Below are 72,089 nucleotides of genomic sequence, written 5' to 3' on the forward strand. Positions count from 1 at the left end.
TGAGTGATAAACAGTTATGTCCATAAATATGGGGCAGTTCTTAGATAAGGAATGTTTTAAGGCCCCGTCACACATAGCGAGATCGCTAGCGAGATCGCTGCTGAGTCACAAGTTTTGTGACGCAACAGCGATCTCAGTAGCGATCTCGCTATGTGTGACACGTACCAGCGATCAGGCCCCTGCTGTGAGATCGCTGGTCGTGTCGGAATGGCCTGGGCCATTTTTTGATCGTTGAGGTCCCGCTGACATCGCTGGATCGGCGTGTGTGACGCCGATTCAGCCGGAAAGCAGAGCAGTGACGTCACCGCTCTGCTTTCCGGCCGCTGTGCTCACAGCCAGACCAGAGAAGCAGAGCGCCGGGGACAGACAGCGGTAGGTAAGTATGTAGCGTTTGTTTTTTTTACTTTAACGATGGTAACCAGGGTAAACATCGGGTTACTAAGCGCGGCCCTGCGCTTAGTTACCCGATGTTTACCCTGGTTACCGGGGACCTCGGGATCGTTGGTCGCTGGAGAGCTGTCTGTGTGACAGCTCTCCAGCGACCAAACAGCGACGCTGCAGTGATCCGGATCGTTGTCGGTATTGCTGCAGCGTCGCTATGTGTGACGGGGCCTTTATTGTCCTCTGATTGGGTCTGTTTATGTTGTGATGACCCCTCATAGTCTGAGGGGCAAGGTCCTTAGTTGATGTAAAAAGACATAAATCCGTGCGACACATTCATTCCTGCAGTGAGACTGTCAAAGGTCGTCATCAGTTTATATTCCCAGACTCTTCTGTCTCTCTGAGATTTGAAGCTACCTTTTAACACAAGTAATTTCATGTCCATAATGTTATGATTTGGGAGACAAAAATGTATTGCCACAGGTAGATCCATTCTTTTTTCTCTTATTGTGTGGTGGTGATAATTCATTCTTGTTCTAAGCTTTTGCCCTGTCTCCCCCACATACAGACCCCCAGTTGGACATTTAGTACAAATTAGGGTTGAGCGACCTTGACCTTTTTAGAGTCGAGTCGGGTTTCGCGAAACCCGACTATCTCAAAAGTCGAGTCGAGTGGAATCGGCCGATTATCGCGAAAAGTCGGGGATCGACCGAAACACGAAACCCAATGCAAGTCAATGGGGGAGCATAGTCGGCAGTGAGTAGAGGCCAGGAAAACATGTACAGAGCCCATTTTAATGGCAAAAATATCCATTCTTGTTACTGAAGCTTGTCAATCTTAATTTAGCTTATAATAATTGTAAGGCATTTGAAATTGGGGGTCATTTGGCTAAAGTTGTGGGGGGTAGGGCTGGTTCAAGTAATTAGTGGGCCCAGTAAATCTGGACCACGTCACGGCAGTGGAGCAGGGAGAGGTAAGTATTTCAACTTTGCAAGTGCTGTGATCCTGAGCAAGCAGGGGGGGCCCACTCGTTGGCATTGGCACTGGCACAGGGCCCCTCAAAGTACAGCGGTGTGTTTGCACGGCGGGGGCGCCTCCCACCGGCAGCAACACTTTTGCGTACTATGAGGGGCCCTGTGCCAGTGACGTCGCCAACGAGTATTCCTCCCCCCACCTGATGAAGGAACCTGCACCTTCATCTGCACCTTCCTCTTTGTCCCCGTGTAAGGTGGTATGGTATGCGGGAAGGGGGACCTGACTTTCAGCAGGGTCACAATCTTGCAGTGTAGCGTGCACGGGGAATGTTGCATTATGGGTCAATGTACCAGCACACTCATCTATCACTGGCTGGGCAATGGGCAGGATGAGGGGGAAACAGATATGGGCCCAAAGAATAAAGTAGGCTAAATGCAGTTCAAAATTGGTAACAGGACTAACCAGGGGGCATTGTTTTGTTCAGTGGAGGACAACTGGAATGAAATGCTGACACAGAGAGTAGGCCCAAATCAGTAAGTATACTAAATGCAGTTCAAAATTGGCAACAGTAGTAAACCGGCGGCACAGCTTTGTTCACTGTAGAACAGCAAGGAGCGGCAGACACAGATAGAAGGCCCCAACCCAACTAGTAGGCCTAATGCAGTGTTGTTTTCAACAACTACTAAACAAGAGCTTTAAGATTGAAGCAATGGAGAGGCAACCTGGGGAACACCTTGGAGCGGACGACACCGTCTCTACACCCCAGACTCAACTTGTAGGCCGAATGCAGTGTTGTTTTCAACAACTACTAAACAAGAGCTTTAAGATTGAATCAATGGAGAGGCAACCTGGGGAACACCTTGGAGCGGAAGACACCGTCTCTACACCCCCGACCCAACTTGTAGGCCGAATGCAGTGTTGTTTTCAACAACTACTAAACGAGAGCTTTAAGATTGAAGCAATGGAGAGGAAACCTGGAGAACACCTTGGAGCGGAAGACACCGTCTCTACAACCCAGACCCAACTTGTAGGCCGAATGCAGTGTTGTTTTCAACAACTACTTAAGAAGAGCCAGAAGATCGAAGCAATGGAGAGGCAACCTGGGGAACACCTTGGAGTGGAACACACCGTCTCTACACCCCAGACCCAACTTGTAGGCCGAATGCAGTGTTGTTTTCAACAACTACTAAACGAGAGCCAGAAGATTGAAGCAATGGAGAGGCAACCTGGAGAACACCTTGGAGCGGAAGACACCGTCTCCAAACCCCAGACCCAACTTGTAGGCCGAATGCAGTGTTGTTTTCAACAACTACTAAAAAAGAGCTTTAAGATTGAAGCAATGGAGAGGCAACCTGGGGAACACCTTGGAGCGGAAGACACCGTCTCCAAACCCCAGACCCAACTTGTAGGCCGAATGCAGTGTTGTTTTGAACAACTACTAAACGAGAGCTAGAAGCTCTAAGCTATGGAGAGGAAACCTGGGGAACATCTTGGAGCGGCAGACACCGTTAGTAGGCCCTACCGAAGTAGTAGTAGTAGCCCCAATGCAGTTTTCAAATTCCTATAGGCTGAAAACCAGACTATTGACGCTCAGCTTTTTTAAAAGGAGGACAGCTGTATTGAGTGGCACAGACAGACACAGGTAGTAGGCCTTAAACACAACATTTGGCTCAATGCAGTTTAAAAAAGGTTACAGGGGTACACAGGCAGCATTGGTCTGTTCAGTGGAGGACAATTTCAATTATGGACCACAGACAGAGTTTGTATGCCTACTATTAAAAAAAGGATGCTCTATGCAATTTAAAATAGGTTCCAGGGGTACACGGGCAGCAGTGGACAGGTCACTGGAGGACTAGTGGAAGGAGGGACCGCAGACAGGCGTAGTAGGCCTAACATAACAAAATTTGGCTGTAGGCACTTTTAAATTGGTTCCAGGGGTACACGGGCAGCAGTAGACAGGACACTGGAGGACTAGTGGAAGGAGGGAACGCAGCCAGGCGTAGTAGGCCTAACATAACAAAATTTGGCTGTAGGCACTTTAAAATTGGTTCCAGGGGTACACGGGCAGCAGTGGTCTGGTCAGTGGAGGACTAGTGGAAGCAGGGACCGCAGACAGGCGTAGTAGGCCTAACATAACAAAATTTGGCTGTAGGCACTTTTACATAGGTTCCAGGGGTACACGGGCAGCAGTGGACAGGTCACTGGAGGACTAGTGGAAGGAGGGACCGCAGACAGGCGTAGCAGGCCTAACATAACAAAATTTGGCTGTAGGCACTTTAAAATTGGTTCCAGGGGTACACGGGCAGCAGTGGTCTAGTCAGTGGAGGACTAGTGGAAGGAGGGACCGCAGACAGGCGTAGTAGGCCTAACATAACAAAATTTGGCTGTAGGCACTTGCAATTCTCTTGCAGGGGTACGCAGGCAGCATTGGTGTTGTCAGCGGAGGCCAATTGTAATGAGTGTCTGCCAGTTAGTACTCCAAAAAAATAAATAGATGTTAATGTCTCGCATTACAACAAAACCAAAACACAAAAGGGTGGAATACTTAGGTACAGGGGTGGGCTCCTCTACTGAGTTTTAGACCTAGTAATTTGGCGCTAATTATTTACTGGTGTAAATATAGGACACTGCCCCTGACTATGTTAAGTACCATCATACATGTCAACACAATGGTATTGTCAGTGCCAGGCATTGAATGATGTCAGCGCATAGACTAAACATTGGTGGAACTGTAAGAGATAATTGTGCAAGTGGTAGAGCAATGTTTGAGCTGGGGGGGGACTCTCTTGTGGCCGGCGGTACAGGCCCAGGGCCCCTCATGTTACAACAGTGTGTCTGACGTTGGGTGCGCACCACCACCGCCAGAGACACTTTATTGTACTATGAGGGACCCAGTGGCAGTGCCGTCGACCAAAAGCGGGCACACCCACCTCTTCAGACAAACTGCACTCTCACGGGTGCTTGCGCCAAGTGGTGAGACCACGGCCCCGTGGGGGGAGTTTGGCCATTTAGTGAGGTGTAAACATGTCGTATGCTGGACAATCAGCTGCTGCAAATTACGCGATTGGAAAAGTCAGTCAGAGTAGTCCACAAGCAAGACCTTTTCATAGGAAAGCTAGGTGTCAGCCGGGCAAGGTGGGGCAAAAGAATTCGAAATCCAGTTGTGGTTCATTTTAATGAAGGTTAGATCATCCACATTTTGGGTAGCCAGACGAGTCCTTTTTTCCGTTAATATTGAACCTGCAGCACTGAATACTCTTTCTGATAGGACACTAGCTGCCGGGCAAGCAAGCTCCTGCAATGCATATTCTGCCAATTCTGGCCAGGTGTCTAATTTGGATGCCCAGTAATCAAATGGGAATGACGGTTGAGGGAGAACATTGATAAGGGATGAAAAATAGTTAGTAACCATACTGGACAAATGTTGTCTCCTGTCACTTTGAATTGATGCTGCAGTACCTGTCCTGTCTGCGGTCATAGCAAAATCACTCCACAACCTGGTCAGAAAACCCCTCTGGCCAACGCCATTTCTGATTTCTGCACCTCTAACACCTCTGGTCTGCTGCCCCCTGCAGCTCGTGTGAGAACGATCACGGGCGCTGTGTACTGGGAATGCCTGAAGCAAATGGTCAACAAGAGTTGATTGGTTGCTAATATTAGTTCCAAGTTCTCATGTGGCATAATATTTTGCAATTTGCCTTTATAGAGAGGATCAAGGAGGCAGGCCAACCAGTAATCGTCATCATTCATCATTTTAGTAATGCGTGTGTCCCTTTTGAGGATACGTAAGGCATAATCCGCCATGTGGGCCAAAGTTCCAGTTGTCAAATCTGCGGTTGTGCTGGGTTGAGGGGCTGTTTCAGGCAAATCTACGTCACTTGTGTCCCTCAAAAAACCAGAACCCGGCCTTGCCATGCAACCAATTTCCAGTGGCCCCGGAAAAGCTTCCTCATTAAAAAAATACTCATCCCCATCATCCTCCTCCTGTTCACCCGCTACCTCGTCCTGTACACTGCCCTGACCAGACAATGGCTGACTGTCATCAAGGCTTTCCTCTTCCTCTTCCTCTGCTGCAGACGCCTGCTCCTTTATGTGCATCAAACTGCATCAGCAGACGCATTAGGGGGATGCTCATGCTTATTATGGCGTTGTCTGCACTAACCAGCCGTGTGCATTCCTCAAAACACTGAAGGACTTGACTCATGTCTTGTATCTTTGACCACTGCACACCTGACAACTCCATGTCTGCCATCCTACTGCCTGCCCGTGTATGTGTATCCTCCCACAAATACATAACAGCACGCCTCTGTTCGCACAGTCTCTGAAGCATGTGCAGTGTTGAGTTCCACCTTGTTGCAACGTCTATGATTAGGCGATGCTGGGGAAGGTTCAAAGACCGCTGATAGGTCTGCATACGGCTGGAGTGTACGGGCGAACGGCAGATATGCGAGCAAAGTCCGCGCACTTTGAGGAGCAGGTCGGATAACCCCGGATAACTTTTCAGGAAGCACTGTACCACCAGGTTTAAGGTGTGAGCCAGGCAAGGAATGTGTTTCAGTTGGGAAAGAGAGATGGCAGCCATGAAATTCCTTCCGTTATCACTCACTACCTTGCCTGCCTCAAGATCTACAGTGCCCAGCCACGACTGCGTTTCTTTCTGCAAGAACTCGGACAGAACTTCCGCGGTGTGTCTGTTGTCGCCCAAACACTTCATAGCCAATACAGCCTGCTGACGCTTGCCAGTAGCTGCCCCATAATGGGACAACTGGTGTGCAACAGTGGCAGCTGCGGATGGAGTGGTTGGGCGACTGCGGTCTGTGGACAAGCTCTCGCTTCTGCAGGAGGATGAGGAGGAGGGGGTGCGAACGGATACAGCCAACTGTTTCCTAGACCGCGGGCTAGGCAGAACTGTCCCAAAATTGCTGTCCCCTGTGGACCCTGCATCCACCACATTCACCCAGTGTGCCGTGATGGACACGTAACGTCCCTGGCCATGCCTACTGGTCCATGCATCTGTTGTCAGGTGCACCTTTGTACTCACAGATTGCCTGAGTGCATGGTGGAGGGCTGGGATGGCTTTTCTTGAAAAGAAGTGTCGGCTGGGTAGCTCGTAGCATGGTACAGCGTAGTCCATCAGGGCTTTGAAAGCTTCGCTTTCAACTAACCGGTAGGGCATCATCTCTAACGAGATTAGTTTAGCTATGTGGGCGTTCAAACCCTGTGTACGCGGATGCGAGGCTAAGTACTTCCTTTTTCTAACCAGAGTCTCATGTAGGGTGAGCTGGACTGGAGAGCTGGAGATCGTGGAACTAGCGGGGGTGCCGGTGGACATGGCAGACTGAGAGACGGTTGGAGACGGTATTGTTGCCACCGGTGCCCTAGATGCAGTGTTTCCTACTACGAAACTGGTGATTCCCTGACCCTGACTGCTTTGGCCTGGCAAAGAAACCTGCACAGATACTGCAGGTGGTGCGGAAAATGGTGGACTTACACTGACGGAAGGGATGTAGCGTTGCTGACTAGCTTCATTGGCCGAGGGTGCTAGAACCTTAAGGGACGTTTGGTAGTTAGTCCAGGCTTGCAAATGCATGGTGGTTAAATGTCTATGCATGCAACTTGTATTGAGACTTTTCAGATTCTGTCCTCTGCTTAAGGTAGTTGAACATTTTTGACAGGTGACTTTGCGCTGATCAATTGGATGTTGTTTAAAAAAAATGCCAGACTGCACTCTTTCTAGCATTGGATCCCTTTTCAGGCATTGCAGACTGAGCTTTAACCGGATGGCCACGCTGTCCTCCAACAGGTTTTGGCTTTGCCACGTGTTTTGGGCCATCTACGGGCCCGGCAGATGGAACCTGTTGCGATGTTGATACCTGCTGCGGCCCCTCCTCCTCCGCTTCAGAACTACTGCCTCCTGCACCCTGTTCCCCCAATGGCTTCCAATCGGGGTCAACAACTGGGTCATCTATAACCTCCTCTTCTAGCTCGTGTGCAACTTCGTCTGTGTCACCGTGTAAGTCGGTGGTATAGCGTTCGTGACGGGGCAACATAGTCTCATCAGGGTCTGATTCTGGATCAGTACCCTGCGAGGGCAATATTGTGGTCTGAGTCAAAGGACCAGCATAGTAATATATATAAACTCACAGAAAAAAACATGGGTCCCATATAATACTCAATTACAGTCAAATTTGACTAGATGTATATGCCCATGTGTAAAAAGGACTAATAGGTGTATACTCCCAAAATATATATAACCACAGAGAAAAATGGAGTTCCATACACGAATATATTAAAAAGTAAACTTTTATTGAAACATATGAAAAGACGTACAACAATATAAATGAAGAAAGGACAAAAAACCTAGTTGGAAAACAAGTAAAGCCACGGCACGAAAATGAATATGTATCTATATTCACACACAGGTACAAAGTATATACTGCTTAGTAATCATCATATGGCACTCAGTAAGTCAAACGACGTATATATCAAAGACATCACTGAATGCATGCATATGAACACGCATCCAAAGAGTAAGTCAACGCACTAGTAGAAAATCACTGAGTGCCTACATATAAATGTGTGCCCTAGTAACTGTCATAGTGACCAGTAGTAGTGACCATAGTAGTCTGGCTGTGGCTGTGCATCAGTGCACTCCATGTCTGATTCAACTTGTAATGGGCATGGCCTGTTAACTGTTTCACTTTCTAAGCCAGGGACGGTATGTGTAAAGAGCTCCATGGAGTAACCCGTTGTGTCGCCTGCTGCATCCTTCTCTGTTGCTGTTTTTGCTGAAGAGGACAAGGAAGCGACTTGTCCCTGACCGTGAACATCCACTAACGACGCGCTGCTTTTACATTTACCAGTTTCAGAAGAGGAGGCAAAAGAGCTAGAGGCTGAGTCAGCAAGGTAAGCCGAAACTTGCTCTTGCTGCTCCGGGTTTAAAAGCGGTTTTCCTACTCCCAAAAAAGGGAGCGTTCGAGGCTTTGTGTAGCCAGACGACGAACCTGGCTCCACAGCTCGAGACTTAGGTGCTATATTGTGTTTCCCACGACCACCCGATGCTCCACTACCACTACCATCATTACCAGCTGGCAATGAACGTCCACGGCCACGACCTCTTCCACCAGACTTCCTCATTGTTTTAAAAACGTCACCAAACTAACGGTATTTGTTACTGTCAAACAACTTACAAGGTGAACTCTAACTTCTGTATGATTTAGATATCCCTTTATAGGTGGGTGAGACCGCAAGGAAAATCAGGCACGATGTTACACACTCTGTTTTCTGTGGCACCAAATGAGAGAGATGCCACACACGCAGGACTGTCACTCAAGCACAAAGGCCAATATTAATCTCCCACTGTTTTTTTTTTTTCAGGGAGAATTTAGATACCAAATAAAAAAAAAACACTAGGCTTTCTATGGCCCACTATTTAAGAGAGATGGCACACTCAGGACTGGCACACAAGCAGAAAGGCCAATATTAATCTCCCACTGTTTTTTTTTTCAGGGAGAATTTAGATACCAAATTTAAAAAAAAAAAAAACTAGGCTTTCTATGGCCCACTATTTAAGAGAGATGGCACACTCAGGACTGGGAGACAAGCAGAAAGGCCAATATTAATCTCCCACTGTTTTGGTTTTTTTTTTTCAGGGAGAATTTAGATACCAAATTAAAAAAAAAAAAACTAGGCTTTATATGGCCCACTATTTAAGAGAGATGGCACACACAGGACTGGCACTCTAGCAGAAATGCCAATCTTAATCTCCCACAACTTATTTTTTTAGGGAGAATAAAAAAAAAAAAAAAGGGACTGTCCTACAATTACTATCTCCCTGCAGTAATCTCAGCCAGGTATGGCAGGCAGCAATAAGAAGGAGTGGACTGCTGCACAAATTAAATCAAAAGTGTGGACAAACAAAAAAGATAGCTGTGCAGAAAGGAAGGAACAACAGGATTTGTGCTTTGAAAAAAGCAGTTGGTTTGCACAGTGGCGTACACACAGCAATGCAGCTATCAGGGAGCCTTCTAGAGCAGCCCAATGAGCTACAGCGCTGAGGAAAAAAAATGTAGCATCCACTGTCCCTGCAAACAAAAGTTGGTGTTGGACAGTGGAAATCGCTACAGCACAAGCGGTTTGGTGGTTAATGGACCCTGCCTAACGCTATCCCTGCTTCTGACGAAGCGGCAGCAACCTCTCCCTATGCTCAGATCAGCAGCAGTAAGATGGCGGTCGGCGGGAACGCCTTTTTATAGCCCCTGTGACGCCGCAGACAGCAAGCCAATCACTGCAATGCCCTTCTCTAAGATGGTGGGGACCAGGACCTATGTCATCACGCTGCCCACACTCTGCGTCCACCTTCATTGGCTGAGAAATGGCGCTTTTAGCGTCATTGAAACGCGACTTTGGCGCGAAAGTCGCGTACCGCATGGCCAACCCCACACAGGGGTCGGGTCGGGTTTCGTGAAACCCGACTGTGCCAAAAATCGGCGACTTTTGAAAATGAACGATTCGTTTCGCTCAACCCTAGTACAAATAATTAGGTACACCACATTAGAAGTGACGCAGCTGAAAGTACCTGGTATCTTGTAGTCCTGATGAGAATTGGGGATCTTTATCTTGTCTGTGGTCATTATAAATGGACAAGTTTTACATTTTTTTTAGAACAATGAATTTTTACCGCCACACACTCATGGTAATTCTGCTTCATGTCACCTGTCTTATCCATGGTTTTTCCTTTTTTTTTTCTGTGCTATGTTGTGCATAAATATGTGAATCTTCAGAATTTCTTTTAGTCTTTGCTTGATGAAGGGACCTGTGTAGTCTCGAAAGCTTGCAATTTGTTACCATCTTTTCAGTTAGCCATTAAAAGGTATCAACCAATGAGGACTCTCAATTCTAAATATTTTTCTATCTACTGGCTAACACGGTACCAAGATATATATCTTTCCTGTCTCACACATTATAACATTCACCAAAGCTCCCAACACAGTATGATGGTTCCTTCACAGTCCCCATGCGGTATAATTCTCACACTGTCCTCCACACAATATAATGGTGGTACCACAGCCCTCTGACAGTATGATGCCCCCCACAATGCCAATACAGTAGGATGGAGCCCCTCATATAGTATGATGGTCCCACAACCCTCCACACAGTATGATAGTTCCCCCACACAGCATGATGGTCCCACTACAGTCCCCCACACAATAGTATGGTCTCCACAGCCCACACACAGTATGATGGCTCTGCCACACAGTATGATAGTCCCACCACAGTCCCCCACACAGGATGATAGGCCCAGTACAGTGCCCCACGCAGTATGATAATTTCCCCACACAGTATTTGTGGTTCCACAAAGGTATGATGGTCCCCCATCTGGAATTATGGTCTCCACAGCTCTCCACAAAGTATGTATCAAGGAAATAATGCGACAGAGTGGTCGCCTGAAATTCAGAGGTCAAAACTAAAAGTTCACATCCTTTGACTAAATGCATGCCTACACTTGTTGGATCTACTTTGCTTTCCAGTTAGCTGTGCTGAGTTTTTTGTTGTTTTGTTGCAAGGGTTAAGCAGTTCTGTTGGTCTCCTTAAGCTTTCCTTCCTGGGTTATGAGGGAGCTGTGTTCTGAGGGAGCTGTGGAAGGAGAAGTCCTCTCCAGAGATTGCTGTTTTGAAGTTTGTTTGGTGTCTTCCTTTTCTTGTGCCTAATCCTTCCTTTCCCTTTATACCTTTCTGTAGTATGGTGCACATTGAGTGATTGCTGCTTCTTTTACTCTTGTCTGTTTCCCTTCTTGTTTAGATCTTAGGGCAAGAATAGTATTCCTGCTGACCCTCACACTAGCCAGGGACGTGCTTAGGGTAAGACACGGGCTAGGAACGCGATCACTAAACGGGGTGAAATAACCCTTCTAGGGATGTCTGGGAGCTCTGGGTTGCAGTTGAGGAGGGCATGTGAATACTTGGTAGGCCCTGCCCCTCTGGGGAAAGCCTGGTGCATCATGCAGAGTGTCTACACTCTCCTGCGTGACAATATGATGGTTCCACCAGTCTTCTACACAGTATGATGGTCTCCACAGCTCCACACATAGTATTATTGTTCCTCCTACATTTCTCTGCTCAGTATGATGGTCTTCCACAGCCCCAATAAATATGATTGTTCCCCCAGAGCCTTCCATGTAGCATGATGGTTCCTCACAGCCTCCATATAGTATAGTGGTCCCTCTTTAAAGGGAACCTGTTACCCCCAAAATCGAAGGTAAGCTAAGCCCACCTGCATCAGGGGCTTATCTACAGCATTCTGTAATGCTGTAGATAAGCCCCCGATGTATCTTGAAAGATGAGAAAAAGAGGTTAGATTATACTCACCCAGGGGCGTTCCCGCTGCGGTCCTGTCCGATGGGTGTCGCGGTCCGGTCCGGGGCCTCCCATCTTCATAGGATGATGTCCTCTTCTTGTCTTTATGCTGCGGCTCCACCACAGGTGTACTTTTCAGCCCTGTTGAGGGCAGAGCAAAGTACTGCGGTGCGCAGGCACCGGGCCTCTCTGACCTTTCTGGCACCTGGGCACCGCAGCTGGGCACCTGGGCAGACAAAGTACGCCTGCGCCGGAGCCGCAGCATGAAGACAAGAAGAGGACGTCATTGTTAGAAGATGGGAGGCCCCGGACCGGACTGCGACGCCCATTGGATCCGACCGCCTACCCAGGTGAGTATAATCTATCCTCTTTTTCTCATCTTTCCGGTTACATCGGATGGCGGTGGGCTTAGCTCAACTTCCATTTTGGGGGTGACAGGTTCCCTTTAAAGCCCCAATACAGTGTGATGGTTCCCCATACTGCCCACTCATATAGTATGAGTGTCTTTCTCATAGCCCCAATACATTATGATGGTCCCCACAGCCCCAATAAAGTATGATTGCCACACCAGGGCAGGGAGATTCTCATTGTGCGATGCAACAGGAGGGGGTGAGGAAGCTGGTAAAGGAAAGCCGTGACAATAGGGAGAGGGGGAAGATGGTGACCCCTCAATCAACACTCACCTTATGCTGAAACCTGCACTTCCTATGGCCCTAGACGGGTCCTTCCTCCCCTGGTTAATGTGCAGGACAGTAAGACACTAATCTTACCACTACAGTAAAGACAACACAGGAAATGAGACCAACAGAGGAAAAAACACAAACAAATGAAAATCCACAAACTTCAAAGAAGTGCAACAGTTTCTCCAAGAACAGTCTGGAACAGATTAGTAATTCTATAGCTGACATTGGAAAAAGCCAGTAGCAGGTTTAAATAAAGAAAGGGGCGTAGTTCTAACAAGCAGCAGCTGACACAAGAGCCATTAGAAAAACTGAGGAAATCTACAAGAAACAAGGAACTCTTAACCCCTTCCACAAGAAAGCATAAAGCTGTCTAACTCATAAATGGCCATGTAAATTTCAAAGAGGACTGTTGTTCAGCTAATCGCTGAGATCTTCTAATACCAGACGTATTACAGGTAACAGCAGAGTGCGGCACATTCGTGACAGTACCCCCCTTCTATGAGGGGCCTCAGGACCAAGTTTATCCAGATGAGCTACATGGAAAGAATTAATTAATCTACCATTAACTTCTGACACGGTTACTCACATTATCTCCTCTGGACCATAATCTTTCCAATGCACCGGGTACTTGAGGGAGCGATTGACAAAATGAGAATCAACAATTCTAGCAACCTGGATTTCTAAATAACCATCCAAAATGACAGGAGGTGGCAAGAAGGGTATCTGTTCCGACACCGCCATATATGATGATCTATGAAAAAAATTGTGGATCTTAAGAGCTTGTATTAATGAACACAGTTATCTTGTATAGACCAATGAATGTCTGGTGGACTAGTAAGCTCTGAGCGTATTTTTTTGGGACATTGTTTATTTGGACTTATGTTGGGGGAGGACTCGTCCGATAAGCTGTCTGAATCAGCATTTAAGAAGGTATTATCTGGGGCTCTGGAGTCTGAACCCTTCCTTTTAGTAGTGTTTGAGAGATCCATACTTTCTGCTGTGTTGCTCTCCAAAATAGCATCATTTTGTCCATTAGTAGTACTTTGAGGACAGGATTTTGACACTATATGATTAATATTGTTTCCAATTTTTGAGGTTTTGTTTAGATCTTGGATAGCTAAGCAGATTTTGTGCATCTTCAGTAGGGTTCAGTGTTAGTTGTCATGGGGTTTCTTTTCCTTTTGAGGTTTTTGCTCTATTAGTGGAGTGTTTTTTTTAGGGACCACATCACATTTTAAGTCATTTTGAGGGGTCTGAAGGTGCTCAAAACCACATTCAAGAAGTTTATTAACCCTTTACGTGCTTCACAGGAACTGAAACAATATGGAAGGAAAAAATGAACATTTAACTTTTTTTTGCAAACATTTTAATTCAGAACCATTTTTTTTTATTTTCACAAGTGTAAAAACAGAAATTTAACCATAAATTTTGTTGTGCAATTCCTCCTGAATACGCCGATATCCCATATGTGGGGGTAAACCACTGTTTGGGCGCACCGCAAAGCTTGGAAGAGAAGGAGCGCCATTTGACTTTATCAATGCAGAATTGGCTGGAATTGAGATCGGATGCCATGTCACGTTTAGAGAGCCCCTGATGTGCCTAATCAGTGGAAACGCTCCACAAGTGACACCATTTTGGAAACTAGACCCCTAAAGGAACTTATTTAAATGTGTGGTGAGCACTTTGAACCCCCAAGTGCTTCACAGAAGTTTATAGCGTAGAGCCGTGAAAAAAAAAATCGCATTTGTTTACACAAAAATGATTTTTCGCCCACAAATTCTTATTTTCACAAGGGTAACAGGAGAAATTAGACCACAAAAGTTGTTGTGCAATTTCTCCTGAGTACGTCGATACTCCATATGTGGGGGAAAACCACTGTTTGGGTGCACCACAGATTTCTCATTTTTACAACAAAATTTATAAAACAATTTTCTTTTTAGGGACCATGTTCTGTCTTCCTCCACGTAGGATGCTGTGTGGATTCCAACATACGGCTAAACCTTCATCCACATCCCAGTAAACAGACTGTGTTGATGCTTAAGTCTTATTTATTAGGGTGATGATAACCAAAACTATAACGTTGAACAACAATGGTGGACAGTATTCATAGTAGATGATCGAATAGTGAATGATGTTGATGTACAAAGTGGATGTTCAGTGAATAATCATAGTGGATGACTGATCATAGTGGATGACTGGTGAAAAACTGTAAAGAATAACAGCATTTCAGTATATGCACATACAGGGTGCAATCACATAAATAACTGGGACATAACAGCAAGAATTATACAGAGTGCATTACACAGTAATTCTAACAGCACTGCCCTATTCTATACAAGAATGCATCTATCTAAATGCAGAGTACACATTAACCTAACTGCAAGCTGCAAAGCACATCTGCCTAACTATATCTGACTATAGGAGCTGCATAAGGCTTAAATACTAACACAAACATTAGATGCATTAAACCTTTATAAACGTACCGAGATCCGTTAGGACAGGGGTAAGAAAGTAAGCGAGACAGGAGCACGTGTGCCTCTCTGCAGATCTGAGGAAAAATGGCTACTGAAGCTTGTCTTCACAAGAAGAATGTGGGCGGAACTAACCCATAAGACATTGCTTTTAGGAGGGAAAGGTTGGTAAACAACATGAAAAGTAGGCAACTGATGACCTCCAGTGGCCACAACTTGAATAACATGATAATGAACTCTCTGCACATTAAGATGGGCAGAACACTCCCCGCTTGGCGTCAACAGATGCCACAATTAGGTTCTTTTGGGGAAAATAATAATACAAGCTCGGTAACGGGTCTGAGGAACAGTTTGTTTTCTCCAAGCTTGCACACTCTGACCTCTACTTTCCGCACTTTCCCATCTTTACTGAGCAGGGTCTTAATGACTAGGCCGAGTGGCCACTCGTTCCGATGTGACTGACTGTCTTTGACGAGTACAACTGTCATGATCCCAATAGCAGGGGATCACTAAAGGACAAGCACAGATACAAACAAGCTCTAGGGCGATTGAACCTGAGCTGACCGCGACCCTGAACCTAACACACAAATAAACCTTCGTCCGGCTGAGTAGGTACAATTGTAACTATTCCGTTTTAAAATTGCAATAACTTTTTTTTTCGAAAAGCCGTAGAGGGCTGAAATTTCGTGACATCTCTGCAGTTTTGGTCCAGAATATATTGGCCAAATTTCAATAAAATATATATGAAGGTACAATTGTACCTCTGCAGCCTGTTAACGTTGTAAAATTATGCAGCCTGACAAAGGTTAAAGTAGCCGGGGAACGTGCCTACGATGATCCTAGAAGTCTCGCTCCAGCCGAAGATCTAACTTCCCCTATTAGAAGAAACACAGACCTCTCTTGCCTCCAGAGAAATACCCCACAGAAATAGCAGCCCCCCACATATAATGATGGTGAAATGAGAGGATAGCACATACGCAGTATGAAAACAGTTTCAGCAAAATGAGGCCCGCTAAAGCTAGATAGCAGAGGATACAAAAGTGAACTGCGCGGTCAGCGAAAAACCCTTCAAAAAACCATCCTGAAATTACTTGAACTCATGTGCCAACTCATGGTACATGAGGAGCAATTTCAGCCCACTAGAGCAACCAGCAGCAAAGAATCACATATCTGCAGGCTGGACTAAAAACCAAATAAAGCAAAACACCAAAACAGGAAAATCCAAACTTAGCTTGACCAGAAGGTTCTAGGAGCAGGGAGCAGAGGTAACAAGACACACTGGATACATTGATAACCGGCGAGGAAATGCCAGCAAAGCCAGGTTAAATAGGAAACTCCCATATCCTGATGGAACAGGTGGAACCCAGAGACCCAGGAAAGACAAGTCACCCAGTACCATCAGTAACCACCAGAGGGAGCCCAAAAACAGAACTCACAACAGTACCCCCCCCTTGAGGAGGGGTCACCGAACCCTCACGAGAACCACCAGGGCGACCAGGATGAGCCCTATGAAAAGCGCGAACCAAATCATCAGCATGAACATCCGAGGCAACCACCCAAGAATTATCCTCCTGACCATAACCCTTCCACTTGACCAAATACTGGAGTTTCCGTCTGGAAACACGAGAATCCAAGATCTTCTCCACAACATACTCCAATTCTCCCTCCACCAGCACTGGAGCAGGAGGCTCAAGCGAAGGAACAACAGGTACCTCATACTTCCGCAACAACGACCGATGGAACACATTATGAATAGCAAACGATGCCGGGAGATCCAAACGAAACGACACAGGGTTAAGAATTTCCAAGATCCTATAGGGACCGATGAACCGAGGCTTGAACTTAGGAGAAGAGACCTTCATAGGAACAAAACGAGAAGACAACCACACCAAGTCCCCAACAAGAAGTCGAGGACCCACGCGGCGACGGCGATTAGCAAACTGCTGAGCCTTCTCCTGGGACAACTTCAAATTGTCCACCACATGACTCCAAATCCGATGCAACCTATCCACCACCATGTCCACTCCAGGACAATCAGAAGGTTCCACCTGACCAGAGGAAAAACGAGGATGAAACCCCGAATTACAAAAGAAAGGAGAAACCAAGGTAGCAGAACTAGCCCGATTATTAAGGGCAAACTCGGCCAGCGGCAAAAAGGTAACCCAGTCATCCTGATCAGCAGAAACAAAACACCTTAAATAAGTTTCCAAGGTCTGATTAGTTCGTTCAGTCTGGCCATTCGTCTGAGGATGGAATGCAGACGAAAAGGACAAATCAATGCCCATCTTAGCACAGAACGTCCGCCAAAATCTAGACACAAACTGGGATCCCCTGTCAGAAACGATGTTCTCAGGAATCCCATGCAAACGAACCACATTCTGAAAAACAGAGGGACCAACTCAGAGGAGGAAGGCAACTTAGGCAAGGGTACCAGATGAACCATTTTAGAAAAGCGATCACACACAACCCAGATGACGGACATTTTTTGAGAGACAGGGAGATCCGAAATAAAGTCCATGGAAATGTGCGTCCAAGGCCTCTTCGGGATAGGCAAAGGTGACAACAATCCACTGGCCCGAGAACAGCAAGGCTTAGCCCGAGCACAAACCTCACAAGACTGCACAAAAGAACGCACATCCCTCGACAAGGAAGGCCACCAAAAAGACCTGGCCACCAAATCTCTAGTACCAAATATTCCAGGATGACCTGCCAACGCAGAAGAATGGACCTCGGAGATGACTCTACTGGTCCAATTATCCGGAACAAACAGTCTCTCAGGCGGACAACGATCAGGTTTACCCGCCTGAAACTCCTGCAAAGCACGTCGCAAGTCTGGGGAGACAGCAGACAAAATCACCCCATCCCTAAGGATACCAGAGGGCTCAGAATTTCCAAGGGAGTCAGGCACAAAACTCCTAGAAAGAGCATCCGCCTTCACATTCTTTGAACCTGGCAGGTATGAAACCACAAAATTGAAACGAGAGAAAAACAGTGACCAACGAGCCTGTCTAGGATTCAGACGCCTGGCAGACTCAAGGTAAATCAAATTTTTGTGATCAGTCAAGACCACCACACGATGTCTAGCACCCTCTAGCCAATGACGCCACTCCTCAAATGCCCACTTCATGGCCTAAAGTTCCCGATTACCAACATCATAATTCCGCTCAGCCGGCGAAAACTTTCTAGAAAAAAACGCGCATGGCTTCATCACTGAGCCATCGGAGCTTCTCTGTGACAAAACCGCCCCCGCTCCAATCTCGGAAGCATCAACCTCAACCTGAAAAGAGAGCGAAACATCTGGCTGACGCAACACAGGAGCAGAAGAAAACCGGCACTTAAGTTCCTGAAAGGCCTCCATAGCCGCAGGAGACCAATTAGCAACATCAGCACCCTTCTTAGTCAAATCCGTCAAAGGCTTAACAACACTAGAAAAATTAGTTATAAAACGACGATAGAAATTAGCAAAGCCCAAGAACTTCTGTAGACTCTTAAGAGAGGTAGGCTGCGTCCAGTCACAAATAGCCTGAACCTTGACGGGATCCATCTCAATAGTAGAAGGGGAAAAAATATACCCCAAGAAAGAAATCTTCTGGACTCCAAAGAGACACTTTGAGCCTTTTACAAACAAGGAATTGGCCCGCAGGACCTGAAACACCTTCCTGACCTGCTGAACATGAGACTCCCAGTCATCAGAAAAAACCAAAATATCATCCAAATACACAATCATAAATTTATCCAGATATTCACGGAAAATATCGTGCATAAAGGACTGGAAGACTGAAGGAGCATTAGAAAGTCCAAAAGGCATTACCAAATACTCAAAATGGCCCTCAGGCGTATTAAATGCGGTTTTCCACTCATCACCTTGCTTTATTCGTATAAGATTATAAGCACCCCGAAGATCAATCTTAGTGAACCATTTAGCCCCCTTAATGCGAGCAAACAAATCAGTCAACAATGGCAAAGGATACTGATATTTTACGGTAATCTTATTCAAAAGACGATAATCTATACAAGGCCTCAAGGAACCATCTTTTTTGGCCACGAAAAAAAAACCTGCTCCCAAAGGGGACAAAGATGGACGGATATGTCCCTTTTCCAAGGACTCCTTAACATAATCCCGCATAGCAGTATGCTCTGGCACTGACAGATTGAACAAACGACCTTTAGGAAATTTACTGCCTGGAATTAAATTTATAGCACAATCGCAATCCCTGTGAGGAGGAAGCGAATTGAGCTTAGGCTCCTCAAAAACATCCCGATAGTCAGACAAAAACACAGGAATCTCAGAAGGAGTAGATGAAGCGATAGAAATCGGAGGTGCATCATCATGAACCCCCTGACAACCCCAGCTTAACACAGACATTGATTTCCAGTCAAGGACTGGATTATGAGTTTGTAACCATGGCAGACCAAGTACTAGGACATCATGCAAATTATACAACACCAGGAAGCGAATCACCTCCTGATGAACGGGAGTCATACGCATGGTCACTTGTGTCCAGTACTGAGGTTTATTCATAGCCAAAGGTGTAGAGTCAATTCCCTTCAAAGGAATAGGGACTTCCAGAGGCTCCAGACTAAACCCACAGCGATTGGCAAATGACCAATCCATAAGACTCAGGGCAGCGCCTGAATCCACATAGGCATCGACGGAAATGGATGATAATGAACAAATCAGAGTCACAGACAGAATGAACTTAGACTGTAAAGTACTAATGGCAACAGACTTATCAACCTTTTTTGTGCGTTTAGAGCATGCTGATATAACATGAGCTGAATCACCACAATAAAAGCACAACCTTTTTTTCCGCCTATAATTTTGCCGTTCACTTCTGGACTGAATTCTATCACATTGCATTATCTCAGGTGACGGTTCAGACGACACCGCCAAATGATGCACAGGTTTGCGCTCCCGTAAACGCCGATCAATCTGAATAGCCATAGTCATAGACTCATTCAGACCTGTAGGCGCAGGGAACCCCACCATAACATCTTTAATGGCCTCAGAAAGTCCATCTCTGAACTTTGCAGCCAGGGCGCACTCATTCCACTGAGTAAGCACCGACCACTTCCGAAATTTTTGACAATAAATTTCTGCTTCATCTTGCCCCTGAGAGAGGGCCAACAAAGCTTTTTCAGCCTGAATCTCTTGGTTAGGTTCCTCATAGAGTAAACCCAATGCCAGAAAAAACGCATCCGCATTAAGCAACGCAGGGTCCCCTGGTGCCAATGCAAATGCCCAATCCTGAGGGTCACCCCGCAGGAAAGATATAATAATCTTGACTTGCTGAGCAGGGTCTCCAGAGGAGCGAGATTTCAAAGAAAGAAACAACTTGCAATTGTTCCTAAAATTCAGAAAACGAGATCTATCTCCAGAAAAAAACTCTGGGACAGGAATTCTAGGTTCAGACATAGGAGCATGTACAACAAAATCCTGTATATTTTGAACCTTAGCGGCAAGATTATTCAGGCTGGAAGCCAAACTCTGGACGTCCATGATAAACAGCTGGGATCAGAGCCATTCAAAGATTAAGAGGAGGAGGAAGTAGCCACGCTGCAATAAGGCTAGGCAGCAAACTCTGAGGGAAAGAGAAAAAAAAAAAAAAAACTTCCTCAGACTACTTATCCTCCTACTTCAGCCAATACAATTAACACTTTGTGGGCCGGTTATACTGTCATGATCCCAATGGCAGGGGATCACTAAAGGACAAGCACAGATACAAACAAGCTCTAGGGCGATGGAACCTGAGCTGACCGCGACCCTGAACCTAACACACAAATAAAAGTAGCCGGGGAACGTGCCTACGATGATCCTAGACGTCTCGCTCCAGCCGAAGATCTAACTTCCCCTATTAGAAGAAACACAGACCTCTCTTGCCTCCAGAGAAATACCCCACAGAAATAGCAGCCCCCCACATATAATGATGGTGAAATGAGAGGAAAGCACATACGCAGTATGAAAACAGTTTCAGCAAAATGAGGCCCGCTAAAGCTAGATAGCAGAGGATACAAAAGTGATCTGCGCGGTCAGCGAAAAACCCTTCAAAAAACCATCCTGAAATTACTTGAACTCATGTGCCAACTCATGGTACATGAGGAGCAATTTCAGCCCACTAGAGCAACCAGCAGCAAAGAATCACATATCTGCAGGCTGGACTAAAAACCAAATAAAGCAAAACACCAAAACAGGAAAATTCAAACTTAGCTTGACCAGAAGGTTCTAGGAGCAGGGAGCAGAGGTAACAAGACACACTGGATACATTGATAACCGGCGAGGAAATGCCAGCAAAGCCAGGTTAAATAGGAAACTCCCATATCCTGATGGAACAGGTGGAACCCAGAGACCCAGGAAAGACAAGTCACCCAGTACCATCAGTAACCACCAGAGGGAGCCCAAAAACAGAACTCACAACATACAACATCGCCAGATTGAATGTTTGGGCGGTCTTTCTGCCACTTTGTTCTGCTTTGCAGAGTGGAAAGATACTGTTTCCTCCATCTATTCCAGAAGACGTTGGACACGCTTTGTACCTGCCTCCATTGTCGTCTGTAGAGGTCTTTGTCATTGAATTCTCCAAGTGGAGCTTTCGGGACACAGGTTTTCTGTGTGAGTAACATTGCAGGAGTAAGGATGGATGGATCTCCAGAATCACTAGAAAGTGCTGTCTTGTAGGACTGGGTTACATGAAATAGACAAGCTATAGCTCGAACAAGTGACTTCCATGTGGAGAACCTGCTGAACCGGTGAGATTCGAGGTGGCAGCTTGAAATCTCTGTATGTAGAGCAGACACTTGAGGTCGGATCTCTTCATCTGTGTCTGGACCCACTAGTTCGAAAGTTTCAGGCCTGCTGATGTGGGACATCGAGCGGTACAAAGAGGTAGGACCTGTGAACCATGAAGTGTCCTTCAGATGACTGGGTGCAACGGATCTAGTCGCGTGGTCTGCAGGATTGTGGTGAGTAGGTACGTAGTGCCACTGATTAGGGTCGGTGGATCTTCTTACCCGAAGTACCCGGTTGCTGACGTAGACGTAGAAGCGTCGTGTCTCGTTACAGATGTACCCCATTACCACCTTGCTATCGGTGTAGAACTCTGCATCCCCGATCTTCAGGCCCATCGCATCTGAGACCAGCTCGGCCAACTCAACTGCGAGGACAGCAGCACAGAGTTCCAGTCTGGGTATCGTGTGTTCACGAAGTGGCGCCAATTTCGTCCGGCTCATAACGAACCCGATATGGCATTGTCCGCTTACGTCTGTAGATTTGAGGTACGCTACTGCTGCAATCGCTTTGACTGATGCATCACAGAAAATACAAAGTGTTTGCGTTTTGACCTCTGTGGATGGCACAGGAGCATACGGTCGTTTCACACGAAGGTTGGTCAGGGCTTCAAGAGACTTCCTCCACTCTGCCCACAGGTCAGCCTTTCCCGCTGTAAGTGGATCATCCCAATCAGTAGTGTCTTGGGTGAAGTCCCTGAGCATCAGCTTTCCTTGGATGGTTACTGGAGCTACGAACCCCAAGGGGTGGTATAAACTATTCACGAAGGAAAGAACTCCTCTGCGCGTGAAGGGTTTCTCATCCTTGCTGATCTGAAAGGTGAAGGTATCTGTCTTCAGGTCCCACAGCAATCCATATAGGAAGGGGGTCGATGCTGAGGTCTAAATCCTTTAGATCGCTGGAATAGTCTTCAGAGGGAAAGGCTTCCATCAACTCTCGGCTGTTGGAAGAAATCTTGTGTAACCTTAGGTTAGACTGAGCGAGCATGTCACGAGTCCTCTTTAGTAGACTGATTGCGGCCTCACTTGTCGGTGTGGACTTCAAACAGTCATCCACATAAAAATCCTTTTCCACAAAGGACCTGACGTCCGAGCCATACTCTTCTTCACCCTTTTTGGCAGAATGTCGGAGGCCGTAGATTGCGACCGCTGGGGAAGGACTGTTCCCAAAGATGTGTACCCGCATCCGGTACTCTGCGATGTCTTCGTCCGGGTCGTTGTCACGGTACCAGAAGAACATCAGGTAGTTTCTGTGTTCCTCTTTGACGAGAAAACAGTGGAACATCTGTTGTATGTCGGCCATAAATGCCACTGAATCTCTACGGAAACAGAGTAATACTTCCAGAAGTCTGTTGTTGAGGTCTGGGCCCGACAGTAAGACATCATTCAATGACAAGTCTTCGCATTTGGCACTTGAGTCAAATACCACTCTAATTTGACCTGGCTTCTTAGGATGGTACACTCCGAAGATGGGCAGGTACCAACACTCCTCTCCGTGTCGAAGTGCAGGTGCAATCTCTGCGTGGTTGTTCTGGAATATCTTTCCCATGAAGGTAAAGAAATGTTCCTTCATCTCAGGTGACTTCTGAAGCTTGTGTCTTAGGGAGATGAATCTGCTGTAGACCAATTCCTTGTTGTTGGGTAGGCGTCTCCTCTGAGGTCGAAATGGTAGAGGTGCGACCCAACTATTCGCCGTATCCTTGACTATTTGTTCGTCCATGATGTCCAGGAATATCTTGTCTTCTATAGACATTGCTACCTTGTTGTCTTCCTTCGTCCTGTGGAAGACTGTACATCCTATGTGGTCTTGTTCACCTTCACAGGCGTGGTCTTCGTTGATAGGAACTGAGAAAGGGCAAGGTAGGGGAGTGCTGCTCGGTAGTTCCTTTACCAGCAGACTATTGTGACACGGCTGGAAGAGAGATGGACGTCCATTTTCTAGTGTGCTGGTAAGCATACTGTTGACTGAGACCGGCTTGTGTGCTCCTCCTAGACAGACATCTCCTACAATGACCCATCCAAGGTCTTGCCTCTGCGCGTATGGAGCATTCAGTGAGCCATTGATATATTCTCTAGTCTTGTGGACTCGTAGTATATCTCTTCCCAGAAGTAAAGCTATTGGCGCTTCTGGTTCCAACTTAGGTATCAGGTGGGCTATACGCTTCAGGTGGGGGTGATACGTTGCCACCTCTGGTGAAGGTATCTCAGACCTGTTGTCAGGAATCTGGTTGCACTCCAGGATGGTCGGTAGTGACAGACAGGTCTGGCCATCCATGGACTCCACTTTGTATCCGGTTGCTTTCCTCCCCGCCGTCTCGACGGTACCTGAACATGTCCTAAGGGAGTAGGGAGAACTGGGGCCTGCAATGCTGAAGTTGTCAAAGAAGATGGACCTGGCTAAAGACCTATTACTTTGGTCATCTAGGATTGCATATATCTTGAGCGCTTTGTCTCTGTGGCCTGTTGGATAGACTCGGACAAGGCAGATTTTTGAGCAGGATCTTCCTCCCTTGAGTCCCTTACAGATCTCCGTACATTGAGAGGTGACCGCAGGGGTGTCTTCGTCGGTGTTCTTCTGTTTCTCATCGTGCTCCTCTGCTTGTGACAACACTCCTGGAGGTGGTCCAGGATGCAAGGCTGTATTGTGATCCGTGCTGCTGCATTCTGCATATTTCACGCTAGCTCCACAGTTCCTGGCGAAGTGAGAGGTCGTAGCACAGCATTTGAAGCAGATGTTGTTTTCCTTGAGGAAACCTTTGCGATCCTCTAAAGTCTTCTCCCTGAAGGCTCTGCACTTTAGTAGAGGATGTGGTTTCCTGTGTAGAGGACACTGCTTACTGACATCCTGAGGTTTGCTCTCTTCCGTAGGGGGCTTAGTTGTCTTGTGTGGAGGACCTGTGGAATCAATATCAGTTTTATGGACTGCCACGGGTGTCTTACTGGGTTTGACACCAGGGGTAGTGGAACATGACAGAGTGAAATCAAAACTAGGGTCATTTCTGATCTTGGCTTGCTGGGTGACAAACTCAACAAATACAGCAAAAGGAGGGAATGGTACGTTATGAATTTGTTTATACCGTGAACCATGTATAATCCACCTTTCTTGAAGATTGTAAGGAAGTTTTTGTACTATTGGATTGACACCCCTAGCAGTGTCTAAGAATGCCAATCCAGCCAAGTGACCTTCCTTCTGGGCGACCTGTAACTCTATCAATAAATCATTCAATTCTCTAAGTCTTTGATAACCCTTGGGCCCTATCTTAGGGAAATCATCAATTCTTTTGAATAAAGCATTCTCTATTACTTCTACGGACCCATAGCATTCGTCAAGTCTTTCCCACACTTTACGTAAACCTATGTGTGGGTATTCTATGTTAATGTATCTTAGTCTTTTTGCATGCTCGACCGATTCAGTTCCAAGCCACTTTACCAGGAGATCTAACTCCTCACTACTAGAAAGGTCCAGTCCCTGAATGGCGTTCTGGAACGAAGCTCACCACGACCTGTAGTTTTCGGCTTTGTCAGTGAACTTTACAAGTCCTTTTGTTACCAGTTCTCGGCGGGCAAAGAACTTTGCCAAGTCTATGGTGGCTTGATCAGTGTTGGTACGAGCCGGTATGTTATAGCCATGTCTAGTGTGTGGTGCGTCACCATACCTGTGAGACGCTCTTGGCTTCGGACAGTCTGCATAGTACCTTTCTGGTGAAGAAGATGTCTCTTTAAGGTGAGGTGGGAGCTGTACCTTCTTCTCAGTGGAACGGTAGCTGTGGTCGACTCCTCTGTGTTGGACGTCTTCTTGTTTGTAGTAGTGAAGTTCGGGGTTGGATCGATGATAATCGGCGTAGGCTGATCGTTGTAGTCTGTCGAGGGTGTTGTCCATGCTGGAGTGTCGATGAACGTACTCTGCGACGCGCTGAGCTGGATCTTGCTGCTCTAGATCTGTTCCAAGAACGTTGCTGCGTCTCTCATAATTGGGATCCTTCATGGCTTCCAAGTACTCTGCCTTAGCTATTGCAGCTGCTGCCTCTTTGTCTACCATAAGTCTTTCTAGAGACACTTGCAGGCGCGCACCTTCTGCTTCATGCTCTGCCCGCAAACGTGCGGTTTCGGCTTGCAGGCGTGCAGTTTGTTCTGCCTGCAAACGTACCTTTTCTGCCTCATGCTCTGCTTGTCTCAGCTTTAGATGCATTTCTTTCTCGGCAAAGGAGGACCTCGCTTTGGCTGCTTCAGCTTCAGCACGAGCGACAGCAGCCAGCTCTGCTAATGATGACCTGTTAGAGCTTGCTCGTGACCTCGTCTTGAGTGAGGATGTGCTGTTTCGAGACATTGTGCGCTTAGCTGCGTACTGCTGAGTGTTTTGGCGGGAAACTGAGTCTAGGTGCGGTGAGCTTCCGCGTGGCGGGAATGATGTAGCTTCTCTTGGCGGGCTGCAGTATAGTCCCGCGGCTGTATGGCGGCTGCTGTGATACTCGAATGCGGAGCAGTGTGGGTGTTAGCGGTTCCGTACAGTCTGAACAACTACAGCCTGCAACCGGCTATGAGTTTCACTGAAGGCAGCTAATCTGTTCTTACTTTACAATCACCGCCTGCGACTGGCGGTCTCGTTTTTCACTGTTCTGTCTTCCTCCACGTAGGATGCTGTGTGGATTCCAACATACGGCTAAACCTTCATCCACATCCCAGTAAACAGACTGTGTTGATGCTTAAGTCTTATTTATTAAGGTGATGATAACCAAAACTATAACGTTGAACAACAATGGTGGACAGTATTCATACTAGATGATCGAATAGTGAATGATGTTGATGTACAAAGTGGATGTTCAGTGAATAATCATAGTGGATGACTGATCATAGTGGATGACTGGTGAAAAACTGTAAAGAATAACAGCATTTCAGTATATGCACATATAGGGTGCAATCACATAAATAACTGGGACATAACAGCAAGAATTATACAGAGTGCATTACACAGTAATTCTAACAGCACTGCCCTATTCTATACAAGAATGCATCTATCTAAATGCAGAGTACACATTAACCTAACTGCAAGCTGCAAAGCACATCTGCCTAACTATATCTGACTATAGGAGCTGCATAAGGCTAACACAAAACATAAGATGCATTAAACCTTTATAAACGTACCGAGATCCGTTAGGACAGGGGTAAGAAAGTAAGCGAGACAGGAGCACGTGTGCCTCTGTGCAGATCTGAGGAAAAATGGCTACTGAAGCTTGTCTTCACAAGAAGAATGTGGGCGGAACTAACCCATAAGACATTGCTCTTAGGAGGGAAAGGTTGGTAAACAACATGAAAAGTAGGCAACTGATGACCTCCAGTGGCCACAACTTGAATAACATGATAATTAACTCTCTGCACATTAAGATGGGCAGAACAGACCATCTCACATTTAAAGTCACTTTGAGGGGTGTATATGACAGAAAATACCCAAAAGTGACAGTATTCTCAAAACTACATTCAAGAATTTTATTAACCCTTTACATGCTTCACAGGAACTGAAGCAATGTGAAAGGAAAAAATTAACATTTTACTTTTTTTTAACAAACATTTTACTTCAGAACCATTTTTTTATTTTCACAAGTGTAAAAAGTGAAAATGAACCACAAAATTCGTTGTGCAATTTCTCCTGAATACGCTGATACCCCATATGTAGGTGTAAACCACTGTTTGTGCACACGGTAGAGCTTGGAAGTGAAGGAGCGCCGTTTGACTTTTTCAATGCAGAATTGGCTGGAATTGAGATCAAACACCATGTCGCGTTTGGAGAGCCCCTGATGTGCCTAAACAATGGAAACCCCCCCACAAGTGACACCATTTTGGAAACTAGACCCCTTAAGGAACTTATCTAGATATGTGTTGAGCGTTTTAAACCCCCAGGTGCTTCATGGAAGTTTATAACGTAGAGCCATGAAAATAAAAAAAATCGCATTTTTTCTACAAAAATGATCTTTTTGCCCCCAATTTTTTATTTTCACAAGGGTAACAGGAGAAATTAGACCACAAAAGTTGTTGTGCAATTTCTCCTGAGTACGTTGATACCCAATATGTGGGGGTAAACCACTGTTTGGGCGCACCGCAGAGCTTGGAAGAGAAGGAGTGCGGTTTTACTTTTTCAATGTAGAATTGGCTGGAATTGAGATCGGACGCCATGTCGCGTTTGGAGAGCCCCTGATGTGCCTAAACAGTAGAAACCCCCCACAAGTGACCCCATTTTGGAAAATAGACCCCTTAAGGAACATATCTAGATGTGTGGTAAGCACTTTAAACCCTCAAGTGCTTCACAGAAATTTATAAAGTAGAGTTGTGAAAATAAAAAATCCTTTTTTTCCCTCAAAAAATATTTTTTAGCCTGCAATTTTTTATTTTCTCAAGGGTGAGAGGAGACATTGGACCCCAAAATCTGTTGACCAGTGTGTCCTGAGTATGCTTTTACCCCATATGTTGGGGGGGCACTGTTTGGGCACCCATCAGGGCTCGGAAGGGAAGGAGCGCCGCTTGGAATGCAGACTTTGATGGGATGGTCTGCGGGCGTCATGTTGCATTTGCAGAGCTCCTGATGTACCTAAACAGTAGAAAACCCCCACAAGTGACCCCATTTTGGAAACTAGACCCCCCAAGGAGCTTATCTAGATGTGTGGTGAGCACTATGAACCCCCAACTGCTTCATAGAAGTTTATAATATAGAGCCATGAAAATAAAAAAAATCATATTTTTTCCACAAAAATGATCTTTTCACCCCCAAATTTTTACTTTCACAAGGGTAACAGGAGAAATTGGACCCCAAAATTTATTGTGCGATTTATGCTGAGTAGGCTGATACCCCATATGTGGGGGGGGGGGGACCACTGTTTGGGAGCATGGCAGAGCTCGGAAGGGAAGGAGCGCCATTTTGGAATGCAGACTTTGATAGAATGGTCTGCGGGTGTTATGTTGCGTGCCCAAGTGCTTCACAGAAGTTTATAATGCAGAGTCGTGAAAATAAAAAATATTTTTTTTTCCACAAAAAAGATTTTTTAGCCCCCAAGTTTTTATTTTCACAAGGGTAACAAGAAAATTTGGCCCCCAAAAGTTGTTGTCCAATTTGTCCTGAATAAGGTGGTACCCCATGTGTGGGGGGACCACTGTTGGGGCGCACGGCAGAGCTCAAAAGGGAAGGAGCCATGAAAATAAAAAAAATCATATTTTTTCCACAAAAATGATCTTTTCACCCCCAAATTTTTACTTTCACAAGGGTAACAGGAGAAATTGGACCACAAAATTTATTGTGCGATTTATGCTGAGTAGGCTGATACCCCATATGTGGGGGTAAACCACTGTTTGGGCGCACCGCAGATCTTAGAAGAGAAGGAGTGCCGTTTTACTTTTTCAATGTAGAATTGGCTGGAATTGAGATCGGACGCCATGTCGCTTTTGAAGAGCCCCTGATGTGCCTAAACAGTGGAAACCCCCCCAATACTAACTCCAACCCTAACCCCAACACACCCCTAACCCTAATCCCAACCCGATCCATAATCCTAATCACAACCCTAACGATTATCACAACCCTAACCCCAAAACAACCCTAATCTCAACCCTAACCATAACCTTAATCAAAACCCTAAATCCAACACACCCCTAATCCTAATCTCAACCCTAACCTCAAACCTAACCCTAATCCCAGTACACCCCTAAACCTAATCCCAACCCTAACCCTAATACCAACCCTAATCCAAACCCTAACCCTAATCCCAACTCTAACCTTTACTTTAGCCCCAACCCTAGCCCTAACTTTAGCCCCATCCCTAACCCTAGCCCTATCCCTACCTTTAGCCCCAACCCTAACCCTAGCCCGAACCCTACCTTTAGCCCCAACCCTAACCCTAGCCCTAACCCTAAATTTAGCCCCAACCCTAACCCTAACTTTAGCCCCAACCCTAACCCTAGCCCTAAGGCTACTTTCACACTTGCGTCTTTTGGCATCCGTTGCAATCCGTCGTCTTGGACAAAAAACAGATCCTGCAAATGTGCCCGCAGGATGCGTTTTTTGCCCATAGACTTGTATTGCCGATGGATCGCGACCATCGTGCACTGGATCCGTTGTTTTTTGGTGGACCGTCGTCACAAAAAAGCGTTCAATGTAACGTTTTTTGTATGTCGCGTCCGCCATTTCCGACCGCGCATGTGTGGCCGTAACCCCGCCCCCTCCTCCCCAGGACATAGACTGGGCAGCGGATGCATTGAAAAACTGCATCCGCTGCCCACATTGTGCACAATTTTCACAACGTGCGTCGGTACGTCAGGCCGACGCATTGCAACGGCCCCATACCGACGCAAGTGTGAAAGAAGCCTAACGCTAGCCCTAACCCTAAATTAAGCCCTAACCCTAACCCTAAATTTAGCGCCAACCCTAAATCTAACCCTAAATTTAGCCCCAACCCTAACCCTAATCCTAAATTTAGCCCCAACCCTAACCCTAAATTTAGCCCTCACTCTAACCCTAAATTTAACCCTAGCCCTAACCCTAAATTTAGCCCCAACCCTAACCCTAAATTTAGCCCCAGCCCTAACCCTAAATTTAGCCCCAACCCTAACTCTAAATTTAGCCCCAACCCTAAGCCTAACCCTAAATTTAGCCCCAACCCTAACTCAAAATTGAGCCCCAACTCTTCTAGCTGCCGGCTGGCAGATCATGGCGGGCGCACTGCGCATGCACCTGCCATTTTCTTACCGGAGGAAGAAGCCGGCGGGCAGGAGGGGATGCAGGAGGACCCAGGGACACCGGTAAGTATAACAGGTCCCCGAATCCCCCTATTTCTCTGTCCTCTGATGTGCGATCACATCAGAGGACAGAGAATAACACACCGCTTTTTTTTTTTGCGGCCGCCGGTAAACAGTTAATTACCGGCGATCGCAAAACAGGGGTCGGTAAAAACCGACCCTGATCATGTTCTTTGGGGTCTCGGCTATCCCCAGCAGTCAAGACCCCAAAGATCCTCTGGGTGCCAGCCGGCGGGTGCACTGCGCATGTGCCCGCCATTTTTTGGCTGGAACAAGATGGCGGTGCCCATCGTGAGCCACAAGGAGCACCGGGGGAGACAGGTGAGTATCGGGGGGCTATCGGGGACCCCATTTCTCTGTCCTCTGATGTGCGATCACATCGGAGGACAGAGAAATTAAATGGGAAATTGCGTTTTGTTTTTTTTGCGACTGCCGGTAAATGGTTAATTACCGGCGATCCAACTCGGGGGTCGGTAAAAAAACCCCGAATCATGTTCTCTGGGGTCTCGGCTACCCCCCAGCAACCGAGACCCCAGAGAAAATTCGACACTGGGGGGGCGCTATTCACTTTTTCCACAGCGCCATTAATTAACGGCACTGTGGTTTAAGTACCCTTAACTGCCGCCGTTAAAAGGCGTATCGGCGGTCATTAAGGGGTTAATTAAGAATAGGAAGAGAAAGTCAATGATAGAGCCAGGAGTCATTTATTCCTCTGGGGACCTGCTTCTTTATTGCAGAGATCCAGCATTCACATTTAGTGTTACTGAATAGTCACTGTGTGTATCAAATTTGCTGTTACCAACCTGTAGTCTCTCAGGAGCAGTCTGTATTCTCCGTTGCTGAGGCTTTGAATGTTAGGCTGGGAAAGATGGCGTCAGCCCCGAGGCAGGGCGCATCTAATGCCCGCAGCTATTCACTTCAGCGCCTCCCACCTCAGCTCCTGTCCACCCCTCCTCACCATGGCAACCGCTAGCACAGCAGCGGAAAAGTTCCGGTATCTCAACTCACCCAGCTGCCGCCTCCCAGGCGCTGACAGACATTGATAGGTAATCGCTGATGTCGGGATTCAAGCAGAAATGCAGGGAAAGATGGCGCCCACATTGTGTCAGGGCGCGTTCAGTCTCTCAGCTGTTCACTATGGCGCCTCACACTTCAGCGCCTCCCCATTCTCGCCACAGCAGCGTCTTTCTTTACAACAACAGAAAAGCCCCGATTCATAGGCACAACAGTACCGACAGAGACAGGATAAATACCGGGTGTATTCTTAGTCTTCTGTGAAGTCTACCATCACTCTAGTTTTCACGCCTCAGCAGCATACATTTTGGACACAGGCTGTAAATCACCTCAGCCTCTGGCTCTGCTCCCCTCAGAGGGACACAGTTCAAATATTACTGAACCAAAATTCACGTTCTTGGTGTCAAAATGATCCCATTTAATAAGGGAAAATTTTTAATAAGAAATGTGAGGAAAAAAAACCCTCTATGTTGAGTTATAAGTCGCTTCAATGGGTAGTGCCACAGGAGCTGAGTGCTCACACAACTGCCATCTGCAGTGCCCGAAGCCACCGATACAATATTTTGATTGTTTCCTGTTGCATTTTTATTTTTCAGGTATTGCGGTGGCTGAGAAAACTACATTTGGATGTTTTTGATTTTGTTTTTGTGATTTGAGAGATGTAAATATACTACGAGTATGTATTTTTTTTAAATTTATTATATTTATTTTTAATGAGGGAAAAGGAGGTTGCTCAAACTTGTTATATATTTTTATTTTTTCCATATTTTATAAACCCTTTTTTCCAGTATCCTCAGGGGCTTTGAATCTGTGATCATTTGATCACTTGTACTATACACAACAGTATTACAGTTGTGCTATGTATTGCAAAATCTAAGAATGTCAGGCATTGGCTTTGATAGGAGTAATGTGTTGACAGGCATGGATGTCTTCAGCAAACTGCTGGCTGTCATGGTGTGCCGTAAATACCACTGTCACAAGTTGACAGTGGAATTTAACAGGTTAACACCCTTGGGCGTAGCTTTGTATCACTAGTGGCTGTTTGATTTGATTTAATCTTTGCATACTTGCAATTTGTCCACTTTCTTTCTATAGGCTTGCATGTCACCTTAACCCCTTCGTGCCATGCGCCGTACTAGTACTGCTCTGCAGGAGGTGCATTTGTGCCAGCCGCAGTACTAGTACGGCGCCGCCATTTTCCGGTCACCGCGTGGCATCGCGCGGTGATTGTGTTCCGATGGCTGCTGTCCCTGACAGCAGACCATCTCTGCACGTAGCCCCGGGGGCTACACCACCCCCCGCATCGGCGATCGCTGTGATTGGCTGATCAATTCTGACCAGCCAATCACTGCGACATGACAATGAAGTAAAAAAAAAAAAAAGCATGTGACAGGCTGTGATTGGTGCTGTGTGACGTCGCACCAATCACAGCTGTCACAGTAGGTGGGGTGATCGCCACGTCACCTCACCTTATTAACCCCTAATAGCTTCTAGCCAATCAATGCCAAGGGGGTTAATTTCTCTCAGATTTGGCGTGCAGAGCGGTTGTCTAAGCCCCTCTGTCTGACCTGAGTGAAGGAATCCATTGGTGGCCAGTGTGATCAACCTGGCGATCTCCTGCCCTGTGCTATGCTGATCTCCGGCTCCGTGCTCTGTGCTTGTGCTCTCTGCTGCCATCTGCCTGCTGTGTGAGGTCTGTGATCACAGCAGCAGCAGCACCCCCCCTTTCCCATCCCCATCCCTGTTCCAGTACCCCCTCCCTCCCCCTTCCCCCCCTCCAATTGAATTTTTTGCGCATTTTTTTGCGCTTTTTTTCCTGTGCGCGGCGTCCCGTGCACAGCATTCGTGCTCTTCCTGTGTCCGCAGCTCTTTGATCAGCATCTCTGCTGATCAGACTGCGCCACAGGACTTTTTCTTTTTTTAGCTAGTTAGTGTAGCGGACTTTTCAGTCTAAGCGACGTCCGTTTTTTTTTTTTTACAAAAATATAATAATAGTAGTTAGTACAGTGTAGTTTTAGACGTAGATTAGCTGGTGTCACAGCGTTAGTGACGACTGGTCTTTTTTTTTTAGAGAAAAAAAAAATTGTGCAGAGTAGTTTAGTGGTAGCGTGTTAGTGTAGCCAGCATCACAGCGTTAGTGACGACCGATCATCTTTTAGAAAAAAAAAATTGGACAGAGTGGTTTTATAGGTAGGGAGGTAGCGTCTATTTTGTTTAAAAAAATCTGCTATCTCCGGATAATCTCTAGTGCATTAGGGGAGCGTACGTCACACTGTTAGTGGCGTTCGCTTTTCTTTTGTAAAAAGAATAGTTGCCTTGTCTAATTTTTAGCGTGCTCATTAGGGGAGCGTACGTCACACTGTTAGTGGCGTTTGTTTTTTCTTTTGTAAAAAGAATAATTAGTTGCGTCATCTAATTTTTAGCGAGTGCATTAGGGGAGCGTACGTCACACTGTTAGTGGCGTTCGCTTTTCTTTTGTAAAAAGAATAGTTGCGTCGTCTAATTTTTAGCGCGTTCATTAGGGGAGCGTACGTCACACTGTTAGTGGCGTTCGCTTTTCTTTTGTAAAAAGAATAGTTGCATTGTCTAATTTTTAGCGCGTTCATTAGGGGAGCGTACGTCACACTGTTAGTGGCGTTCGTTTTTCTTTTGTAAAAAGAATAATTAGTTGCGTCTAATTTTTAGTGAGTGCATTAGGGGAGCGTACGTCACACTGCTAGTGGCGTTCACTTTTCTTTTGTAAAAAGAATAATTAGTTGCGTCTAATTTTTAGTGAGTGCATTAGGGGAGCGTACGTCACACTGCTAATGGCGTTCGCTTTTCTTTTGTAAAAAGAATAATTAGTTGCGTTGTTTACTTTTTTTGACGAGTGCATTTGGGGAGCGTACGTCACACTGTTAGTGGTGTTCACTTTTCTTTTGTAAAAAGAATAATTAGTTGCGTCGCCTAATTTTTAGCGTGTTCATTAGGGGAGCGTACGTCACACTGTTAGTGGTGTTCGTTTTTTTCTTTTGCAAAAAAAAGATTTAGTTGCCTATGGTAAATTTATACTTTTTTTATACAAACTTATTTTTTTACATCTGATTTTTCTTTTCATCTTTTTTTCTTCTTTCTTCTACATTTTTTCTAACTACTTGTTTTTTCTCTCTGGTTATAATAAAGAGTACCCTATACACAAGCCCCACACATTACACGTGTAAAAGCACCACTTACACACACATCCCCAGGGTTTGGGGAAAAAAAATGGCCCATCTATCAACTAGGCGCTATTCACCAGAGGAGACTTACGCCATCCTTGCGTCCGACACGGATACAGCCAGTCAGTGAGGAAGATCCTACATTCCTCTATTCCTCCTCCTCCTCCTCATCTGGTGAGGAAGGACCCCAACAAGGCGCCCTAAGACCCAGGCAACTCCTGCAGCAATCGATCCTGTATGGATTGCACCCCCTGAAAATTTTCAGCCCGTCATTCCGGATTTCAGCAGCAGCTCAGGAATCCAGTTTGACACGACTGGCCTCACTGAAATTGACTTCTTCAAATTATTTTTCAGTGATGAAATAATAAATCTTATGGTGGCCCAGACGAACCTGTATGCCCAACAATTTTTCACCCAAAATCCCACGTCATCACACCCCAGATGAACGACCGTAAATGCAGCAGAGATGATGACATTTTGGGGAATTGTGCTGCATATGGGCATAATCAAAAAGGCAAAGCTTCGGCAATACTGGAGTACTGACATTCTCTACAGTACACCGGTATTCCGCATGGCCATGAAAACGACACGATTTGAAGGGATCCAAAAATTTTAGCATTTTAGTGATAATGCACAGCGTCCTCCGTGCGCCCAAACAGTGGTTTTCCCCCCACATATGGGGTATCAGTGTATTCAGGAGAAATTGCACAACAACTTTAGTGGTCCATTTTCTCCTATTACACTTGTGAAGATAAAAAAATTGTTGTTAAAAGAAAATTTTGGGGGAAAAAATGTGATTTTTTATTTTAACGCCTCTACGTTCTAAACTTCTGTGAAGCACGTGGGGGTTCAAAGTGCTCACAACATAGCTAGATAAGTTCCTTGAAGGGTCTAGTTTACAAAATGGGGTCACTTGTGGCGGTTTTCCACTGTTTAGGTACATCAGGGGCTCTCCAAACGCGACATGGTGTTCGATCTCAATTCCAGCCAATTTTGGTTTAAAAAAGTCAAATGTCGCTCCTTCCCTTCCGAGCCCTGCCATGCGCCCAAACAGTGGTTTTCCCCCACATATGGTGTATCAGTGTATTTAGCAGAAATTGCACAACAACTTTAGTGGTCCATTTTCTCCTTTTACACTTGTGAAGATAAAAAAAAAATTGTTGCTAAAAGATCATTTTGGAGGAAAAAATGTGATTTTTTATTTTCACGCCTCTATGTTCTAAACTTCTGTGAAGCACCTGGGGGTTCAAAGTGCTCACCACATATCTAGATAAGTTCCTTGAAGGGTCTTGTTTCCAAAATGGGGTCACTTGTGGTGGTTTTCCACTGTTTAGGCACATCAGGGGCTCTCCAAACGCGACATGGCGTTCAATCTCAATTCTAGCCAATTTTGGTTTGAAAAAGTCAAACGGCGCTCCTTCCCTTCCGAGCCCTGCCGTGTGCCCAAACAGTGGTTTCCCCCCACATATGGGGTATCAGTGTATTCAGGAGAAATTGCACAACAACTTTTGCGGTCCATTTTCTCCTTTTACCCTTGTGAAAATAAAAAAAATTGTTGCTAAAAGATCATTATGTGAAAAAAAAGTTAAATGTTCATTTTTTCCTTCCACATTCCGTTAATTCCTGTGAAGCACCTGAAGGATTAATAAACTTTTTGAATGTGGTTTTGAGTACCTCGAGGGGTGTAGTTTTTAGAATGGTGTCACTTTTGGGTATTTTAAATTATATAAGCCCCTCAAAGTGACTTCAAATGTGATGTGGTCCCTAAAAACAAAAAAGGTTTTGTAAAGTTTGTTGAAAAAGTGAGAACTTTTAACCCTTATAACTCCCTAACAAAAAAAAAATTTGGTTCCAAAATTGTGCTGATGTAAAGTAGACATGTGGGCAATGTTATTTATTAACTAATTTGTGCGATATGAGTCTCTGATGCAAGGGTATAAAAATTCAAAGCTTGAAAATTGCAACATTTTCAAAATTTTCAGCAAATTTCAGTTTTTTTCACAAATAAACGCAAGTAATATCAAAGAAATTTTGCCACTATCATAAAATACAATATGTCATGAGAAAAAAAATGTCAGAATCACCAGGATCCGTTGAAGCGTTTCAGAGTTATTACCTCATAAAGTGACAATGGTCAGAATTGTAAAAATTGGTCCTGTCACTTAGGTGAAAACAGGCTTCAGGGTGAAGGGGTTAAAGGTGACTGTTATGTCTGATAATGCTATTACCTAAAGATATAGGGTTCATTTGAAGGTAAATAGTGTCATGAAGATGCCTGGTCACAGTACTGAAAGTGCAGCAGCCTGGAGAAAATGAACTTTATTTCTCCGGTGAGCTGCCTGCTTTCAGTCATTCAGGTATGATCGGAGCAATTATGTCACTGCTAACAACGCTGATAGCAGCGATTGTAAGCATGCCCCAGGACTGACTGACAGCTGGCTCTGTACTGATGCACCTACTGTCAGTCAGTGTTGGGTGCATGGTTACAGCCGCTGCTCTCGGTGCTGTAAGCGGTAACTGTAATTGATCAAGGTGCGCCTGCATGACTGAAGCTGGCAGCTCACGGGAGAAACAAAAGTTAATTTTTTCCTGAGTCCCACACTTACAGTATTTTGGCTGGGCACTTTCATAATGCTGTTAATGTTCAGATTAATCCGTTATATCAATGTTAATAGTGCCAGACCTGACAGGTTCTCTTTAAAGTAATCAAGAATCAAAATTTCATAATGGATTAGCTATGGTTTGTCTAGTCTCAATATAAATTGCATAATGTTGGATATACAGTAATAATAGTTACAAAATAGGTGAATGAAGCAATTGAGCAGTATGTACCTAGCTTGCCAGTGTGTTCATACTCTTAACAATTGTGATAAATGGAAAAAGAGGATATTTCAGTAAAAACGTTAACAATAAATGCCTTCCCCAGTCTGCAACTGAATTAGCTTCTATAAAATACTGTTGTGTTTGTGAAGGGGAATGCATTCTGTGTTCTTGACATCAGATTGTGACAGACTTTGTTGTTCCTATGGATTCAGGCTGACACAGATGGCTACGTTAACATTAATAAGATCCGTCAAGGGTTACTATTTTCTTTTTCTGGCAATAATAGTGCTGAAGGCTGCTCGATTGTTGTCATAAAAATTACCAAAAAGGCTAAAAGACCCCGTAACAAAGAAAGGCTAGAAAACAATTATGCAAATAAAAGAAGACTTCAGACAAATGGCGCAAACTGAAAAATGAAGGGGATTACGGTGTGCTCAATTTATTTAATTACAATATGACATCCATTATTGTGAATCGCATGTGGTTGTGATTTTCCAGGTTGTGATGACTTTGCTACGATTTGAATAACTGTGCATAACATATATTACACAACATTTTACAAAAAAGATTATCATGTTTCCTTCCCCTTTAAAGCAAAGCAGCAATATTTTTTTTTTTCATTAGTGAAAATTTCCTGAAACCAATGAATCCCAGAAACAGGTAATACAAGAGTCTTCTATTTTCTATTCCAAATATTTTGATAAATGTACCATTGTATCCTTATATAAACAATAATAGGATGCTGGCTCCAAATTTATCAAGTTATTGAAAGATAACATTTTATGTAAACAGTAAGGACTGTTTAGTCTCCTGTTTGCTGGACAAAATGTTCCCATACTTGGAAAGTTTAACTTGTGGAATATAAAACACTAGATGGAGGCCCGATGCTATCGCATCGGGAGGGCGGTAATGTCACGATGGGGGCAGGCATGCGGTGCTGTTGTTGCCTAATGGCATCCTGTGATAATTTAATGACTTTGCATCAGGGGACTCATGTGCTTGACGCCTACCCTTATATGCATTGTTTTTGTCCCAGCAATGCTGTTGCTCTTCAAGAGTCTCATTTGCCCTTTGTTGTCTTCAACGTTGTGCCTTTGCTGCTTTCCTTGTTGGCGTTGATATTTGCTTTTTAAAGGAGTTTTCCCACAAACAAAAGTTCATTTTAAATATTGTCTGTGTCTGACTGTGTTCCAAACATACCACAGCTCCTGGGCAGGAGAGGAAGCAAAAGACAATGCTGACATTACAGCAGGAGATTGCAGAGGATACATTTTGTGAGGTAAAATATTTTTTCAAAACAGTCAGTGAAATATTTTACCTTACAAAATGAATCCACTGTGTTCCCCTGCTGTAATGTCAGTATTCCTTTTGCTTCCTCCCCTGGCCAGGAGCTGTGGTATGCTCCATACATCAGAGGTCCTCAACTCCAGTCCTCAAGGCCCACCAACAGGTCATGTTTTCAGGATTTCCTTTGCATTGCACAGGTGATGCAATTATTACCTGGGCAAAACTAAGGAAATCCTGAAAACATGACATGTTGGTGGGCCTTGAGGACTGGAGTTGGGGACCTCTGCCATACATGGTCAGACACAGACAATTTTTAAAATGAACTTTCGTTGGTGGGAAAACCTCTTTAATGTGACCGGCTTCCTCTGCCTGTAGACACGTCATGCATCTGCCGCCGGGATCAGCCGAATGATTCACTGCGCCTGCGCAAATTATGTAAATCAGACCGCTGCCATCTTTGTGCAGACAGATAGCGGCTGTCACATTAAAACTGCACATGCGCTCCTCCTGTACAAAGATAGCGTCAGTCAGTGAATAATTCGTGTGATCCCAGTGGCGACGTGTTCACGACGGTGTTCCACTGGCGGTACCCCACAAGAGGCTACATGAGTGTGTGAGTGTGAGTGGGTGGGTGAGTGAGTGTGCGATTGTGTGTGTGAGAGTGCGTGTGAGTGTGTGTGTGTGGTGCTTACGGCATATTGAGTGTGTGTGTGGTGCAACGGTGTTCTGCTGATGGTACCGCGCAATAGGTAGGTAACAGCAGCAGTTTCCATATTGAGACACCCTGCCTGTGAATCCCAGCCCCGCAGTGCCTACTTATTTATTCATACTGCGGGGCTGGGATTCACAGGCAGGGCGTCCGCACAGGCGCACTCAGCTGAACTGCATAAGAGGACAGACGGGCAGCGCTCACTGCGCCTGCCCAAGGAAGGAGAAAAGAGCGCAGGCCCCGGCTCATTTCAAAACAGCGGTGAGGAGGCAGCGCCCGGCGCCAGGGAGATTTGAGTGACGGCTGTGTGGCGTCTGCAGCAGGGGGGAAAGACCTGCCTCCTTGACTGAAGAAAAGGTATTATGCAGTTACAGCACCCAGAACTAAAAGAGCCACCTTGTCAGAATGCAGCTCATCCGGGTGTCTTTTGAACTAAAGCAAAAGTGTAAACCACTTAACCCAGAAGACGAAACCAATCACCAAAACAACGGGTGCACCAGAAAGACCAATTGGGATAAATAGTATTATTTTATTGGTTTAATATCTAGCAGCGATACAATATAAAAAATGTTTATTATTTAAAGAAAATACACATTAATTGTTACAAAAAATACAAAGAAGTATGCAGCACAGAACGGCATATGGAAATAATTATACGGAAGCCCACACGCACATTTAAAAAAAAATCTCATATCTGTCTGTGCAAGGTAAATGTTCCCCACCCCGGGGGTATATTAATCCCTGAGAGATGAGTGAAACAATAAAAATTTATATAAAAAATATATAAAGAAATTTTTTTTAATAAAAACTCCAAATTATTGTGCAATATGTGCAATAAAGTGCTAAGGTGCAATTTGAAGAGAAGTTATTATTAAATAACAGGGTATTATCAGACCCTGCATAGTGTTAGAAAACACAAGTGTTAAAAATAGCAACTCCCGGGTATAAAATTATACAATGAATATTACCTTGGGGCACCGTGCCGTCCAGAGTACACGCACACACCCGACGCGCATTTCGGAATCACATTCCTTCATCAGGGGGTGGTGTTAGGACATACTAAGGGTGGTTTCACACTTGCGTTTTTGTCTGCAGCGTTTTTTTTCAAAAAAGCGCATGCGTTTTTTTCCCTATATTTAACATTGAAAACGCATGCGTTTTTGTTTATACGCGTTTGGTCGCGTTTTGCAACGCACGCGTTTTTTTACTGCATGCGTTCATTTTCAGAAATGCAACTTGTAGTATTTTTGAGAGGCGGTTTTTGGACCAAAAAAACGCATGCGTTTTCATGCGTTTTTTTGGGTCAAAAAATACATTGGAGTCAATGGGGACGCATGCGTTTTTTTGTGCATGCGTTTTTTTGCGTTAAAAACGCATGCATTTTTATATTAAAAAACCAGAAAACACACTGATATGCCACCCCCCAACATAAAGGTGATAAAGGATCCTAACCCTAACCCTACCCCTAACCCTAACCCTAAGGGATCCTAACCCTAACCCTACCCCTAACCCTAACCCTACCCCTAACCCTAAGGGATCCTAACCATAACCCTACCCCTAATCCTTTTTTTTTTTTTTCTTACGGTGTTTACTGAAGGGGTTAACTAGTGGGCCAGTTTTATAGGTCGGGTCGTTACGGACGCGGCGATACTAAATATGTGCACTTTTATTGTTTTTTTTTTATTTAGATGAAGAAATGTATTTATGGGAATAATATATATATATTTTTTTCATTATTTAGGAATATTTTTTTTTTTTTTTACACATTTGGAAATTTTTTTTTAACTTTTTTATTTTGTCCCAGGGGGGGACATCACAGATCAATGATCTGACAGTTTGCATAGCACTCTGTCAGATCACCGATCTGACTTACAGCGCTGCAGGCTTCACAGTGTGCAGGCACTGTGAAGCCACCTCCCTCCCTGCAGGACCCGGATCCGCGGCCATCTTGGATCCGGGCCTGGAGCAGGCAGGGAGGGAGGTAAGACCCTCGCAGCAGCTGCGGGGGGCTCAGGGAAGCCCGCAGGGAGCCCCCTCCCTGCGCGATGCTTCCCTGTACCGCCGGCACATCGCGATCATGTTTGATCGCGGTGTGCCGGAGGTTAATGTGCCGGGGGCGGTCCGTGACCGCTCCTGGCACATAGTGCCGGATGTCAGCTCCCCCCGTGAGCGCTGCCGATCACATATGACGTACTATTCCGTCCTTGGGAAGTAGGGCCCACCCCACATGGACGGAATAGTACGTCTAATGGCAGAAAGGGGTTAAAGAGGTATTGTCATTTATCCATCCCATCGTGATTCATCTGTGCGGATGTAGAATTCATCAGATTATGAAACTACGGCCATCCGATATTCCCAGTTGAGAATCCACGGATAAATAAAGGTAAGTAAAAAAAGAGAACAACCTAAAACTATAATAAAAACACATGAGATAAAAGCAATAAAATTCACCTAAAACAACCAGTAATTGTATAAAAGTGTAAAAAAGAGGGCTAAAAAAAGGGCTACAAAAAGGGGCAAAGCTAATGTTCTCATTAAGACCAAAGGGGGAAATGGTTTCTAACAGCCAGATCCATTTAGTTTCCATCTGAGCTAATGGTATACTTATTTTTCCTTCCCTCTCCCTGGCTTCAATCACATCTATACCAATCACCTTTAATGGAGCAGCATCACAATCATGATGACTTTTAAAGTGTTTGGGAATTGTTTTTAGCAGGGAGACATCTTCCACTTTTTTTGCCGCTTGTATTCCAAAAAACATGCTCGCGTACCCGTATTTTCAATTTTCGAGATGTGATTCCCACATATATAAGCGAGCATGGACAGGTGGCGTAATAGATTCCGGCACTAGAATTGCAGCTTATTGCATGTTTGATCTTATATGTGGCGGTTTTTTTAGAATTTGAAAAAGTTTGTGCTCTTAAAATATTAGGACACGCCACGCATTTGCCACAAGGCTTGCATCCCATTTGGGGCTTAAATTTAGACAAAAAAGAAGATGCTGTATACGTGTAGTGGCTTTTAACCAGATGGTCTCTCAGATTTCTGGATCTTCGATAAGTAATGTTTGGCTTCTCCCCTATGTATTTTGATAGTATAGGATTGGCCTGTAGAATGGAGCAAGATTTTGCCATGTAATATCTCATGAGATCAGCCTGGCCATGGTAGGTTGTGATAAACCGAACAATTTGTTCAGAACTAGAAGGTTTAGTGGAATATAAGACCTGATGTCTTGTTATATTTTTGGCTTGATTGTACGCTTTCTTAATTGACCGCTTGCTGTACCCATGGTCAACAAATCTCTTACGGAGCTCCTTAGCCTGTTCTTCAAAATCAGGGTCTTCAGAACATATCCTCCGTAACCGCAAAAACTGACCCGTAGGAATAGAATTTATCATGGCTGGAGGATGTGCTGACGTCGCATGTAATACAGAATTGACCACAGTCTCTTTGCAGTATAAATTAGTTTGAAGGCAGTTGTCTGTGCCTCTCCGAATATGGACATCAAGGAATTCAATCTGATCCTTGTCATACTTATACGTTAACCGTATATTGTTGGTATTTGTATTTAGTATAGACATGAATTCCAAAAGTGTATCGGTAGACCCCTGCCAGATGAAAAATATGTCATCAATGTAGTGCATCCATACAGGGATGCGCTCAATTGATGACAAATGGCCAGAAAAGAAAAGGTCCCTCTCCCACAGCCCCAAGAATAAATTTGCATAATTTGGCACAAAAGAAGCACCCATCGCAGTACCTTGGAGCTGCAGGTAGAGGGACCCCTTAAAAAAGAAAAAATTGTGAGATAATGAGAACTCTAATAATTGGACAAAAAATTGACTCATGGAAGGAATCATGGAGGAACAATCAACAAAATAATTGACCGCTTGAATACCATCACTATGACATATGTTGGTATATAAGGACTCCACATCACAGGTTACCAAAATCGCATCATCGTCCACATATAAACCATCCACCTTTTTGAGGAATTCGTTGGTATCCTTGGTGTATGAGGGGAGTGTTTCAACAAGGGGTTGTAATTTAGCATTTATAAACTTGTTAACATTTTCCAAAAAATTGCCGCACCCTGAAATGATTGGTCTTCCCAGGGGGTTCTCTGTTGTGGGTTCTGTTCTGGAGCTCCCTCCTGTGGTTGCTAATGGTATTTTTGCGAGTTCTGCCCTTGGGCTCCCTCTGGTGGTTTCAAGTGGAACTGCTGCTCCGTTAGGTAGCTGTGGCAGCTGCCTTCACTAATCGCCTTGCCTGGGTTTGTTATTTAAACCTGCTCTGGGCCTTAGTCCATGCCTGCTGTCAATGTTCTTGGTTGGATTTGATTCTTCCCTTGGATTTCTCATATGGCCAGTCCTTGTCTGCAAAAGATACGTTTTGCTAGTTTTGTTTGTCCATTTGCTTGGACTCTATTGCTTTGCATTTTGTCTCTTTTGTCCAGCTTGTCACTATGTCTTATTCAGGCTAGCTGGAAGCTCTGGGAAAGCAGATCTGCCCCTCCACACCGTGAGTCGGTGTGGAGTTCATTTTTGTAAACTCTGCGTGGATTTTGTAGTTTTTAATACTGACCGCACAGTATCCTTTGCTCTCTGTCTATCTAGTTTAGTTTTGGCCTCCCTTTGCTGAAATCTAATTTCATTTCTGTGTTAGTCATTTCCCTCTCCTTTCACAGTCAATATTTGTGGGGGCTGTGTTTCCTTTTGGGGGTTTCTCTGAGGCAAGATAGCTTTCTATTTCCTTCTTTATGGGTAGTTATATCTGAGGCTGTGACGAGGTGTCTAGGGAGTGTCAGGAACATCCCACGGCTATTTCTAGTTGTGTTGTTAGGATTAGGGACTGCGGTCAGTAGAGATACCACCTTCTCAGAGCTCGTTCCATGTTGCGTTTTAGCCACCAGGTCATTTCAGTGTGGCCTCTTAACCACCAGGTCATAACAGTACAACAGGCCAAGAATGAATTGAATGCATCTCAAAAGAAAGAAAAAAGAAGAGTTCTGAACCATTTTTTTTCTGTGCTCTGTTCTGTCTTCTTTTTCCTCTTGATATCTGGGTGGTGCTGGATATATGCTCTGGTATGGAGGTTCAGGGTTTGTTTTCTCGTGTGGATCAACTTGCTGCAAGAGTCCAGAGTATCCAAGATTATGTTGTTCAGACTCCGGCTCTAGAGCCAAGAATTCCTACTCCTGATTTGTTTTTTGGGGACAGATCAAAGTTTTTGAACTTTAAAAATAGCTGCAAATTGTTTTTTGCTTTGAAACCCCGTTCTTCTGGTGATCCCATTCAGCAAGTGAAAATCATCATATCCTTACTGCGTGGTGATTCTCAAGACTGGGCATTTGCTCTTGAAACAGGGAACCCGGCATTATTGAATGTAGATGCATTCTTTCAGGTGCTCGGATTGTTGTATGACGAACCTAACTCTGTAGAGCATGCTGAGAAAACACTGTTGGCCCTGTGTCAGGGTCAGGAAGCGGCAGAGTTATATTGCCAGAAATTTAGAAAATGGTCTGTGCTCACTAAATGGAATGAAGAGGCGCTGGCTGCTATTTTCAGAAAAGGTCTTTCTGAAACCCTTAAAGATGTTATGGTGGGCTTTCCGACGCCTACCGGTTTGAGCGAATCTATGTTTCTAGCTATTCAGATTGATCGGCGCTTGCGTGAGCGCAAGGCGGTGCACGTGTCCTCTGAGCAAAGTCCTGAGCCTATGCAATGTGATAGGATTTTGACTAGAGCAGAAAGGCAGAAATTCAGACGTCAGAATGGCCTGTGTTTTTACTGTGGTGATTCAGCTCATGCTATTTCTGACTGCCCTAAGCGTACTAGGAGGGTCCCTAGGTCTGTTACCATTAGTACTGTGCAGCCTAAATTTCTCTTGTCTGTTACCCTGATTTGCTCATTGTCGTCCTTTTCTGTTATGGCATTTGTGGATTCTGGCGCTGCCCTGAACTTAATGGACTTAGAATTTGCCAAGCGCTGTGGTTTTTCCTTGGAACCTTTGCAGAGTCCTATTCCCTTGAGGGGGATTGATGCTACGCCATTGGCCAAGAATAAACCTCAGTACTGGACACAGTTAACCATGTGTATGGCTCCAGCACATCAGGAAAATATTCGTTTTTTGGTGTTGCATAATTTGCATGATGTTGTTGTGCTGGATTTTCCATGGTTACAGGAACATAATCCAGTGCTGGATTGGAGATCTATGTCTGTGACTAGTTGGGGTTGTCAGGGGATACATAGTGATATTCCTTTGATGTCCATTTCCTCGTCCCCTTCTTCTGAAGTTCCTGAGTTTTTGTCGGATTTCCAGGATGTATTTGATGAGCCCAAGTCCAGTTCCCTGCCTCCTCATAGGGACTGCGATTGTGCCATTAATTTGATTCCTGGCTGTAAGTTCCCTAAGGGCCGACTTTTCAATCTGTCTGTGCCAGAGCATGCCGCTATGCGGAGTTATGTAAAGGAGTCCTTGGAGAAAGGGCATATTCGCCCGTCTTCGTCACCGTTGGGAGCGGGATTTTTTTTTGTTGCCAAGAAGGATGGCTCCTTGAGACCCTGTATAGATTATCGCCTTCTCAATAAGATCACTGTCAAATTCCAGTATCCGTTACCTTTGCTTTCTGATTTGTTTGCTCTGATTAAGGGTGCTAGTTGGTTTACTAAAATCGACCTCCGAGGGGCGTATAATCTTGTGCGTATTAAACAAGGTGATGAATGGAAAACAGCATTTAATACGCCTGAAGGCCATTTTGAATATCTTGTAATGCCATTCGGGCTCTCTAATGCTCCATCGGTATTTCAGTCCTTTATCCATGATATCTTTCGGAATTATCTGGATAAATTTATGATTGTGTATTTGGATGATATTTTGGTTTTCTCCGATGATTGGGAGTCTCATGTGAAGCAGGTTAGGATGGTGTTTCAGGTCCTTCGTACTAATGCGTTGTTTGTGAAGGGGTCTAAGTGCCTCTTTGGAGTTCAGAGGGTTTCATTTTTGGGTTTCATTTTTTCTCCCTCGGCTATTGAAATTGACCTTGTTAAAGTCCAGGCCATTCATGATTGGACTCAACCTACATCTGTAAAGAGCCTTCAGAAATTTTTGGGCTTTGCCAATTTTTATCGTTGCTTTATTGCTAATTTTTCTAGTGTGGTGAAGCCTCTGACCGATTTGACGAGGAAGGGCGCTGATGTGGTGAATTGGTCCTCTGCGGCTGTTGAGGCCTTTCAGGAGCTTAAATGTCGTTTCACTTCTGCCCCTGTGTTGCGTCAGCCAGATGTTTCTCTCCCTTTTCAGGTTGAGGTTGATGCCTCTGAGATTGGGGCAGGGGCCGTTTTGTCTCAGAGAAATTCTGATGGCTCTTTGATGAAACCTTGTGCCTTCTTCTCCAGAAAATTTTCGTCTTCTGAGCGTAATTATGATGTCGGCAATCGGGAGTTGTTGGCTATGAAGTGGGCATTTGAGGAGTGGCGACATTGGCTTGAGGGGGCCAAGCATCGCGTGGTGGTCTTGACTGATCACAAGAATCTGATTTACCTCGAGTCTGCTAAGCGGTTGAATCCTAGACAGGCTCGGTGGTCTTTGTTTTTCTCACGTTTTGATTTTGTGGTCTCGTATATTCCTGGATCTAAGAATGTGAAGGCTGATGCCCTTTCTAGGAGTTTTTTGCCTGATTCTCCGGGAGTTCTTGAGCCGGCTGGGATCCTCAAGGAGGGGGTGATTCTTTCTGCCATCTCCCCTGATTTACGGCGGGTGCTTCAGGAGTTTCAGGCTGATAAACCTGACCGCTGTCCTGTGGGGAAATTGTTTGTTCCTGATAGATGGACTAGTAGGGTAATTTCTGAGGTTCATTGTTCGGTGTTGGCTGGTCACCCTGGGATTTTCGGTAGCTAGGTCCTTTTGGTGGCCTTCCGTGTCGCGGGATGTGCGTTCGTTTGTGCAGTCCTGTGGGACCTGTGCTCGGGCTAAGCCTTGCTGTTCCCGTGCCAGCAGGTTGCTTTTGCCTTTGCCTATTCCTGAGAGGCCCTGGACGCATATTTCCATGGATTTTATTTCTGATCTTCCTGTTTCTCAGAAGATGTCTGTCATCTGGGTGGTTTGTGACCGGTTTTCTAAGATGGTCCATTTGGTGCCGTTGCCTAAGTTGCCTTCCTCTTCTGATTTGGTTCCATTATTTTTTCAGCATGTGGTTCGTTTGCATGGTATTCCGGAGAATATTGTGTCTGACAGAGATTCCCAGTTCGTTTCTAGGTTTTGGCGGTCCTTTTGTGCTAGAATGGGCATTGATTTGTCTTTTTCTTCTGCATTCCATCCTCAGACAAATGGCCAAACGGAGCGAACCAATCAGACCTTGGAAACCTATTTGAAATGCTTCGTGTCTGCTGATCAGGATGATTGGGTGACCTTTTTGCCATTGGCCGAGTTTGCCCTTAATAATTGGGCTAGTTCGGCTACCTTGGTTTCGCCTTTTTTTTGTAACTTTGGTTTTCATCCTCGTTTTTCTTCAAGGCAGCTTGAGCCTTCTGACTGTCCTGGTGTGGATTCCGTGGTGGACAGGTTGCAGCAAATTTGGACTCATGTGGTGGACAATTTGACGTTGTCTCAGGAGAATGCTCAGCGTTTTGCTAACCGTCGTCGGTGTGTTGGTCCCCGGCTTCGTGTTGGGGATTTGGTCTGGTTGTCTTCTCGTCATGTTCCTATGAAGGTTTCTTCCCCTAAGTTCAAACCTCGCTTTATTGGGCCTTATAAGATTTCTGAAATTATCAATCCAGTGTCTTTTCGTTTGGCCCTTCCAGCTTCCTTTTCCATTCATAATGTGTTGCATAGATCCTTGTTGCGGAGATATGTGGTACCTATGGTTGCCTCCGTTGATCCTTCTGCTCCGGTGTTGGTTGAGGGGAAATTGGAATATGTGGTAGAGAAGATTTTGGATTCTCGTTTTTCGAGGCGGAAGCTTCAGTATCTGGTCAAGTGGAAGGGTTATGGCCAGGAGGATAATTCTTGGGTTGTTGCCTCCGATGTTCATGCTCCCGATTTGGTTCATGCTTTCCATTTGGCTCGTCCTGATAGGCCTGGGAGCCCTGGTGAGGGTTTGGTGACCCCTCCTCAAGGGGGGGGGTACTGTTGTGAGTTCCGTTCTGGAGCTCCCTCCTGTGGTTGCTAATGGTATTTTTGCGAGTTCTGCCCTTGGGCTCCCTCTGGTGGTTTCAAGTGGAACTGCTGCTCCGTTAGGTAGCTGTGGCAGCTGCCTTCACTAATCGCCTTGCCTGGGTTTGTTATTTAAACCTGCTCTGGGCCTTAGTCCATGCCTGCTGTCAATGTTCTTGGTTGGATTTGATTCTTCCCTTGGATTTCTCATATGGCCAGTCCTTGTCTGCAAAAGGTACGTTTTGCTAGTTTTGTTTGTCCATTTGCTTGGACTCTATTGCTTTGCATTTTGTCTCTTTTGTCCAGCTTGTCACTATGTCTTATTCAGGCTAGCTGGAAGCTCTGGGAAAGCAGATCTGCCCCTCCACACCGTGAGTCGGTGTGGAGTTCATTTTTGTAAACTCTGCGTGGATTTTGTAGTTTTTAATACTGACCGCACAGTATCCTTTGCTCTCTGTCTATCTAGTTTAGTTTTGGCCTCCCTTTGCTGAAATCTAATTTCATTTCTGTGTTAGTCATTTCCCTCTCCTTTCACAGTCAATATTTGTGGGGGGCTGTCTTTCCTTTTGGGGGTTTCTCTGAGGCAAGATAGCTTTCTATTTCCTTCTTTAGGGGTAGTTATATCTGAGGCTGTGACGAGGTGTCTAGGCAGTGTCAGGAACATCCCACGGCTATTTCTAGTTGTGTTGTTAGGATTAGGGACTGCGGTCAGTAGAGATACCACCTTCTCAGAGCTCGTTCCATGTTGCGTTTTAGCCACCAGGTCATTTCAGTGTGGCCTCTTAACCACCAGGTCATAACAGTTCTCACTATTTTTGTGTATTTTTGGTAACAAATACAACATTGATATCGTTGGTTCCGATATCTAGAGAGCCCTAAATAAGTCCTTATTTATTACCTCCATTTCCATAGCATTCTGTAGAATAGTTAGGAGTTCTAACCTAAATTTCTTAAGAGGATTAAAGGTCAACTTGCGATAACATACCTTATCCCTTAGTTGCCTAAAAGCTTCAGTCTCATATAATGATTTTGGCCAGATCACCACATTGCCACCCTTGTCAGCCGGTTTAAATATTACATCATCAAGCTCTTGCAATCTTTTGAGTCCAGTTTTCTCTTCTTTATTTAAATTGTTAATTTTAGGATAACGAGGAATATTTTTGAAATCCTTACTCACTGTTTTGACGAACACATCTATAGTAGGACAGGCTGACAAGGGTGGAAATCTGTGAGATCATGGCTGAATACACTTAGGGACCTTACCTCCCTGAGATTCATCATGTTCCTGTGCCAGTTCAGTCAGGGTTGCTAGTGCCTCCTGTTCCACCTCTGTTGGAAACATTTGGAGTAAATTTTCATTATGGAAATACCGTTTGAAGATAAGTTTCCTAGCAAAGAGGTGTAAGTCCTTAATGGCCGTGAATCTGTCAAATTGTGCAGACGGACAAAACATCAGCCCCTTGCACAAAATATCAATTTCAACATCCGAAAACACATGCGAACTTAGGTTAATTACCTTCAAAGTATTTTTATTCCTTTGATTTGCAGGAGAGTAATTGTAGGTGCGTTTTGTAGGTGCATAGCGTAATTCTCTCTTGCGTTTCAGAGTTGAATTTATTGAGATGATGGATAAGGCGGAAGAGGAGGCACCAGACACGTCACATACGGGTTGATTTGATGAGGTTGATGGGTTTCGATCACTGATGTTCTCATTCAATTGGTTTTTTCGCCATCTGTAAATCTTCCCGCTGGATCCCTTATGAGTTTATTCGTTTGTTTCGTACGAATATCTCTGATCCATTGGTCAATAAATTTCTCTAATTGAGAGTCTATTGATTGAAAATTTTCAGTAGGGAGGTTTAATTTGGCTTTGGCAAATGCCTCTTCCAAGAGGAGGTCAATTTTAGATACAATGCCCACATTATATTTGATTAACAATTCCATGAGTTTTTTTGAGGTCTCGTTACATATCCCTTCCCAATTTTTTATAAAATCTTCATCATCAATCAAAAATGAAGGGGTACCATGAATTCTTAGACCTCTTGGTATAAATTGCTTTTGTACATAGTTTTCTAAGAAAGCTCTTTTCCACCAAGAGCGAGTTATTTTATAAGTAAGATTTTTAATAGTATTAAAAAGCCCTTCAAAATGTAACCCATTATCGGTATTAACCACAGTACCACTGCTACGAAATACCGCATCAATCTGTCCTTGCCAAGCGGCCTCCCTGGTTTTAAAATCCATGTTTCAGTGTATGGAAAAAACCTGTGCAAAACACAGTAATTTATATTAGAGAAATTACAAAAGAACAACCCACCATTCAAGGTACAAGCTATATATAACAGTAGTAATCCTAATCATAGATATAATAACATAAGCTCACCCGGGTGTCTTTTGAAATAAAGCAAAAGTGGAAACCACTTAACCCAGAAGACGAAACCAATCACCAAAACAACGGGTGCACCAGAAAGACCAATTGGGATAAATAGTATTATTTAACCCCTTTCTGCCAATGGACGTACTATTCCGTCCATGTGGGGTGGGCCCTAATTCCCAAGGACGGAATAGTACGTCCAGAGCGATCGGCCGTGCTCAAGGGGGGCGCGCGGCCGATCGCGGCCGGGTGTCAGGGTCACGGACCGCCCCCGGCACATTAACCCCCAGCACACCGCGATCAAACATGATCCCGGTGTGCCGGCGGTACAGGGAAGCATCGCGCAGGGAGGGGGCTCCCTGCGGGCTTCCCTGAGCCCCACGCAGCAACGCGATGTGATCGCGTTGCTGCGAGGGTCTGCCTACCTCCCTCCCTGCTCCAGACCCGGATCCAAGATGGCCGCGGCATCCGGGTCCTGCAGGGAGGGAGGTGGCTTCACAGAGCCTGCTCAGAGCAGGCACTGTAAAGCCTGCAGTGCTGCAAGTCAGATCGGTGATCTGACAGTGTGCTGTGCACACTGTCAGATCACCGATCTGTGATGTCCCCACCTGGGACAAAGTAAAAAAGTTTAAAAAAAATTTCCACACATGTAAAAAAAAAAAAAAAAATTCCTAAATAATGAAAAAAAAAAAATATTATTCCCATAAATTCATTTTTTTATCTAAATAAAAAAACAACAACAATAAAAGTACACATATTTAGTATCGCCGCGTCCGTAACGACCCCACCTATAAAACTATTTCACTAGTTAACCCCTTCAGTAAACACCGTAAGAAAAAAAAAACGAGGCAAAAAACAACGCTTTATTATCATACTGCCGAACAAAAAGTGGAATAACACGCGATCAAAAAGACAGATATAAATAACCATGGTACCGCTGAAAGCCTCATCTTGTCCCGCAAAAAAATGAGCCACCATACAGCATCATCAGCAAAAAAATAAAAAAGTTATAGTCCTCAGAATAAAGCGATGCAAAAATAATTATTTTTTCTATAAAATTGTTTTTATCATATAAAAGCGCGAAAACATAAAAAAATGATATAAATGAGGTATCGCTGTAATCGTACTGACCCGAAGAATAAAACTGCTTTATCATTTTTACCAAACGCGGAACGGTATAAACGCCTCCCCCAAAAGAAATTCATGAATAGCTGGTTTTTGGTCATTCTGCCTCACAAAAATCGGAATAAAAAGCGATCAAAAAATGTCACGTGCCCGAAAATGTTACCAATAAAAACGTCAACTCGTCCCGCAAAAAACAAGACCTCACATGACTCTGTGGACCAAAATATGGAAAAATTATAGCTCTCAAAATGTGGTAACACAAAAAATATTTTTTGCAATAAAAAGCGTCTTTTAGTGTGTGACGGCTGCCAATCATAAAAATCCGCTAAAAAAACCCGCTCTAAACGTAAATCAAACCCCCCTTCATCACCCCCTTAGTTAGGGAAAAATTGAAAAATTAAAAAAATGTATTTATTTCCATTCTCCTATTAGGGCTAGGGTTAGGGCTAGGGTTAGGGCTAGGGCTAGGGTTAGGGCTAGGGTTAGGGCTAGGGTTAGGGGTAAGGTTAGGGTTAGGGTTAGGGCTAGGGTTAGGGCTAGGGTTAGGGCTAGGGTTAGGGTTAGGGCTAGGGTTAGGGCTACAGTTAGGGTTGGGGCTAAAGTTAGGGTTAGGGTTTGGATTACATTTATGGTTGGGAATAGGGTTGGGATTAGCGTTAGGCGTGTGTCTGGGTTAGAGGTGTGGTTAGGGTTACCATTGGGATTAGGGTTAGGGGTGTGTTTGGATTAGGGTTTCAGTTATAATTGGGGGGTTTCCACTGTTTAGGCACATCAGGGGCTCTCCAAAAGCAACACGGTGTCCAATCTCAATTCCAGCCAATTCTGCGTTGAAAAAGTAAAACAGTGCTCCTTCCCTTCCGAGCCCTCCCATGCGCCCAAACAGGGGTTTACCCCAACATATGGGGTATCAGCGTACTCAGGACAAATTGGAGAACAACTTTTGGGGTCCAATTTCTCCTGTTACCCTTGGGAAAATACAAAACTGGGGGCTAAAAAATAATTTTTTTGGGAAAAAAAAGGATTTTTTATTTTCACGGCTTTGCGATATAAACTGTAGTGAAACACTTGGGGGTTCAAATTTCTCACAACACATCTAGATAAGTTCCTTGGGGGGTCTAGTTTCCAATATGGTGTCACTTGTGGGGGGTTTCTACTGTTTAGGTACATATGGGGCTCTGCAAACGCAATGTGACGCCTGCAGACCAATCCATCTAAGTCTGCATTCCAAATGATGCTCCTTCCCTTCCGAGCTCTGCCATGCGCTCAAACGGTGGTTCCCCCCCACATATCGGGTATCAGCGTACTCAGGACAAATTGAACAACAATATTTAGGGTCCAATTTCTCCTGTTTCCCTTGGAAAAATACAAAACTGGGGGCTGAAAATTAATTTTTGTGGAAAAAAATATTTTTTATTTGCGCGGCTCTGCGTTATAAACTGTAGTGAAACACTTGGGGGTTCAAAGCTCTCACATCATATCTAGATGAGTTCCATAGGGGGTCTACTTTCCAAAATGGTGTCAATTGTGGGGGTTTCTACTGTTTAGGTACATTAGGGGCTCTGCAAACGCAATGTGATGCCTGCAGACCATTCCATCTAAGTCTGCATTCCAAATGGCGCTCCTTCCCTTCCGAGCCCTCCCATGTGCCCAAACGGTGGTTCTCCCCCACATATGGGGTATCAGCGCACTCAGGACAAATTGGACAACATCTTTTGGGGTCCAATTTCTCCTGTTACCCTCGGGAAAATACAAAACTGGGGGCTAAAAAATAATTTTTGTGGGAAAAATTTTTTGTTTTATTTTTACGGCTCTGCATTATAAACTTCTGTGAAGCCCTTGGTGGGTCAAAGTGCTCACCACACATCTAGATAACTTTCTTAGTGAGCCTACTTTACAAAATGGTGTCACTTGTGGGGGGTTTCAATGTTTAGGCACATCAGTGGCTCTCCAAATGCAACATGGCGTCCCATCTCAATTCCTGTCAATTTTGCATTGAAAAGTCAAACGGCGCTCCTTCCCTTCTGTGCTCTCCCATCCACCCAAACAGTGGTTTACCCCCACATATGGGGTATCAGCGTACTCAGGACAAATTGTACAACAACTTTTGGGGTCCAAATTCTTCACTTACCTATGGGAAAATAAAAAATTGGGGGTGAAAAAATAATTTTTGTGAAAAAAATGATTTTTTATTTTTACGGTTCCGCATTATAAACTTCTGTGAAGCACTTGGTGGGTCAAAGTGCTCACTACACCTCTAGGTAAGTTCCTTAGGGGGTCTACTTTCCAAAATGGTGTCACTTGTGGGGGGTTTCAATGTTTAAGCACATCAGTGGCTCTCCAAATGCAACATGGCGTCCCATCTCAATTCCAGTCAATTTTGCATTGAAAAGTCAAATGGCGCTCCTTTGCTTCCGAGCTCTGTCATGCGCCAAAACAGTGGTTTACCCCCACATGTCGGGTATCGGCGTACTCATGACAAATTGTACAACAACGTTTGGGGTCCATTTTCTCCTGTTACCCTTGGTAAAATAAAACAAATTGGAGCTGAAATAATTTTTTTGTGAAAAAAAGTTAAATGTTCATTTTTATTTAAACATTCCAAAAATTCCCGTGAAACACCTGAAGGGTTAATAAACTTCTTGAATGTGGTTTTGAGCACCTTGAGGGGTGCAGTTTTTAGAATGGTGTCACACTTGGGTATTTTCTATCATATAGACCCCTCAAAATGACTTCAATTGAGATGTGGTCCCTAAAAAAAATGGTGTTGTAAAAATGAGAAATTGCTGGTCAACTTTTAACCCTTATAACTCCCTAACAAAAAAAATTTTTGGTTCCAAAATTGTGCTGATGTAAAGTAGACATGTGGGAAATCTTACTTATTAAGTATTTTGTGTGACATATCTCTGTGATTTAATTGCATAAAAATTCAAAGTTGGAAAATTGCGAAATTTTCAAAATTTTTGCCAAATTTCCATTTTTTTCACAAATAAACGCAGGTAATATCAAAGAAATTTTACCACTATCATGAAGTACAATATGTCTCGAGAAAACTTTGTCAGAATCACCAGGATCCGTTGAAGCGTTCCAGAGTTACAGTTAGGGCCAGAAATATTTGGACAGTGACACAAGTTTTGTTATTTTAGCTGTTTACAAAAACATGTTCAGAAATACAATTATATATATAATATGGGCTGAAAGTGCACACTCCCAGCTGCAATATGATAGTTTCCACATCCAAATCGGAGAAAGGGTTTAGGAATCATAGCTCTGTAATGCATAGCGTCCTCTTTTTCAAGGGACCAAAAGTAATTGGACAATGGACTATAAGGGCTGCAATTAACTCTGAAGGCATCTCCCTCGTTAACCTGTAATCAATGAAGTAGTTAAAAGGTCAGGGGTGGATTCCAGGTGTGTGGTTTTGCATTTGGAAGCTGTTGCTGTGAGCAGACAACATGCGGTCAAAGGAACTCTCAATTGAGGTGAAGCAGAACATCCTGAGGCTGAAAAAAAAGAAAAAATCCATCAGAGAGATAGCAGACATGCTTGGAGTAGCAAAATCAACAGTTGGGTACATTCTGAGAAAAAAGGAATTCACTGGTGAGCTTGGGAACTCAAAAAGGCCTGGGCGTCCACGGATGACAACAGTGGTGGATGATCGCCGCATACTTAATTTGGTGAAGAAGAACCCGTTCACAACATCAACTGAAGTCCAGAACACTCTCAGTGAAGTAGGTGTATCTGTCTCTAAGTCAACAGTAAAGAGAAGACTCCATGACAGTAAATACAAAGGGTTCACATCTAGATGCAAACCATTCATCAATACCAAAAATAGACAGGCCAGAGTAAAATTTGCAGAAAAACACCTCAAGAAGCCAGCTCAGTTCTGGAAAAGTATTCTATGGACAGATGAGATAAAGATCAACCTGTACCAGAATGATGGGAAGAAAAAAGTTTGGAGAAGAAAGGGAACGGCACATGATCCAAGGCACACCACATCCTCTGTAAAACATGGTGGAGGCAACGTGATGGCATGGGCATGCATGGCTTTCAATGGCACTGGGTCACTTGTGTTTATTGATGACATAAGAGCAGACAAGAGTAGCCGGATGAATTCTGAAGTGCACCGGGATATACTTTCAGCCCAGATTCAGCCAAATGCTGCAAAGTTGATTGGACGGCGCTTCATAGTACAGATGGACAATGACCCCAAGCATACATCCAACGCTACCCAGGAGTTCATGAGTGCCAAAAAGTGGAACATTCTGCAATGGCCAAGTCAATCTCCAGATCTAAACCCAATTGAGCATGCATTTTACTTGCTCAAATCCAGACTTAAGACGGAAAGACCCACAAACAAGCAAGACCTGAAGGCTGCGGCTGTAAAGGCCTGGCAAAGCATTAAGAAGGAGGAAACCCAGCGTTTGGTGATGTCCATGGGTTCCAGACTTAAGGCAGTGATTGCCTCCAAAGGATTTGCAACAAAATATTGAAAATAAAAATATTTTGTTTGGGTTATGTTTATTTGTCCAATTACTTTTGACCTCCTAAAATGTGGAGTGTTTGTAAAGAAATGTGTACAATTCCTACATTTTCTATCAGATATTTTTGTTCAACCCTTCAAATTAAACGTTACAATCTGCACTTGAATTCTGTTGTAGAGGTTTCATTTCAAATCCAATGTGGTGGCATGCAGAGCCCAACTCGCGAAAATTGTGTCACTGTCCAAATATTTCTGGCCCTAACTGTATAACCCCATAAAGGGACAGTGGTCAGAATTGTAAAAATTGGCCCGGTCCATAACGTGCAAACCACCCTTGGGGGTAAAGGGGTTAAGACTGAAGCTTTTAGGCAACTGAGGGATAAGTTTTGTTATCGCAAGTTGACCTTTAATCCTCTTAAGAAATTTAGCTTAGAACTCCTAACTATTCTACAGGATGCTATGGAAATGGAGGTAATAAATGAGGACAAGTGGTCAAGTATTTTGTTGATTGTTCCTCCATGATTCCTTCCATGAGTCAATTTTTTGTCCAATTATTAGAGTTCTCATTATCTCACATTTTTTTCTTTTTTAAGGGGTCCCTCTACCTGCAGCTCCAAGGTACTGCGATGGGTGCTTCTTTTGCGCCAAATTATGCAAATTTATTCTTGGGGCTGTGGGAGAGGGACCTTTTCTTATCTGGCCATTTGTCATCAATTGAGCGCATCCCTATATGGATGTGCTACATTGATGACATTTTTTTCATCTGGCAGGGGTCTACAGATACACTTTTGGAATTCATGTCTATACTAAATACAAATACCAACAATACACGGTTAACGTATAAGTATGACAAGTATGACAAGGATCAGGTTGAATTCCTTGATGTCCATATTCAGAGAGGCAGAGACAACTGCCTTCCAACTAATTTTTACTGCAAAGAGACTGCGGTCAATTCTGTATTACATGCGACGTCAGCACATCCTCCAGCCATGATAAATTCTATTCCTACGGGTCAGTTTTTGCGGTTACAGAGGATATGTTCTGAAGACCCTGATTTTGAAGAACAGGCTAAGGAGCTCCGTAAGAGATTTGTTAACCATGGGTACAGCAAGCGGTCAATTAAGAAAGCGTACAATCGAGCCAAAAATATAACAAGACATCAGGCCTTATATTCCACTAAATTTTCTAGTTCTGAACAAATTGTTCGGTTTATCACAACCTACCATGGCCAGGCTGATCTCATGAGATATTACTTGGCCAAATCTTGGTCCATTCTACAGGCCGATCATATACTATCAAAATACATAGGGGAGAAGCCAAACATTACTTATCGAAGATCCAGAAATCTGAGAGACCATCTGGTTAAAAGCCACTACACGTATACGGCATCTTCTTTTTTGTCTAAATTTAAGCCCCAAATGGGATGCAAGCCTTGTGGCAAATGCGTGGCGTGTCCTAATATTTTAAGAGCACAAACTTTTTCAAATTCTAAAAAAAACGTCACATATAAGATCAAACATACAATAAGCTACAATTCTAGTGCCGTAATCTATTATGCCACCTGTCCATGCTCGCTTATGTATGTGGGACTCACGACTCGAAAATTGAAAATACGGGTACGCGAGCATGTTTTTGGAATACAAGCGGCAAAAGAAGTGGAAGATGTCTCCCTGCTAAAAACAATTCCCAAACACTTTAAAAGTCATCATGATTGTGATGCTGCTCTATTAAAGGTGATTGGTATAGATGTGATTGAAGCCAGGGAAAGGGAAGGAAAAATAAGTATACCATTAGCTCAGATGGAAACTAAATGGATCTGGCTTTTAGAAACCATTTCCCCCTTTGGTCTTAATGAGAACATTAGCTTTGACCCTTTTTTCTAGCCCTTTTTTAGCCCTCTTTTTTACACTTTTATACAATTACTGGTTGTTTTAGGTGAATTTTATTGCTTTTATCTCATGTGTTTTTATTATATTTTTAGGTTGTTCTCTTTTTTACTTACCTTTATTTATTCGTGGATTCTCAACTGGGAATATCGGATGGCCGTAGTTTCATAATCTGATGAATTCTACATCCGCACAGATGAATCACGATGGGATGGATAAATGACAATACCTCTTTAATCAGGATCGATTACCTTCTTGATTATGTCTAAAATGGAGAGAGACACGTTAATCTATTTTATTACTTATTTTTGATTTGCACTTATTGTTATATTCATAAATTGTTTACACAGCCGGAGCTATCTGATGTATGTATGTATATATATATATATATATATATATATATATATATATATATGGTATATATATTTTTATTATTTGAATTATGCATCAGTCCCCTCTGTGTATACTCACTGATAATTGGTGGCTTAATATATACTTCATTATTTTTTGTTATATATATCACTAATTGTAAATGCCTTAATATGCACATCCAGAGCTGTCTGATGCATGTGAGTTTTTGGTATTATTATATTTTTTATTTATTCTTTATTATATATTTTTTGATGTTTTTTATATTTTATAATATTTTTTATATTTATATTGGTTTATATTAATAACTGTTTACATATTTATTAAGTGCAATTGACATTATTATGTCTTAATTTTGCGCATACTATGTGGCACATATTGTTATTGTTGTCCTCCTGTTTTTACACAATTTCTTTCCATTTTTATTCTCCCCTTTGTTGTAATTTATCTAAATATGTGCAATATGATGAATCAATACTTGTTGGATATATATTATACTCATTTTTGTGGGTACATTAATCCTCACTTATTCCTGCACCGCTCATGGTGGATCCTGGTCAGTGCGCATGCGTGGCCTGCGTCCGGGATCTCCTGCCTCTTGCATTGTGATCACCTTGGTAACGTCAGGTTATTATCCCGTACGTCCGGTCTCGCGATGTGGTGGTATGGGGGTTCCGGATTCACCCGGCCGCGCACGCGCCGACAGTGCCCAGGCTGACATCATCGGTACAACAATCCTCATTCATTCCTGCACAGCTCATGGTGGATGTCCTGGTCAGTGTGCAAGCACGGCCGGCGTCCGGGATCTCCTGCCTCTTGCATTGCGATCACTCTGGTAACGTCGGGTTACTTTCCCGTACGTCCGGTCTCGCGATGTGGGGGTGTGGAGGTTCCGGATTCACCTGGCCCCGCACGCGCCGACAGTGCCCAGGCTGACATCATTGGCATTGTGTTGGCATGTGAGTCTCTTTGCGCATATGCCAACTTTGACCCGGAAATGCTCCGGCTCCCAGTGTGAACTCTGCGTACACTATATAAACATGCTTAGTATGTCCTAACACCACCCCCTGACGAAGGAATTTGATTCCGAAACGCGTGTCGGGGGTGTGCGTGTACTCTGGATGGCACGGTGCCCCAATATTCATTACGGTATATAATTTTATTCCCGGGAGTTGCTATTTTTAACACTTAGCACCTTGTGTTTTATAACACTATGCAGGGTCTGATAATACCCTGTTATTTAATAATAACTTCTCTTCAAATTGCACCTTAGCACTTTTTTGCACATATTGCACAATAATTTGGAGTTTTTATTAAAAAATTTTCTTTATATATTTTTTATATAAATTTTTATTGTTTCACTCATCTCTCAGGGATTATTATACCCCCGGTGTGGGGAACATTTACCTTGCACAGATACATATGAGATTTTTTTAAAATGTGCGTGTGGGCTTCCGTATAATTATTTCCATATGCCGTTCTGTGCTGCATACTTCTTTGTATTTTTTGTAACAATTAATGTGTATTTTCTTTAAATAATAAACATTTTTTATATTGTATCACTACTAGATATTAAACCAATAAAATAATACTATTGATCCCAAGTGGTCTTTCTGGTGCATCCGTTGTTTTGGTGATTGGTTTCGTCTCATCTGTATATGGCAGCATAGGCTTATGCATTTTTACAGTTACAGGGGCAGATTTAATACTCTGAAATTTTAAAAACACAATTCACAGTGGCTCACAATACAACATACAGTGGGTACGGAAAGTATTCAGACCCTTTTTCATTTTCACTCTTTGTTTCATTGCAGCCATTTGGTAAATTCAAAAAAGGTAATTTTTTCTCATTAATGTACACTCTGCACCCCATTTTGACTGAAAAACCCCCCAGAAATGTAGAAATGTTTGCAAATTTATTAAAAAAGAAAAACTGAAATATCACATGGTCATAAGTATTCAGACTAGTGATGAGCAAGTGTACTTGTTGCTCGGGTTTTCCTGAGCACACTCGGGTGGTCTCCGAGTATTTGTAACTGTTTGGAGATTTAGTTTTTGCTGACGCAGCTGCATGATTTACAATTGCTAGCCAGCCTGAGTACATGTGTGGGTTGCCTGGTTGCTAGGAATCCCCACATGTATTCAAGCTGTTGTGAGGCAGTGACCGGTGTCATATGCGAGGGTCGCTATGTGTCCCCCAGGATGTGCTTAGAAGCATATTAGATCCGCTGGAGTGCCCTGTGCTCACAGCAGGTTGCCTGTGAGACACAGGGAAGAATAAAAGTAAGTGTGAACTGGGTCAAGTTATTTGTCCCAGAATTTATTCAGGAAAACCCGGTATGGGCTTTTATTTTGAAACGGACTGCAGGATGGTAGTGGGGCCGGTCCGTTTCCTCCAGCCCAGATCTTATAGTGGCCCATGGCCATAGAATCTGGAGGATAGAAAAAAAAACCCCAGCAAGAGAGTTTGGGGTGTGTCAGTCTGGTCTGGGAGTCAGACCTAGGAGGAGGCTTGTGCAGAGCTCCTTCCGTGTGGAGAAACACGGGCCAGGCAGAGCCTGAAAAGCCAGACACCCCAGCGTACATGGGGGTGTAATACGCTCACGGCAGCGGACTGTGGACTGTTGTTATTTTTCCCGGCTGCATACCGAAGGACTTGTTTGTTTTCTTTTCCGGTTTGTGAGTATGCTGTGAAATAAACAGAACTTTGTTTGAACTTTATATGGGTCACTGCCTATTCACTGCACAGCAAGGACATCGCTACATCACAATTGGTGGAGAATGCGGGCAGTGTGAATTAAGGCATACCCCAACGCCATTTGCATGTCTGTTATTAAGCCTGCTACATTGCAATTCAGGCCTACAGACAAAATGGAGGAGATCCTGAGGCAGCTAGTCCTCACACAGCAACAACAGCAACAAACTAATAATCTGTTGCTGCAGCAAATTACAGCCCTGCGAGAGGCACCTCCAGCACCGACCCCGGAACGTCGCGATGCCCGTGACAAGGTCCGCTCCGCTTTGAGGAAATTGAGTCCGGAAGATGACGTGGAAGCTTTCCTCACCATCTATGAGCGCACGGCAGAACGGGAGAATCTGCCAGCAGCACAGTGGGCTGAAGTTGTGGCTCCGTTCTTGAGGGGTGATGCGCTAAAGGCCTACTTTGACCTCAGTCGGGAGGATGCCCAGGACTATTCCAAGTTAAAAGGTGAGATCCTTGCCCAACTGGGGGTTAATACTTATGTGAGAGCTCAACGGGTGTTTTCTTGGACTTTTGTGGAAGCCCAGCCTGCCCGGTCTCAGATTTTTGACTTATTGCAGCTTGTGAAACGGTGGCTCCAACCTGAGACTTTATCCACAAGTCAGATAGTGGAGAGGGTGGTGGTCGACCGACTGGTGAGGGCTCTGCCAGCGGCCATTCAGCGTTGGGTGGGTCAAGGGGACCCGGGTACCCTAGACCAGGTTGTAGGCCTGGTAGAGCGATATAAGGCCACCCAGGACTTTATACGGGACACTGCTCCACTTCGGCTGTCACGTAAGGCTCCGCCAGCTCAGGAGTCTGAGAAAAGTCCACGGCCCTCCACTGGGACAAGACCGGACCGAGTCCGTGCTGAGGGATTGTCTCGGAAAGAGAGTGACCACAGACCTGTGTCCCCTAAACTGGCTCCAAGGTTACCTCGTGCCACAGTCGTTACGTGTTGGCGGTGCCAAGAACCTGGACATGTGGTTGCTAATTGTCCCCTAACAACAGAACCCATGGACTGCGGGTATACCCGCCGCGTGTCTATGTATGCCCAGCCAGTCTGCATTGCCACTACAGACCCTGCCGGTACCGAACCTCAGCTGTGCAGAGTGCTCATTAACGGGTACCAAACGGATGCTCTCTTGGACTCGGGGAGCTTGGTGACCCTGGTACACGGGTCCTTGGTTGCTGGGGACAGTCCTATTGGACGAAAGGTGGGGGTAGTGTGCATACATGGGGACCTCCGAGAGTACCCGACTGCGGAGGTCACGTTCTCCACCCCATGTGGAGAGATAAAACATGTGGTGGGAGTGGTAAAAACTCTTCCGTATGGGACTGTGTTGGGTAGAGACTTACCGTTGTTCTGGTCCCTCTGGGAGACCAGAGTTAACCCTCTCAGGGTAAAAAGCATTCCGGGTGCAGAACCCGAAGATCCCGAGTCAGGGATACCTGCCGTAGGGGTCGCCACGATAGGGACAGTGTGTAATCCCGATAGGTTTCCCCTAGAGGTATTGGCAGGGGAAGTGGAAGAGAATCCACCAATTCATGAGCTGGAGGTGTCACCTGGTAAGTTTGGGACTGCCCAGCTCCAGGATCCCACTCTGACCCGGGCAAGGGAAAGAGTAATCGAGGTAAATGGGGTGGCACAACAACCTGGTGCAGAAAAGGAGTTTCCCCGGATGGCGGTCATCCAGGAGTTACTGTACAGGGTTGACAAAATCCGGGATGAGGTGGTGGAACAACTGGTAGTGCCCCAACCCTATCGTCGGGCGGTGCTCGACATGGCTCACACTCACATGTTGGGGGGGCACTTGGGGGCCAAAAAGACGTTAGAGCGCATATTACAGAGGTTCTTTTGGCCTGGTGTCTACGCTGAGGTTACAAAGTACTGTGACACTTGTCCTGAGTGTCAACTAACCTCACCCACCACAAACTACCGGAGTCCGTTAGTACCTCTGCCCATCATAGAAGTACCCTTTGAGCGGATAACGATGGATCTGGTGGGACCAATAGTAAAATCCGCCCGGGGCCATCAGCACATATTAGTAGTCGTAGACTACGCCACCCGGTATCCAGAGGCGATACCGCTCCGGCACACTTCGGCTAAACTAATAGCCCGTGAACTGTTTGCCATGTTTTGTCGTCTTGGGCTCCCCAAGGAGATCCTTACAGATCAGGGAACCGCTTTTATGTCTAAAGTGACTAGGGAGCTATGTAAATTGCTCCAAATTAAACAGTTGCGTACGTCAGTGTACCATCCACAAACCGATGGGTTGGTCGAGAGGTTTAATAAGACCCTCAAGGCCATGCTCAAAAAGGTGGTCGCCAAGGATGGGAAGGATTGGGATATGTTATTGCCATATTTAATGTTCGCCATACGCGAGGTACCGCAGGCGTCCACGGGGTTCTCCCCATTTGAGCTATTGTATGGCAGGCACCCGAGGGGGCTGCTGGATGTAGCCAAAGAGACGTGGGAACAGGAGCCCACTCCACATAAGAGTGTAATAGAGTATGTGGCAAGTATGCAGGATCGGATTGCAGTCGTGCAACCCATCGTAAAGGAGCATCTGTTGGATGCCCAGGCCGCTCAGAGCCGTACCTATAATAAAAGGGCCACGGTCAGGTCCTTTAAAGAAGGAGACCGGGTGTTGGTACTAGTGCCCACCCCAGAGAGTAAACTCATGGCCAAGTGGCAAGGGCCGTATGAGATACGGGGAAAGGTGGGGGAAGTGAATTACAAAGTGTACCAACCCGGGAAAAGAAAACCCGAGCAGTTGTACCATGTAAACCTGCTAAAGGCCTGGAAGGACCGAGAATGTTTGGTTACAGATGCAACTACAGTCATACAATCGGAGGTCCCTCTGGTCCTGGCCAAGGACACAGCCAGGTGTGAGGTAAAAGTCAATGATGCCCTCACAAGACAGCAGCGGCGGGAGGCTCGATCTTTGGTACAGCAGAATATGGATGTATTCTCAGAGCTGCCGGGGCGAACCTCAGTGATTCAGCATGACATTGTCACTGAGCCCCGGGTAAAGGTGCGGATGAAACCGTACCGAGTGCCAGAAGCCCGAAGGCAAGCCATCGCGTCCGAGGTAAAGCAAATGCTTCAGTTGGGAGTCATTGAGGAGTCCCGAAGTGAGTGGGCTAGCCCCATTGTACTTATACCAAAACCTGATGGGTCATTACGCTTCTGTAATGACTTTAGGAAGTTAAATGAAGTGTCAAAATTTGACCTGTATCCCATGCCACGGGTGGACGAGCTAATTGAGAGACTGGGGAAGGCCCAGTACTTCACCACGCTGGATCTCACGAAAGGTTACTGGCAGGTTCTCTTAACAGAGTCAGCGAAGGAAAAGACTGCTTTTATAACCCCAGAGGGTCTCTTTCAATACATTGTCTTACCTTTTGGGTTACATGGGGCTCCGGCCACATTCCAGAGGCTGATGGACATTGTGTTAGCACCACATAGAGTTTATGCATCGGCCTATTTGGATGACATAGTCATCTTTAGTACCGACTGGGATACCCATCTGTCCCAGGTACAAGCAGTGCTAGAGTCTCTTAGAGCCGCAGGGTTAACAGCAAACCCAAAGAAATGTGCGATAGGTCTCACGGAAGCCCGGTACTTGGGATACGTGATCGGCCGGGGGGTTATCAAACCTCAAGTGAACAATATTGAGGCCATTCAAAACTGGCCCAAGCCCTTAAGTTCCAAACAAGTGAGGGCATTCCTTGGCATCATTGGGTATTACCGTCGGTTTATACCCAATTTTGCTGGTAAATCGGCTTCCCTAACGGACCTGTTAAAAGGGAAGAAAACGGTGATGGTCAAGTGGAATCCTCAAGCAGAAGAAGCGTTCCAGTCTCTGAAGTCGGCGTTGTGTGGACAGCCGGTCTTCATCAGCCCCGACTTCAAGAAAACCTTTATTGTGCAAACCGATGCCTCAGAGGTAGGCTTAGGAGCGGTGCTGTCGCAAGAGGTGAACGGGGATGAGCATCCAGTCACCTATTTAAGCAGGAAACTGACCCCGGCAGAGAAAAATTATAGCGTAGTGGAAAAGGAGTGCTTGGCGATTAAATGGGCCTTGGAGTCCCTACGCTACTATTTGCTCGGGCGTCAATTTCGGTTGGTAACAGACCATTCACCCCTTGTCTGGATGAGAAATGCAAAGGAAAGGAATGCCCGAGTCACCAGATGGTTCTTGTCCCTACAAAATTTCAGCTTCTCTGTGGAACATCGGGCTGGGAAATCACAGGGAAATGCAGATGCCCTGTCACGGGCACCATGTATGCTGACAAATGTTCAATCCCACAAGTCTGAACAGAGGGGGGGGTATGTGAGGCAGTGACCGGTGTCATATGCGAGGGTCGCTATGTGTCCCCCAGGATGTGCTTAGAAGCATATTAGATCCGCTGGAGTGCCCTGTGCTCACAGCAGGTTGCCTGTGAGACACAGGGAAGAATAAAAGTAAGTGTGAACTGGGTCAAGTTATTTGTCCCAGAATTTATTCAGGAAAACCTGGTATGGGCTTTTATTTTGAAACGGACTGCAGGATGGTAGTGGGGCCGGTCCGTTTCCTCCAGCCCAGATCTTATAGTGGCCCATGGCCATAGAATCTGGAGGATAGAAAAAAAAACCCAGCAAATGAGTTTGGGGTGTGTCAGTCTGGTCTGGGAGTCAGACCTAGGAGGAGGCTTGTGCAGAGCTCCTTCCGTGTGGAGAAACACGGGCCAGGCAGAGCCTGAAAAGCCAGACACCCCAGCGTACATGGGGGTGTAATACGCTCACGGCAGCGGACTGTGGACTGTTGTTATTTTTCCCGGCTGCATACCGAAGGACTTGTTTGTTTTCTTTTCCGGTTTGTGAGTATGCTGTGAAATAAACAGAACTTTGTTTGAACTTTATATGGGTCACTGCCTATTCACTGCACAGCAAGGACATCGCTACATCACACTGTCTATTAGCTGTAAATCATGCAGCTGAGGCAATGAAAACAAAATCTCCGTGCACTTAAAAATACTCGGAGATTACCAGAGCGTGCTCGGGAAAGCATGAGCAGTGAGTATGCAGCGCCCCAGGGTCCTGTTCGTTGCAGTAATGTCATTTTTCTGTAGGGGAGAGTGAGATTACGTTTGGAGGCAAAGAAGGACAACTGCATCCAGGTATCACAAACATGCAACACATTTCGCACTCCAGGCCACCAGGGGGAGCACTGCTCCTATTTATTAGGGCACTTCTCACACTTAGGTAAAACTGGTTGCCTTGGGAGGAAGTTAGTGAGTTGCTGGCTGAGCTTCGCTCAGGTAGGTGGTCCCTGACAGGGGTGGGATCCTGTCAGAGATTGAGACAGAATGACACGGAGCTGTGCATGCCCTGAGAGCTGCAGCTTCCAGAAAGAGACATTGAAGGAGAACTGTATTGCAGAGAGGGTGAAAGAAGTCGTAGAAAAGGAGTGGAATCCAGGAGGCTTTCAGCCCTACACAAGTTGCCTCCTTCTGAGGTGCAGGATCCCGGTAGCCGGAACACCAAGGGAGCAACGATCCTTTATGTCTTGCTCCAGAGACTGGCAGGACAGCTAATTTCACATTACCTGTCCGCCCCTACACCCAGGAGGCAAGGTGGCACCCCTTAGAGGCTGGGGCATGATAGAGTCCCTGTAAAACACCTCATGCCACCGGTCATATGGGTTTGTCCTATCCATCTGGGGGACAGAGAGAGAGACATAACATCTACAACATCTTTGAGGACCTTATGAGAGGCTTAGCAGTAAGGGACTACAACACTTCGGCACTAGAGGAAGGCTACTGATATCCACCTGGACAAGGGGACTCTGGAGTTGCCTCCAAACCGGCCGGACTCTGTCTGGACTCTGGAGTTGCCTCCAAACCGGCCGGACTCTGTCTGCCCTGTGATCTGGTGCTCTGGACTGTGGATGCTGAAGCCTTCAGTAAAGGTAAAGAGACTGCAACCTTGTGTCCTCGTTCTTCACTGCGCCTCTCACCATCCACCATCTACACACTGGGAAGCCCTGGGGACATACTTCACCTGTGGGAAGTTATACCATCTAGCTGCCATAACATCACCCCAGCGGACCCCTTAAAGCAGCATCAGTCACCCTGACTGAATACCACAGGTGGCACCACAAACACAAACTATATTCCTCTTAAAGACCTTTCCCTTTTACATGGACGTCCCCAGGGCCACGGACCAGGTCAGCCACCGTGACATCCCCCCTGTGAACCGAAGGGCCCAGTACCGAGTACCCCACTGTCCCACGAGGGCGCTCCAAGTATACTCGCTCATCACTAATTCAGACCCTTTGCTCAGATACTCATATTTAAGTCACATGCTGTCCATTTCCTTGTGAACCTGTTTCAGATGGTTCTACTCCTTCATTGGAGTCCAGCTGTGTTTAATTAATCCTATAGGACTTGATTTGGAAAGGCACACACCTGTCTACTGTATATAAGACCTCACAACTCACAGGGCATGTCAGACCAAATGAGAATCATGAGGTCAATGAAACTAGCCAAGGAGCTCAGAGACAGAATTGTGGCAAGGCACAGATCTGGCCAAGGTTACAACAGAATTTTTGCAGTACCAGAACTGCAATGTGTGGCTGCATGTATTTCTATGCAGTTGCACACTGCGGTCCTGAGTGACAGCTGCAGCGCCAGGTATTGATGCGAGAGACTCGTGCGATTTTCTCGCATCACACTTGCAAGTGTGACCCTGGCCTGACACTCAGGATGCAGGACAAGAGAAGTGGCACTGTGAAGGGCATATCTATTTATATAATTGTCTTGTAATGTTTTCATTTCATGTTCTGTCCAGATGTCACCGTATCCGAGAATTCCAAGTGGAGGAAGTTCACCGACCACCATATGCCAATATGGAAACTGCTGCTGGTACCAACCTATTGCATGGTACCACCAGCGGAACACTATCGCACCACACACACACACACTTTATACACCGCACGCACTCACACACTCACAAACTCACATTCACACTCACACTCTCACACTCAAACTCACACACTCACACATGCACTCACACTCTCACACACACGCACTCACGCAGTCTCTTGCGCGGTACCACCAGTGGAACATTGTCGCGAACACACCGCCGCCGGGATCAGACGAATGATTCACTGACTGCCGCCATCTTTGTACAGGAGGAGCGCATGCACAGTGTTAATGTGACCACCGCTATCTCTGCACAAAGGTCTGATTTACTGGGCCTGCGCGAATTACACGCTGGTGCAGTGAATCATTCGGCTGACTGTGTCTGACCGTGTATGGAGCATACCACATCTCCTGGGCAGGGGAGGAAGCAAAAGATAATACTGACATTTCAGCAGGGGATCACTGTGGATTCATTTTGTGAGGTAAAATATTTCACTGACTGTTTTTAAAAAATATTTTGCCTCACAAAATGTATCCTCTGCGATCTCCTGCTGTATGCTAATGACAATAAAAGGAAAGCAACAAAGGCACAACATCGACGACAACAAAGGGCAAATGAGACTCTTGAAGCGCAACTGCATCGCTGGGACAGAAACAATATAAGCGTAGGCATCAAGCACATGAGTCCCCTGATACAAAAGTCATTAGATTATCACAGGATGCCATTAGGCAACAACAGCACCACATGTCTGCCCCCATTGTGACATTACCGCCCTCCCGATGTGATAGCATCGGGTTTCCATCTAGTATTCAGAATAATAGAGATTCTGAGAATTACACCCAGTTTACAGGGCCGGAGACACTGTATGGTACTGTCCAGTGTATATACGCAGCATAAAGACCCGTTCAGTATGTGGTCAGTGTTTTACAACAGTATTTGTAAGCCAAAATCAGGAGTGGTACAATCAGAGAAAAACTATAATGGAAATGTGCACCATGCGGCATCGGCGTCACTTTCCTTTGCCTCCATTCCTGGCAGAAACTCTGACTTACTCACCACTGTGGTCCCGCACTTCCTCCTTCCTCTCCTGCAGTTGATATCCGAGGCGAGTGCACATCACACGGATCCCCAGGCACTGTGCTTATGGTGTGCATGCGCTCCTTCCTTCTTAAAGATGCCTTGTGCACACTGTCCTAAAGTGTCCCCAGCCAATGACTGGGAGATAAAGTTGTATTTAAAGCACCTCAACCTGCATACAGGTGCATGTGCAACAAATGTAGTTTGTTTCTAACACGTTTGTTAGTTCTTAGGTCCCAGTGCTCATATCCCAGTATAACTGTCCTTTTCGTCAGCCCCCCTGCCTGTATATCAGCTGTGCCTGCCTGCCTATCTTTAAGCCATGCCCGTTTGCCTTTCTATATATCAGCCGGGCCCACCTGCACCTGACTACCAGTATACCAGTCGTGCCCGTCAGTACCGGTCTCCCTGTGTGTCCATCGTGCCAGTCACTATATTAGCTGTGCCAGCCAGTACTTGCTAAATCTACCATTCCTGGCTGTTCCTGCCTTCTGTCACTTAGAGGTCAGTTGCCATCTACTCGAGGTCAGTCCTGGTGTAGCACCTGTTTCTGTCACCTTCGTCCCTCCTCGGACCATGGCACAGTGGTTCCACCACCCAGTCCTTTACTCATCACTTCAGCATTTTTCACCCACTCCTGGTTTCAATACTGATGTAAGATACTGAACAAATACTAATCGTGTGAACGTGGCCTCATACAGATTCTGAGAATTAGGGCTCATTTCCACTTGTGATAGACAAATCGGTCCGTAATCTGGACCGAAAAAAGGGATGAAAAGTATGCGTTTGTCATGCGTTTGTGATGCGAGTTCAATGCGATTTTTTAATCGCACCATCCGTTTTACATCCGTATGCAATCCATTTTTTTTCTCTGCAACTATTTTTATACAGTCATTTACAGGACTATTTACAGTGTACGATGACACAGAATGGTAAGGTATCCGTAAAAAACGGATGGAATACGGATGTTCCGTATGCCATGCGTTTTTTTTATCGCACCCATTGACATGCATTGGCAAGTCTTGTCCGAGACTCGCAGCAAATCGCAGCATGCTGCGATTTTTTTCTCAGTCCGATTTCGGCTGAGAAAAAAATCGCAAATGAAAAGACACCTATTGAATAACATTGGTCCGAGTGCAGTGTACAGGACAGGGGAAGAGGTACCATGCAGTGCATATACAGAGAATAATACAGATACTGAATATTACACCCATTATACTGGACAGGAGAAATGGTACTGTGCAGTGTGTATATATACTGTGTGTGTGTGTATAATACAGAAGCTGAGAATTACACCTAGTACACAGAACAGGAGAAGTGGTACTATGCAGTATGTATATATACAGAGTAATACAGATACTTAGAATTGCACCCAGTATACAGGACAGAAGAAGTGATATTGTGCATTGTGTATATATACAAAAATAATACAGATACTGAGAATTACCGTATATACTCGAGTATAAGCCGAGATTTTCAGCCCAAATTTTTAACTGAAAGTGCCCCTCTCGGCTTATACTCGAGTCAAGGTGGGTGGCAGGGTCGGCGGGTGAGGGGGTGAGGGCGCTGAGGCATACTTACCTGCTTCCAGCAATCCTGACGCTCCCCCTGCCGTCCCACGGTCTTCGGTGCTGCAGTTCTTCCCCTGTTCAGTGGTCACGTGGGACCGCTCATTAGAGAAATGAATAAGCGGCTCCACCTCCCATAGGGGTGGAGCCACATATTCATTTCTCTAATCAGCGGTGCCGGTGACCGCTGATAGAGGAAGAAGCTGCGGCACCGAAGACCAGCTGTCCGGGGGAAGGAGCCGGATGCCGGGAGCAGGTAAGTATCGCATATTTACCTGTCCCCGTTCCAGTCGCCGGGCGCCGCTCCATCTTCCCGGCGTCTATCCGCTCTGACTGTTCAGGTCAGAGGGCGCGATGACGCATATAGTGTGCGCGGCGCCCTCTGCCTGATCAGTCAAAGCAGAGAGACGCCGGGACCGGACGCTGGGAGCTGCAAGCAAGAGAGGTGAGTATGATGGGTTTTTTTTTATTGCAGCTGCAATGGCACAGATTTATGTGGAGCATCTATGGGGAAATATGAACGGTGCAGAGCACTATATGGCAGAGCTATGGGGCAATATGAACGGTGCAGAGCACTATATGGCACAGCTATGGGGCAATAATGAACGGTGCAGAGCACTATATGGCACAGCTATGGGGCAATATGAACGGTGCAGAGCACTATATGGCAGAGCTATGGGGCAATATGAACGGTGCAGAGCACTATATGGCAGAGCTATGGGGCAATATGAACGGTGCAGAGCACTATATGGCAGAGCTATGGGGCAATATGAATGGTGCAGAGCACTATATGGCAGAGCTATGGGGCAATATGAACGGTGCAGAGCACTATATGACAGAGCTATGGTGAAATATGAACGGTGCAGAGCACTATATGGCAGAGCTATGGTGAAATATGAACGGTGCAGAGCACTATGGCACAGCTATGGGGAAATATGAATGGTGCAGAGC

This window comes from Ranitomeya imitator, chromosome 1, assembly GCF_032444005.1.
Source record: "Ranitomeya imitator isolate aRanImi1 chromosome 1, aRanImi1.pri, whole genome shotgun sequence".
NCBI lineage: Eukaryota > Metazoa > Chordata > Amphibia > Anura > Dendrobatidae > Ranitomeya > Ranitomeya imitator.